Below are 60,948 nucleotides of genomic sequence, written 5' to 3' on the forward strand. Positions count from 1 at the left end.
ATATTTTTATGTATTGTAAAATGACTAGTATTAAATATGCTCATCAATATTTGACTCTTGAATTTGTGCTTATATCTCGTATGCATGTGATGAATATTTTATTGATAAAGTGTGCCGAACAAGTCGCGAGATTGGCTCTCTCACACGAGCAATCGCCTCTTGCGTTAAGAATCGTGAAGAGATGAGACCTTATAGAACCTTGGATAATGAGGGGTTATATTTACTTGTAGAGGTCGTTCTTGATAGCTTACGAATTTCACTATTCGATTATGACTTATTTTGTAAGCTAGATACGAGTTTCTCTAAGAAGATGGTTTGAGGATTATTGAAGTGAGGAACTTGGGTTAGACACTTGAAAGTGTCTAACCAAGATCTGTACGGCGTTGGATGATTAAAATAATAAGACACACGCGCCAATACAAGGCGAGAACACCGTGACATGTGTTTCATACCACGTGTGCTATCGACCAATGGGATAATGGAAGAATGAATCCCAGCTTCTTCACTGTTTGAGATCCCAAAGAAGTTACATTAACTTTTATTGGAATACCCTTTGACCTTTTACTGTTTCTTGAAGTGTCAATCAGTGTTGCTACTTTAGCATGTTACTAATAGCCATGAGTGATTCGGCAATGCAGTACATGTCTAGGAAAACAATTGATTTGGAATGGAAAGATTCGAGTAGAAAGGGAAGACAAATAAATAAATTTTTTTGCAATTTAACTTGTATTCATAGGTCGACCATTACACTTACCATGAGGGTATCAAATGTAATTATGAATAAAAAGTTAAACATGAACTCGAGTTCACCTCTTTCGAGGATGAGGGATTAAACAACTAGCTACTGGAGTAGAAGGTGATGTCTGTGGTATTGCGAGTAACAGGATCCTCATGTTAGTAGTAAATTCCTTCCGCATGTGATCGGATTTCTACATAGAGCTGTTAAACAACCTTAAAGGGATTAAGAATATTATGGCTCTTAATGCTCGAAGGTTGCACGAATGGTATGAATTATGTGTGTTGCTTTCACAGTAGTTACTAGTTTGGATCTAGTCCACCTGTGCGAAGTGGGAGATGTTGGATATAAGGTTTGAGTCGTGGGTCACCCATGTGGACTGACCCGATCCGTTTTAAAAAGAGATAAAACCGAAGGAGGTTAAACGTAGGTTTTGACTATGTAAAAGAATTTTCGCACTATCAGACTTTTCAAAAAAGTAATTAAAGATAATTGTTCATATTAAATTGGATCAATCGTGGTTATTATCATCGCCTAACGTAAAATGGGAAGATTCGAATTTGTCATCCATTACAAATGTGATTTAATTAGTAATATATGACATTTCTTCACAAGAAATCAGTGATTAATAACACAAAAGGTATATAAAAATTAATTATTTGAAAAATCATATAGTATCTATAATTATTCAACGCGAAGAAGTTAAATAATTCAAATATTTTCGAATAATGCAGAATATAAAGCAGCACAACGTATAGGATCAATTCTACTTATTATTCTGGAAATAATTCAAAGCATATTTGACCAATTTGTTTGATACAAGTTGCCAAGTCTTGTGACAACTGATAATTTAATACATTTAAATTTTGGTCAAAGGAGGAAACTGTGCCAACATTTTGCTAAAGTCAGATGAAAGGTACAGTGCAAAGAAATTAAGTAACAATAATTGATACTAGTATGTAAGTTATACACATTTGTCATCCAGGGGCGGATTTAGTAGCGGAAAGGTGTTCACCCAAACCCCATTCGCCGAAAATTACACTGTATATGTAAGGCAAAATTTATATTTTTATCTTTATATATTATATTTTGAAGGGGGGTTTAAAAACTTTATAAGGTTAAGGGGGTTTAAAAACTTTATAAGGTTAAGGGGGTTTAAAAACTTTATAAGGTTATTGGTTCAATTCCCACTAGTTACAGCTTTTTAAACTTTTTCCTTTTTTTTGATCCTGTTGGCGGTAATCCTGCCTCCGTCACTGTTGCCATCTAGAGATAATTTGCCCACAGTTAGGATACAGAGTTGGAAGAGCATGTCAGTATATCCGTTTATCTTTATTAAAGGTCATACTTAGATTATTATTGTATATTAGCTTGAGTATGTTATGGGATCCAATTTAAGCATATTGTTTAAAATATATCCGCAGTTTACAATATATGTAAAGATTAACCAATTCGCTCAAACTTCAGAACATGTCATCATGAAGTTTTAACCTCAAAGTTCAGACTTCAGGACATCGTGTCCTAAAGTTTGAAAACTGTGTCCAGGAATTCGAATCTTACGTCCTAAATTTCAAATTAGCAGTTCGGAAAACTTTAAGGCACTATGTCTTGAATTTCAAATTAACAGCTCAGAAAATCAGAATACTTAATCCTGAAGTTTAGCTAAAACGTATAAATTTGAGAAAGTTTATATGAAAAGTCAAATACTCTCATGCAAATTAATTAATTTTGAGAAAGCTTATACGTGCAATCAAGTTTTTTAGTTTGGCCTTTAGTCAAGAGTCTCGTTTTGAATAGTATGCATTTGTACCTCCTAGAATTTCTTCGCTTGTCGGGGTAAATGTTGCATTAATTGGTTCTATTCACTCGCTTGATTAATTCGAACTATGTCTTTTTTCGCTGTTGTTTCGTAAATTCTTAATTTTGACAACTTTTAACTTCAGACCTATAAAGTAGAGAATAATTTAATTCTGCCTTTTTAAATTAATTCTACAAGTATAATTTTCTCTAAAGATGAAAAAGTGGACTTCAAAACTATCACATTACTTTAATTTTTTAAATTTTTGCTTAATAAACAAAAGGCACCATTTTGGATTTTTTAATAGAGAATGGTTTATTCATATTGGACCTACTTGACGTGATTTCGAATTAATTTAATTAGTGTGCTTCCAATACTTAGATGGTTAAACGAAAATATTGCCTTGACCACTTATTCTCTATCATGAATCTTCTAAACTATACTTTACTTAGTTTTATTTAATTAAATATGAGAAAAGTTTTGGAAAATAATAATGAAAGAAAAAGAAAATGCTTATAAGTGAGCTTAGTGACATAAGAAGAATCTCTTTTGTAGCTTTTAGGTCACAAAATCTACCACCAAAGTATATGGTACAGTGGATGAGATTGCTCTTCCGTTAATCAGAGGACTCGAGTTCGAATCATGAGTATGGAAAAATCCTTGGTAAGAAGTGCTTCCCTCAGAATAGGACCCTACGCGGCGTGAATCCAGATATAGTCGGACTCCAATGCGAGTACCGAATAATCGGGTGGGAAACAAAAAAAAATCACAAAATCTTTTATTTTATTAATTACATGGGTTTAGCCCTTTTCCATTAAACATCTTAGTATGTTTTATGAAAAGAAAATCATTTAAAGTTTGGATTTATTTTTTATTAATGTACTTCTATATGACATTTTTACATTTGAAGAATCAAAGAGGTTATTTTCAATTATGAATTAATTATTGTAACTTATATATTATTTTTTATATACTTTCTAAATAGATAAATATTATCTTAAAAAATTAAAAATTCTATATCAAAAAATGAAAGTTAAATAATTTGTCTCTCATATAAATCTTGGAGGAAGTATACATTTAAAAATAAGGTTTTAATTAAGCCTACCTATGGAACGTGCCACTACAAAAACAAAGCCATTGCACGAATTTTTATTTTCCTAGCTGTGCCCTAACACCATAACAAAACTGATTAAAAAAATATATTACTAAGGTACATATAATTGAGGTTAACCTCTAAAGATGCCAATAATTATGATCATTTATTTATATAACATATAAACAAACGCTAAGGAAAGGAGGGAATCAAGGGCACACAATTCGTTGAGATTGTGGCCTAGTACTTTATTAATAAAGTTTATGAAAATTATAAGAGATTAAAATCTAAATTAATGGAGGTGAAAATCTCATTTCTTAATCTGTTTAAATCTTTGTGAGCATAACAATTTTTTACAAGTTGAATTGTTGATATTCATATTGAAAGGAAGTGGCAAATACCTGGTTAAATAGTTAAAGCACACATAAAACAATAACAATAAATTCAGTATAATCTAACAAATGAAATCAGATTAAAACACACATATATACTAAATTGGAATATTATAATATTTACATAATTAAATTATATTATGATAAATATAATTAATAATTTAATAGAAATGACAACTAAATTTGTCATCAAAGGTTGATAGCATAAGTGTATATTCATACTGTCAGTTAATATATATATATAACTGAAATTATAAAAAAAATGTCACAATTAAACGGATATTCATCCTTACGCCCTTAAATAAAGATTTTACGTTTGAGCTTTGTTTTATTTTTTAATAAGTCTTTTGCGATGTAAATTTAAATTTATTGAAGTTCTATATCAATATAAAAAGAAAAGACAGTTCAGTATACAAAATATATTTACGTATATACAAAATTTGGTGAATGCATATCTTATAGTTTATACTAATACGAATATTAATGACTGATTTTATGGGTCGAGCTAAATAAAAAAAGGCGTAATGACTTCCTGACCACTTAAACTTGTAGGGCTTTTGAAAGCCGATATATGAACTTTGAATTTTTCCATTTGAACACTCAAACTTGAAAAAATGAGTACTAATAAACCATTTTTTCAAGTTTGAGTGTTTAAATGGGAAAATTCAAAGTTCACGGGCTTTCAAAAGCCCTACAAGTTTAAGTGATCAGAAAACCATTACGCTATTAAAAAAAGATATTTATCATACAACCTCACATGTGCACCGCCTCTAACTGATGATCCCAATGGCCATGATCTTCAACATTTTTCAAATACTCATCGAATTTCTAATATTTTCGAATTCTTTTATAAATCGAATCTACTTTAAATAAATATAAACAAATAGGAAACAGTTATACGTGGAAACTATATGGAGTGAGTCACCAAACATGAACTAGGACGTGGCAGTCTTCTATAACAACAGTGTGGTCGTTACTCAAATGCCAAATTTTCTTGTCCTTTTCAACTTTATCCTCCAGCAGCCCATTGTTTAATATTGGTCCTTACTACTTTATAAAGAAATTGAAAAGTTTTTATTGCAATTATATCCCTGAGATTTTGGCCAACTTACACTTTGTTACCCTAATAACCTTTATAATCTCTTTTCTCCTCTTTGAAAGTACGAATTTTGACATATTTTCGAAAAGTAAAACAACAACACATACCCCGTGAAAATTCACAGGTGGAATATGTGAAAAGTAATATGTACGCAGATCTTATCCTTACTTTATAAAGATATAAGGTTTTTCTGATTAAGCATCAGCTCAAGAAAAAATATAATTTCAGCAGTCATAAAAAATAAATATAATAGAAGAAAAGCCATGAAAAAAGAAACAGTAACAACAACAATAACAAAAATAAGATAACCAAAGCAAAAGATACCAGGTATAATAATAAAAACTAAGAATAAGAAAATACTGGAGTAATACTAAGCTAAGCAAGGATCTTGTCCTCTACCTTCATACCTTCTATCAAGAATTATATCCTCAGTAAGCTAAAAAAAATATGTCATGTTCTGCCTAATTACATTACCACAATATTTTCAGAAAGTACGAAGAGAATGAATAATAATAATAATAATACATACTTATACAAAATATTTATAAAATTGAAACTTTGTAAATGATATGAAACAAATTTGGGAAACAATTAGAATCAATATCCTCGTTGTCCAATTAGTCTTATGCAAATACCATCACTCCTTACAGCTTGTTTGGATGGTTGTTACGTATCGTTTCATCATTTTATACTGTATTGTATCATATTGTATTGTACTGTATCGTTTAATAAATATAATATTTGAATAAATTATATTGTTTGTCATCATTTCATGATATCACGCACCAGCAATATGAAGAATAAACTTATAATAGTATAAAGAAATATTATGATACAAGGTAAAAATATTATATAAAAAGGTAGGGTAAATGATAAAATAAAATTATTTAATAATAATGAAGGATGAGATTGAGAAAAAGACAAGGTAATGACGCGACCACACTAAATCGGTCGTTACATAAAGTGACACATTTCGTCGTTATGTAACGACGAATTTAACAATACGAAATAATAAAATTTAAATAATAATCAAAACAAACATCGTATTTAAAGTAACAATATACGATACAATGCAATGGGTAACAACCATCCAAACAAGCTGTTAGTGTGGTTTTTAAGTATTTGGAACTACTTTGGTGATATTACAAAGTTTTACAAAATTTGATCTATATATACGAATGACATTATAGTGAAGATCCAATAATTACAAACTTATATGGGTACATCGAAGAATGTTGACAATAACATTTAACATTTCTTAATTTAGCCATTAGAGAGAAATTTAGCGGCTAATCTCTTTCACACTATCGTGAAAAAATCCTACTAAACTCTATAATAATCCTACTAAACTCTATGATTAAAATCTCTTAATCATCAGTATATGCGTCAACACAAAACTAACGCGCATCTAGGGCCCAAAGTAGAATTCTAAACAATCTAGAGGGTCAGCCATGTAATTAAAGCTAATTAAGATACCCCCACCAAAATATTAAAAACAAAAATTAAATAGTTCCAAGGAAAATAAAAAAGAAATAATAGTTCCGTGATTGCTATAAATATGTACCTCAAGTGAAACTACGGTTTGCCAAATCAAACAGCCAAACACGTCTTAAAAGATACTCCTCTCTAGATTCCTCTTTCTTCTACTCTATAACTGTAAAAGCAGCAAAAAATGGCGGTTTCTGCTCGGCGATCAACCGGACCAGTGCTACGTTCACTTTCACCTGCCGGAAGATTTTATTCGTTGAACTCTACGACGAGGTCGTTTGCTTCATCAAAACGGTTCTCTCTGGACCGGGAGATCAGTACTTCCCCGAGCCGGTCTATTTCTGTTATGAACCGGGAGAGTACTACGAACCGGCAGTACAAATCTATGTCTTCTCAGAAGAAGATGACGTGTATGTGCTCGCCAACTACACATCCAGGTTCGTTCCGTTGTAGTATGCATAAGAAAATGGACGTCCGTCGGAGTATTCAAACGGCGTCGTCTTCGTACAGTTTGAATACGAGGCGATCAGCGATGACAAATTCACTTGTACGAATCGGTACTGTCGAAGGCGAATTGGTGAAGCGAGCTTTGGCGGCTTTGATTCGTCCGTCGTCTCATCAACAGCGCCGCCGTTACGGTTTTCAGCGCCGACCGAGCCGGCTATCGAATATGTCTAGAACCGATGATTCTGTTGAATGTTGACCTCAGCAACGATGAAGTGACGTCAGCTGGTACAAGGCGGCGGCGAAGCATAGCGGCGGATCGAGTGACTGGGTGGAGGTCGGAACGGAACGGTTTTTTTGTGTAATCCGGTCGGCCAAAAACTTAAGATCCGACTGTGTATATATTAGTCTTACTACATGAAGAAACTTATATTAATCATCCAGTTTAATTTTCCCATTGATTGCTTATACGAGCTTCTAGTTTTATATATTACCTTAAAATGACATACAAATTAAACTTAATTAAGGAACAAATTGAAAGCGATTTAGTTAGAGATTTAATGTACTTTAAATCGATATTTTTCTTGATTTGGATTAGTTTTAATTTTAGATTTTTTTTCTTGATTTGGATTAGTTTTAGTTTTAAATTTTAAAAATCCATAATATTTGGTTTGGTTTTGATTCTATTTTAAAAAATCAAAAAATAAATCGACCAAACCGACTAATTATATATAAAATTTAATAATTATTTATATACAATATAATATTTTTTTGTAAATAATTTTAAATATTTTATGTATTTTAGTTATTATTTTAAATTTTGGTTTATCCTTTTATATCTTAAAACTAAGCCCAAAATAATAGGACTCGATCAATTTTTTTTTCATTAAGAGACTCTAATTCTCTAACCCTCCGCACATACTTTTGCCTAACAGAATAGTTAAAAAAAAAATTACCACAAGAGTAAAGAAAGCAAATTCAAATTGCAAGACAACAATGACTAAGAAATCAAACTTTTAGTTTGTTTTTTGTTCATTCTTTTCATATAAACAGGTAAATAACCTTTCAGTTCTGAAAGAAATATATAAAAAAGCATAAATTTAGCAAATTATTTTTAGATTGTTGTCTAGCGTTGTTTTACTATTATCGGCTTATCATTAGCTTACTAAGAACCGAAAAGTCGAACCAAACCAACAACAATCAAACCGATGGTTTGTATTTAATTTGGTTTGGTTTTGATTTTATAATTTTAAAAACCGATTAAATTGGTTTGGTTTTGGTTTTAACCAAAAATCGATCAAACCGAACCGTAAACACCCCTAATGACGAACGTTCTGTGTTTAATTTACAGGTGTTAATCATTCGGACTGATTTTGGATGGTCAAGTTTTGCCGTATAGAATATTCAGTAGTGTTATTTCACAAGTCGGGTTTAAAAAGTATAGGTATATACCGACTTTATTTTTATCTTATGTGAGGTAAATAGATTGTTTTTCATTAGACTTTTGTTCAAGAAAAGCGTTTTAAAAATAATGAAAATATTGGAGAAAAATATTAACAGCAATTATAATAAAGATAATTTAAACAGTAATAATAAATTTGAAGAATAAGATAATAATAATAATAATAATAATAATAATAATAATAATAATAATAATAATAATAATAATAATAATAATAATAATAATAATAATAGGGAGTAGAAGAAGAAGAAAAGAGTTCGGTTAGTTATTAATCTTATATCCTAATTTTTGACATTTATGTTCTCCTCTGTAGGGTTATTGTCCTCAATAAGTTAAATATATATTATTTTATCTCTGATTATCTCTTTCCAATTCTTCTTCGATGAGCTGCATTGTGTGTATTTTTGCCCGTTAGTATTACAAATGTGTGAATTCAGTAGTATTTTACTCGTGATGAGCTTACTTAATAGCTAGTTGTTACGAAAGTTACATATATACAGAGGCGGATGTAATGTATACGTATCGGATTCAGCTGAATCCAGTACTTTCGATGGCGAGTAAAAATTTATATGTAAAAATTCATTAAAATTATAACAAATAATAGAAATGAACCAGTAATTTTAAATACGCTATGGGTTCAATGCTAAGAACCTTCAAAGTTGAACCCATAAAATTCAAATCCTGGACCCGACTCTATATATACTAGTACAATCCAATAAAGTAGCCAAATTAGATAATAGGATCCATGACCATGACATCGTCATCTTTCCTAGCGTTGTCGCTCAACTAAAGAAAATGAAAACTTTCCATTAATATTAGGTATAGGGTCTGTGAATAAAGTCTCTTATTGGCGGTTCAAAAGATTAGAAGCATACATATAAGATATATGAATCAGATCTCTTAATGGTGCGAGATTTTTCAGAAAAATCAAACAGGCTTAGTCAAAGCGAACAGTATCATACCATATTAAGAGTATTCGTAGATTGGTTAAACCCAACAATAGGTATTTGACGCTATGTTCGGTAGGACGAGTACGACGATAGCAAAATGAAGGTGCAGGTCTTGGTTTATTTACCCTTACGAGCTTGAATCTCATTAATTGACCTGCACATCGAGTAAATCTCGAAAAGTGACCCCCAAATTGTGATAATGAGCCACATACAACTTAGTTTAAAGGCAAAGACTTGTGGGTCACGGTGATGGACCACGTACGTGATAAAATTCTACATTGATAGCTGAAAAGATTGAAAACCTACATATAACGTATATAAATTTATTAATGATATGAAATCTTTTAAAGGAAAACGTGTATGAGCTTGACAAAAACGGACAATATTAAACCATTTTAAGAATATTATCTTTGGACTATTTTAGCTCAACGATCATTTTTGCCAAAATATCTTAGATGCCAAATAAGGTTATGAAAGTGGTGGCGTCAAGTTTGAGGAGGAATATTTGCTACATACATTATTATTATTATTATTATTATTAACCCGAAAATGATGGACTAAAGAATAGACGTAGCATAAGTTTGATAATTTCATCTTCATTAGGGAAATAATGATATTACTCTAGAATATTTTTATAAACAAAATTATTTTTTATATAATGTATAAACCTAGTCGAATAATAGTGGTTAGGCATAGTAATAACTGCGCTTTATTCTCTTAATTGATATAATACAACTTTGGCATTTGCTCTTATCCTTTTGTTTTGGATAAGTGCAAACTGATATTAATAGAAGCTGCAAAAAGCAGAAAAGAGTAATAAAGAGGATTCATTGTAAATGAAATGACTACATATTTGACCCTACGTGGGAGCAACTTTTGGAGACAATGAAAACTGTATTTCTTTACAAATATCAAGCTCAAAATGATAATATCTGTGCTAAAAATATATGAATTTAAATTTAAGAGTACAGTTGCATTATATTTTAAATAGATAACGACAGTCTGGTGCATTAAACTCACGTTATATATAGACGTTAGAATTCGGTAAAGAACGAATTCCGTCAAGGTGTTCAAATTTTAAGCAAGTTAATATTTTTTTCCGATGAATGGTGTACCAAATGTTTTAGATCAAACTAAGCAATATTTAGCTAAACAATAAAAAAAATTTAATAGGACTACAATTTTATAAATCAAAATTAAATTAACAAAAAGATAACATTAAAAATTTTACTAGTAAAAGTAAGCAGTTAAGCCAAAGGAAAGAGAGAGTCGAGAGGATTTATTGTTTGTAGAGAGATATTGTTGAAGAAATTTTTATAGAGCTTGATTTTTAAATAATAAAAATTATTTAAGAAATAACTTTTGGTTAAATTACTTTTAAAATTAGTTGTTTATTTTTACAAAAATTTTAAGTTTTAAGAGTTATTTTATTAAGAAAAAAAATTTAGATTGAAAGAATCAAATAGACCTACATAGTGGTCTCCATTTAGTTTCGACAAATAAAGTGAGCAGAACTTTGAACTCGTGAATAACACGCCACTTTGAATACCTTAAATCATCGGACTGCCTCACTCAAATGTGTTAAGAGTAGGGGTGTGCATGAGACGATTTGGTTTGGTTTTTTATTAAACCAAAATCAAACCAACTATGTCGGTTTACTAAATTCATAATCAAATCAAATCAATATAAACTCGGTTTTTTCGGTTTCGGTTTTAGTCGGTTTTTTCGGTTTCCTCGATTTTTCGGTTTATTTTCGATTTTTCTTTTTAGTTATATATTGTGCTTGAAAAAAATATCAAATGGTCACCATTATCCGCATCATTACTATTTTTCTAAATAATCTATGAGGAATACCAATTGTTCCTGTGAATCATAATTGCAAGATCTTCTATAATAGAAAATGACAACAAATATATGACAAAGCAAAGCATTGTGAAGTGTAAACTTGATAAACCTCAACACTAAAATAATCACCAATTATGTGAGCAAGATGACAACCAACTGTTGAATATGCAATCTAGTGCATAAGCACAGAGAACTTGGGTTTTGTTGTCTTTTTTCTTATTGGGTTTAGTTTGGGCTTCATATTTGGATTACATAGATAGAATCTACTTGGTGAATAATGAATTTACAAGCCCACAAATAAATAATATCTCAAGATATTGAAAACTATAAAATAATTTAGAAAATACTTACAAATTAGATTTTAATGATTATTTTTTAAGTATAAATTTTTTAAAATCTATTGATATATAATATCGGTTTGGTTTAGATTCAGTTTGACTTATTTTTTGTTAATACCAAACCAAACCAAGAGTGATCGGTTTTTTATTTTCCAATACCAAACCAGCCAAACCAAATCATGAGTCGGGTTTTTTCTTCGGTTTGACTTGATGGTTTGGGCTTGTACACTCCTAGTTAAGAGTGTTCAATATATATATATATATATATTTTCGAGAAAGGATGTGCGCCCGACCATCGTTGACATAAAATGGCTACGCCACTGAGACTCATGATCAGACGATGCAACTTTATCGTTCTCGCGCCAAGCTCCCCTTTTACTATTAGTATATACAGCATCTTCAAAAATTATTTAATTATATAATATAAATTTAAATCAACGATAAGATTACGATCATATCTACTGCTATATATGCTACGGCATTTTCCCATGCTTCAGAATCCAAACCATGCATGATTGAGGGCTTGTTCTTTTGTGCAAGGGGATAAGCATGTACATTAATATTATTTTTTGAAGCTTTATTATTATGTTCATATGTATATTTATATATGTTCATAGACCGGCCCGGGTTAGCCCAACCCAATGTATGTAGGTTTTAGTAATTGACGGGTTGGGTTGGGCTAGCCCGCCATTTTGATGGTTCTTATAATAATTAGCCTGCCCAACTTTATGTGGGTCGTGGGCCCCCACGGGCCAACCCCATTATTTTTTTAAAATATAGTTTTATATTTTTCTTTAAGTACTAACCTAAAAAAAGATAAATATTTAAAAGTTAAAAAATATCTTATTGGAAAAATTTCGCAAAGCTTAATAATTTTTTATACTGTCTCAATATATTATGATGCATACTAAAAAGTAGAAGACAAGACTATATTTCATTCGCTAAAAATCAAAAACTCAAAACAAACTATTCAAGAGAACGTCCATGATGCTTATGAGATATCCAACTATGATGACCCAAAAGGTCATCCCGTATTTTAGAACCCAATCCGGGGTTCCGAGGTCTTCAAGACCTCATTTTCTTTCTCCTCAATTTGCGTTCGCAGTCCGAATGCGCTTCCGAAAAGCTCTTATGTGAAAATTTGAGAAAATGTCAATTTTGCCTTTAAATTTGAATTTAAGTTTACTTCGGTCAATATTTTGGGTAAACGGATCCGGAACCGTAATTTAACGATCCCAGAGGGTCTGTAGAAAAATATGGGACTTGGGCGTATGCCCGGAATTGAATTCCGAGGTCCCTACCTCGTGAAATGAATTTTTGAAGAAAATTGTTTAGCTGAAAAATATAAGAAGTTTGGAAATTGAACATTATTTGAATTTGATGGTATCGGGACCGTATTTTAGTTCCGGAGGCCGGTAAAGGTTTAATATGGTATTTAAGTTATGTCTGTAAAATTTGGTAAGAATGGGAATTCATATGACGTGATTCGGACCCTCGGTTGTGAAAATAGTAACTTAAAGAGTTCTTGAGATTTTCATTGATTTTGATGCTAAATTCGTTGTTTAAGATGTTATTTGGGCGATTTGATCGCACGAGCAAGTCCGTATGATGTTTTTAGGTTTATGTGCATGTTTGGTTTGGAGCCTCGAGGGCTCGGGTGAGTTTCAGATAGGTTACGGGGTGATTTACACTTAGAAAATTTGGTATAAGTTGTTGTATCTGGTGTCTGTTGACTGTGCTTCGCGATCGTGTAGTTACTCTCGCGATCGCGAAGGGGAAACTGGGCTGAGGAGGATCTTACTCTATGCGAACGTGAGACCAAGGTCGCGAACGCGGAGCATTGGGGGACTGCTCTACGCGAACGCGACCGGTCAACCGCAAATGATTAGATTTAGGAGGGTTGGTCAGGGAATCTAGGGAAAACCTATGCGATCGCGGACCCCTTATCGGGAACGAGAAGGCAGGGCAGGGATAGACCTTCGCGAATGCATAGCCTTTCCTGCGATCGCGTAAGCCCTTAGAAGGATGCTTTCGCGAACTCGACAGTGCTCATGCGAACGCGATGAACACCGTCGCCCAGCACTTCAAACAGAATCAGAACGGGAATAAGTCCATAATTTCATACTTTCAAAAACTAGAAGGCATAGAGGCGATTTTCAAGAGACAAGTTCTTCCCCAAAGTGTTGGTTGTAGACATGTGATTTTTGACCCTCCCCAAGATTTTTTATATTTTAGCAGGTAAATATTTAATTTAGGCCTAATATCGCTATTTCAACTAATTTTGACTATTTATTTTATTACCAGAAAATGAAAATTATAAAAAAATAGTTTCATTTTTGTTTTGTAGTCATTTTTAATCTTGAAAAATGCCAAAAATAGTTTTGTTTTAACGGTCACTCTTATTTTAATAGTTATTTTATTTAAGTAAGATTAATTAGTAAATAAGGTAGTACTTCAGTCTTTTCGGAGAAAGAATAAAACTTGGGCTCAAACGGCCCATTTCTAGGCCTAATTTTCGGAGCTAGACCATAATTCTCAAGCCCATAATTTCTAGGCCCATACCTCTTAACCTAAAAAACCCTAAAAACCTAGTCTTTAAAAAGGGGATCCGTCGTTTTCTATAGAGGAGGATCAACCAAAAATTACACAAAAAACAATAGCGTAGACTAGAGAAAAAAGGAGCTGACAACCGCAACAAACAAATGACCCCCCCTAGAACTTCATGTTCCTCGTCGCACCCCACCCCACCTCTCAGAAAAATCCCTAACCATCCACAAAATACAAACGACCCCCCAGGTCCTCATCATTTTCTCTCTAACACCCCATCTAAAGAACACCCCTGAACCTCATAGCAGCAACCAAGCGACAACCAGCCCCAAACCTTTCGTTTCTTCACCCTAAAACCCCAGCGACTCTCCTCTCTAAGACCGGAACCAGTCGACCACCAAACTTGCCGGAAGAACTCCAGCAGCCATCGCTCCCTCACCACCATAACTGGTCGGAATTCGGCGCCGTACACACACATACAGCAGCGAAAAACAGAGGCAGGGAACGGACAAACACGAGACGGAAATGGGAAAGTCACAAGAACAAACAAAAAAAAAATCTGGGCGAAAAAGGATAAAAGAAAAACGGGGGTTTTGTCTCTTTGATTCTGACTTTTCATTTTCTGATTTTCAGATGAGTCTAGGTTCGTTTTTGCTTTCAAACGCGAAATACATTATGAAATTTAGGCTGTTATTTTAGTTTTGTTTTCCGAAATGGAGTTTGGGTTGAAACGAGTGTTTGATTGTTGGAATTGCCATCCGAGGTGCGGTCCGCTAGTTTTGTTCAAATTGGATTTGCTGTTTTGAACTCCATTCGTAGTTGCGGTATTCTGTCCGTGAACCGCCAAGTTAGATTGATTGCAAGATCATTTTTCAGGTCCATCTCCTTTCATCCCTCTTGTTAATCAATGAATATACTTCTTTATTTCAATAAATTTGAATCTGCTTATGATTTGTTTAACCTTGATTAGCTTCATTGTTATTTTGTTTAATTTGTTTTCTTTAAAGTTTGTTTTATAAGATATGTTAAATAAGAATGAAGACATCAAGTTGAATGGAAATGGCAAACTGTGAATTGTTTAGAATTGTGGGGTTGACCAAAAATGGGCTTGGGTCAATTCATTAAATTGATGTTGGGTATGCGGGTCTAGGCTCGAGGCAATCTTATTGTTTTACCTTTAATTCATTTGGGTTCTCTAGGAGCATGTTTAGGCCGACCATACCCGGGTAGGCGAACCTTTAAGCGCGTTTTGAATTTATTATTGTGATTATGTACACGTTCGCGTGACATGATTATAGTTTCTAAAATGAACATCGTAGCTGGCTTTAGGTGAGTTTTATATACAATTGTGATTGTGTACACTTTCGCGTGACATGATTACGATTCGAAAAACCAATTCGGAGTATGTGTTCGCGCAACTTCGATCAAACTTTCTTAATAATAAAATTGTTGTTAATAGGCCGCTAAATTAAATGCAGTTCTCTATCCGACGTGTGCCATTCATAATTGAATCCTTATGGCCCTCGTATTAATTTAGGTATAAAAATAACAAATGTTCGTAGCTTGCTTTAGGCACGTTTAATATATTATCGTGGTTGTGGACACGTTCGCGTAACATAATTACGATTTCTAAAAACAAAACCGGAGTATGCGTTTGCGCAATTCGGCGAAATATTTTTAATGATAATAAAGCGTTATTAATTGTGGACTTCGCGTGACATGATTTTTGACGCGCCAAACAAATGGGTACACGTACGCGTGACCCGTTTCAAGATAATTTCTTAATTAAAAAAGGCAAATGCATATAGGTTCTAAAATCAGCTATTAAACAATTTAATAAGCCAAGTATGATCAAAGCGACAGTGCTAGAACCACGAAACCCGGGAATGCCTAACACTTTCTCTCGAGTTAACAAAATTCCTTACTCGGATTTATGTGTTCGCAAACTGTAATTAGAGTCAACTTCCTCGATTCGGAATTTTAACCGGTGACTTGGAATACCATAACTTATCCCAAGTGGCGACTCTGATTTTAAATAAATAATCTCATTTCGATTGTCACTTAAATTAGAAAAACTCTCTTATGCCCCTATCGGGGTAGTAAAAAGGAGGTGTGACATTGGTATATGATTCTAAACCACTTTCTTTCAATTACCCATTGCATTTCATCAATTTTCATCCAAAAATCTAAGGTTTTCATGGTAGAAATTGGGAATTTGGATAGAATTAAGGTTTTTTGTATAAATGGAATTTAGACCTCGATTTGGGATCGGATTTCAACTAATTGCATATTCGGGCTCGTGGGTGAATAGGTATTCGGGTTTTGGTCCGAACCTCGAGTTTTGACCAAACGGGCTAAGGGTCGATTTTTGACTTTTTGGGGAAAATGATAGAAAACCTATAATTAAGCATTGGAGTTGAATTCTTTAGCACTTATTGATATTGTAAAGTTACGAGGTGAAATCTAGAGGGAAAGATGTATTTGAGGCTTGAGTTTGGTCATGGAATCCGAGGTAAGTGTTTGGTCTAACCTTAGCTTGAGGGAATAGGTGTTGTGTCTTAATTGCTACGTGTTAGTGTTGTGTATGACGTATAGGTGTGGTGACGAGTATCTATACGTTAGTGTCGAGCATGCCCGTTTCTCTAGGAGCATGTTTAGGCCGACCACACCCGGGTAGGTGAACTTTTATGCGCGTTTTGAATTTATTATTGTGATTATGTACACGTTCATGTGACATGATTACGGTTTCTAAAATGAACATCGTAGCTGGCTTTAGGTGCGTTTTAAATACAATTGTGATTGTGTACACGTTCGCGTGACATGATTACGATTCGAAAAAACCAATTCGGAGTATGCGTTCGCGCAACTTCGATCAAACTTTCTTAATAATAAAATGGTTGTTAATATGCTGCTAAATTAAATGCAGTTCTCTAAGCCGAGGTGTGCCATTCATAATTGAATCCCTATGGACCTCGTATTAATTTAGGTATAAAAATAACAAATGTTTGTAGATTGCTTTAGGCACGTTTAATATATTATCGTGGTTGTGGACACGTTCGCGTGACATGATTACTATTTCTAAAAACAAAACCGGAGTATGCGTTTGCGCAACTTCGACCAAATTTTTTTAATGATAATAAAGCGTTATTAATTGTGGACACGTTCGCGTGACATAATTTTTGACACGCCAAACAAATGGGTACACGTACGCGTGACCCGTTTCAAGATAATTTCTTAATTAAAAAGACAAATGCACATAGGTTCTAAAATCAACAATTAAACAATTGAATAAGCCAAGTATGATCAAAGCGACCATGCTAGAACCACGGAACCCGGGAATGCCTAACACCTTCTCTCGGGTTAACAGAATTCCTTACCTGGATTTATGTGTTCGCAAATCGTTATTAGAGTCAACTTCCTCGATTCGGAATTTTAACCGGTGACTTGGGACACCATAAATTATCCCAAGTGGCGACTCTGATTTTAAATAAATAATCTCATTTCGATTGTCACTTAAATTGGAAAAACTCTCTTATGCCCCTATCGGGGTAGTAAAAAGGAGGTGTGACATTGGTATATGATTCTAAACCACTTTCTTTCAATTACCCATTGCATTTCATCAATTTTCATCAAAAAAATCTAGGGTTTTCATGGTAGAAATTGGGAATTTGGATAGAATTAGGGCTTTTTGTATAACTAAAATTTAGACCTCGATTTGGGATCGGATTTCAAAACTAATTGCATATACGAGCTCGTGGGTGAATGGGTATTCGGGTTTTGGTTCAAACCTCGAGTTTTGACCAAGCGGGCTTAGGGTCGATTTTTGACTTTTTGGAAAAAATAATAGAAAACTTATAATTAAGCATTGGAGTTGAATTCTTTAGCACTTATTGATATTGTAAAGTTAATTATGGCTAGATACAAGTGAATTGGAGGTGAAATCTAGAGGAAAAGTGGTATTTAAGGCTTGAGTTTGGTCGTGGAATCCGAGGTAAGTGTTTGGTCTAACCTTAGCTTGAGGGAATAGGTGTTGTGTCTTAATTTCTTTGTGTTAGTGTTGTGTACGACGTATAGGTGTGGTGACGAGTATCTATACGTTGGTGTCGAGCATGCAAGTGAGTCTTATACTGTGATCGTTGTGATTCATATTATGTACTATTCATGCCTAAACTGATGATTATCCATGTTGAACAAGATTTGTGGTATTTTCCTAGTAATTGACCTTTGTTAAGTATTGGCTCAAGTTTAGATTCATTTTGTGAAATTAACTGTTGGAACTAGATTGGTTATAGCTGATTCCCTTGCCAGGATGTATTTAATTCAATCGTTGATTCCCTTGTCAGGATGTATTTAATTCAATTGTTGATTCCCTTGCCGGGATGTTATTGTTTTCTACTATTTGGGTGAGGAAAGAGTGATAAAGCACGAAGCGTGATGCCGTGCACATTCTTACTTATGCATATGGTGAGGAAGAGTGATAAAGCACGAAGGGTGATGCCGTGCACATTTAGGTATAAAAATAACAAATGTTCGTAGCTTGCTTTAGGCACGTTTAATATATTATCGTGGTTGTGGACACGTTTGCGTGACATGATTACGATTTCTAAAAACAAAACTAGAGTATGCGTTCACGCAACTTCGGCCAGATTTTCTTAATGATAATAAAGCATTATTAATTGTGGACACGTTCGCGTGACATGATTTTTTACGCGCCAAACAAATGGGTACACATACGCGTGACCCGTTTCAAGATAATTTCTTAATTAAAAAAGGCAAATGCACATAGGTTCTAAAATCAATAATTAAACAATTTAATAAGCCAATTATGATCAAAGCGACCGTGCTAGAATCACGGAACCCGGGAATGCCTAACACCTTCTCCCGGGTTAACAAAATTCCTTATCCGGATTTATGTGTTCATAGACCGTAATTAGAGTCAAATTCCTCGATTCAGGATTTTAATCGGTGACTTGGGACACCATAATTTATCCCAAGTGGCGACTCTGATTTTAAATAAATAATCTCGTTTCAATTGTCACTTAAATTGGAAAAACTCCCTTATGCCCCTATCGGGGGCAGTAAAAAGGAGGTGTGATAGCTCTGGCGACTCTGCTAGGGAATAGAACCCAGAATCTCTGGTTTAGGGTTCAAGAATTCGAGCTTGTTAATATGATTTATACTTGGCTTCATTTATTGTTAATATTACTGTTTTCTGTGAACCTTTTGTGCTAAATGCTATATGTTTACCGCTTTAATATTGTTTGAATTGAATATAACTGTCTTCTTACGCCACCCTCTAAGTCTACTGAAAATGGTGCACACGTTCGCGTGGCCCGCTTTTTCTGTAGAAGTTATACCACATAAGAACGGGGCTGGACCAGCAACAAGGCCGGGTAGACTTTAGTTCTCCCGATACGTTGCCTCCTCTTCGGCTCGAGTTGTCCGCTCGGGTAAGCCAGATCTAGAACATAATCCCAGGATTTAAACCTAGAAAAATATAGCCTCATATCGGATCCCTAGTAGGAGCGTTTGTTTGCATCATGTGCATTTGACCTTGGGAACTCAACACAGGAGTTGGGTCCGTCTAGGACAGGTGTATCAAAAATAACAGACCTTCTTAATGCATCATATGTGCTACATGTTGCATTTCTTTGAGGATAAAAGGGTCATTTAGCGGTCCAATGATAGTTGAGGGCAAATAAAAAAGAAAAAAAAATGAGAGGGTGACCAGTTATGTTTTCTGTCACATTTTTGTTAAGAAAAAGAAAAAAAACATGAAAAAATTCAAATTTGTTTTTTTGCACTTTTCATCATTTTCCCAAAATCAAAAAAATCAAAAAAAAAAAAAATGGGAAAAGAAAATCCAAAAAGATTTTACATGTTTCATCATTTTTCAGAAAGGACAAAAAATATTTTTTCTCTAAATTAGTTGTTTTTTCAATTCTCGCCTGTATCCAATCTGCCCGAACTACGCATACCTAATTCTCGTCTTTCGAGGCATCATACGTAGGCAACTCACATAGGGTCCAGTCTTCCTAGTAAATCTTAGGTTCTTGGCTTTGCCGGGTCTTAGCCAAATTTTGCTCTTCTAGCCACCTTTAAATAAGCCATTTTGCAAAAATAGCCTAAACTATGTCTTGCATGTGTCTAGCAGGGAATGTTATTGTCTTACATAGTATTGGTTTCAATTTTCTCATACAGGTGTGGATCTATTTACCGGAGTTTGAGCATGACAGATATCCAAGGACCACTAGATTCAGGAGCTGCCTGAGGAGCTTTTTTATGTTTTGGAGTCTATTGTTCATGTTTTACTTTCTAGTCCCGTATAGTAGTATTCAGTCATTTAGTTAATTTTTGAGTCTGTCATAGTCTAGTAAGTTCGTCGAGTTTTATTTATTGTATTTCCTATTTTGCATTTGAAAATGTATTGTAACTCAAAAATCCAAAAAAAAAAAAAAAGATTTTGCGTTTTATATTTTTGTTAGAAGTTTTTTTTAGAATACTAATTCTAGAAATGAAAAATTTTGAGGTGATTTTCCTTAGGAAGTTATTATCTAGATCTTAAAATAAAAAATTGCTTTTGTACTTCCTTTTAGTACATTAAGACTAAAATTCAAAAAAAAAGTTTTCTTTAAGGTATTAATTCCAAAAATCCAAAAAAAGATTTTCTTTTGAGGTTCTTCTTTGGAAAATTAATGAAAAATAAAAAAAAAAATTCTTTTTATTTTCATTAGAACTTTAGGATATTGTACATAGAAGGAAAAAAACATACCTTATCTTTTGTTTATCTTTAGAATTTCTCCTTTAGGTAATTAAAAATTGAAATCCAAAAACAGTTTTTTATCTTTTTCATTTCACGTTTCGAAATCTTTCTTCAGGGATATCAAATGAAAATTCAAAATATTTTTCTTTGGTTTATTCTTTGGACTTCCTTCCTAAAAAAATGAGAATCAAAAAAGATTTTTCTCTTCTAGAGTTTTTTCCTTAATAATTTTCCATAGAGTATTTGTTTCAAAAAGAAAAAAAGGAGAAAAAATATAGGCTCGTTAAGCTTGAGTTTAGAATAGGTTATAGAGCATTAAGTCTAGAAAATTCCAAAAAAAAATTGCTTCTTTTATTTCCCTTTTCTCGTTAGAGTAGTCATTAAGGTAAAAAAAAGAAAAAAAGAAATGAGAACGTTAGTTTGTTTACTTTATTCCCCATCTTCCTGAACTACGCAAAGATCTGATTCATGCGGCGTCATAATACGTAGGCAACCTACATAGGGTTCGATCGAATCATTTTTTTATTAAAAAAATGAAAAAAAAAAGGAAAAAAAGGGTGAAATTATGGGATGCGAGAAATGGGAGGAAAGAAATGAGTGATAACTAGAAGAAAAAAAAGAAAGAAAGGAAAATGAGCAAGCCAAGAAATTCCAGAAAAGCAAAGAAAAGAGAAGATTGAACGGAACAAATTGGGATAATACCAAGTGACTTTGTGACCCTCGAACTCATTCTCGAATCGTTAATTGTTGCTAGGTACATTGCACGTAATGTGATATTTTTAGCTGTTAAATGCCCTAACGCTAACATGTTGACTTCACTTTGCTCCTCTTTGTTATCCTAATTATAGTAGAAGGGTGGTTGGTTTGTGGTTCTTAAGGTAACTCATCAATACAACACAAGGTCAAAGAGCAAGGTAGCCATGACTAGCAAAGACCTGGACACAAGAGTTGTTGACTCGTCGAGGGAGTTTGTGGAGTCAGAGTTTGAATTGAAAGAGGAGGTCCAATGGTTGAAATGGCAGATGGCAGAAATGTATCAGTCTTGGATCATGGGGCATCCTCCACCTTCATTCCCCGCTAACTACACTAAAAACCCTGCAACTATCCCACCACTGTCACAAATCCAGCTCCCTACTGCTGCTGATATCTACCTGCAATATTTTCACACTCCACCCGCCAAAACCACCTCATATCCCGCTCATGTGGCCACTCATGCTTTTGTAACTCCTCCACCAGCTACTTTTCCTCGATCCTCTAACGAGACTGTGTTCAAAGTCCCCGATGCCCAACACTATGCTCCAGAACCAACTCTCACGCTCCTCATTTGGAGCCTCCCGGTGAGATTGCAAAGTCTACTAAGACAGTGGAGCAAGATGAGGTATCCAGAAAGCTGAAAGGGTTTAAGATGCCAAAGTTTAATTTGTATGATGGGCGTGGAGATCCGAAAGCCCATTTGAGGGGTTACTGCAGTGAACTGAGAATTGTTAGCGGGAAAGATGAGTTGCTAATGATGTATTTCAGTGAGAGTCTAACTGGGGAAGCTTTGGAATGGTATAATCGTCAAGATGTCAGTAAGTGGCATACATGGGATGACATGGCTCAAGATTTTGTGCGACACTTTCAGTACAATATAGATATTGTCCCAGACCGCTCCTTCCTATCTCAAATAGAAAAGAAACCCAAGGAAAGTTTTAGGGAATTTTGGTTCAGATGGAACGAACAAGTTGCTCGGGTCAGTTCTCCGATTGATAGAAATGATGTTGCTGAGTCCCGCCAACGATAGTCCAGTGGGCGTTCCTGCTAAATGCTTTCAGCTTCAATACCGACCCCATGAACATCTCCAAATTCCACATAATCCACCCCAGTATTATCATTCGAACAACGTCCAGCCATCTGTCCAACCACTGGTTCACTCCAAAAGGCGAGCACGAGCACCGCAAAAGCTTCACTAGCCTCTACAAAAGTTTCAAGTGCCATATAACCCACATTCAAGCCAAGGGTGTAGAAAGGAACAAAGGCTGAAAGATAATTTTACACCAATAGGAGGGTCCTATGCAATCTTGTTTGATAGATTAAGACATTATGACATGATTGCACCTATTCCTCTAAATTATATAGACCCACGTGCGAGAAGCTTTCACCTTGCTAAAAGGTGTGAATACCATTCCAACGCCCAGGAGCTCAATGTTGAAGATTGTTGTGCTTTGAAAGGGAAAATAGAAAGAATGATTCAAGAAGGAATAATTGTGGTCAAAGACATCAATTCCTCAAGTATCACACATAATCCTCTACAGGTACATGGCAACGCACAAATTGTTGGGATGGTTTGCAATGACGAAGGGTTGGTCAAAGGAGTCAATGAGCCCCTTGGTGAAAACAATGTGATTGAAGGTCCTAGTGATATTGATATAGAACTCAGTGGCTAAGATGCCGAGTCTGGTAATTGGAAAGACGATCCTCTCTTGGCTAGCCATGGAGGAGTCTTGGTGGTTCATTTTGTTGTCATTTCTGTTGTCCGGGTTGTTTCAGGGTTGTAGTCCGGATATTGTCTTGTGATTCAAACCCTTCTATCTTTTATTTGCCTAGTTCATTTAGTCGTAGTACCCCTTTCAGTGTTAGTTATGTTTTTACAAGGTCGTAACCCCAATGTTGTTTGTTTTGTTGTTCAAACCATTTCACCGTCTGTCTAATGCAATTATTTGTTTTCTGTTATATCTAGTCATTTTTGTTTAGTTCACTTTTCCTTTTATAGTTCTTTTTCTACTGGCTCTAGTGACATGACATGCACACATAATTCTAAGCCTGGTCTTAAAATTTAGTTTAATCATGAAGCAATGAAACAATTTTGAAGATGATAGGGACATTTGAGGAAAATAAGTAAAGACATTTTGAGATCATTTGAAGCCCAAACCATGTGAAACTAGGGCAGATAATTTGGAAAGTTAATAGGGTGACAAGAATTGGTTACAAGAGAGTGCATCCCGGACAATTTGAAGCAAGCAACTTTGAGTTCAAGTGCATCTCAAGTTACAAGATAAAGTCAAGAAAGTTTTTTCCGAATTGACGGGGGATATCCATTGTGAAAAGGGAATCACCAACGAGGGTTCTGTACTTGAAAAGGCGCTAAAGAAAAGTGGAAGGCATATCAGTAATATCAATGCCGAAACCGCAAAAGAAATATTGTGCATGATCTTCAATTTTTATTTCAAGTTGCATGTGTTGTACTTGGCATTTTCAGGGATTGGGAGGCCCTCTTTCAGCTACCCAAACACTTATACCATTTGATACCCTCTTGAGCCTGTACTAATTTCTTCGACCTCCCCTCTTTTGGAATCAAGTTAGAGTCATACGAAAAAAGAAGAAGTTTATGTCCCCATATGTTTATTTTAAAACGTTCATTCCAAAAGGAAAATTCAAAAAAAAAGAGAAGAAGAGAAAAATAGAGATTAAAAAAAAGAAAAAAAAGAAAGAAAAAAAAGAAAAGGAAAATATTAACAAAAAGTAGTCTTGTGAACTACGTTTGACCTGATTTTTATCACCACAAGATACGTAGGCAGCCTTAGGGTTCGGTCGCACCAAATAAAATATTTCATAATCCCATGAAGTCGAAAGTGGGGCAGTCTTTCTTAGTAACTCCATCAAAAGAGAAAAAAAAAAGAATCAAATTCCCTTGTTTTCGAAATTGGGGCAAAGTTTTTAGAATGGATTACAAATGTTGTAAATAAATTAACCCCGTTGTCTTAGTTATTTTGAGCCTTTATGATATTCTTTCTTTCTAACCCTGTCCAAAGCCATATTATAGTCCAAAAAAGACCTCCCAGATAATCTTTGAGAGTGTTGAGTTTAGGCATGCCAAGAGTATATGATGTTTTTTCCATGGTTAATGCCTTGTCATCTGCAGAATCAGAGGAAATAAGAAGAAAAGAATAAAATGAGAGAGTCTTATGGGTGAAAACCTTCACAGACACCATAAGGCGATGGTGAGTTGAGATAGAGAACAAAATGAGAGAGGCTTGATGGTGAAAACCCTTCGGGCACTACAAGTCGAATAAGGATTGTGAATCAGATTGGATAATCGGATCATTGAAGCCCAGTTTCACGGTTTAGGGGGTATAACAAGAGTTGAAAATTAGATCTGCTTGACAGATTAAGCCACTTAATCCAGAGGTGCATGTCATGGTTATTAGAGTTGGTATCCACATCTGATAAGTTTCTACTTTGTAGTTTTCTGGTTAAGAATCATCTCTTTTCATTGTCCTTTACTTTGTTCCTGTTGTCTTGTTTAATTCCTTTTCCTGAGTCAGTTTGGTCGGAACAAGTGAGAAATGACTTCAAAATTTTCCACCAGCGTTCCAATTGCACAAAACGGGATCTGGCTAGCACATCAAAGTGGCATAAGTCAAGAAAGAACAGCATGCGCACTGAGTTGGTAACAATCAACGTGCTTTGGGATTCATGTGAAATACAAAGGTTTGGTACATGTCAATTCATGAACGATGCAACAGATAGAGGATGTTGGGTGAACGAATCAAAGGTATTTTATATGATAAGGTTGACAGATAAAGTGGTTAACCAATGACAAGCAAGGTCTTCCAAGCGGAAATCAAAGTTATCATGGCAAGTGAATGAGCAATAGACCTCAAGGCCAAGGCCAGTGGTTTAAGTCAGGAAAGAGCAGCATGCACACTGAGTGGGTGGCAATTGACGTGCTTTGGGATTCATGTGAAACATAAAGGTTCAGTATATGTCAATGCATGAGCACAATGCAACAGATGAATGGTATTGGGTTTGAACGGATCAGAGGTATTTTTCATGATAAGGGTGACAGAGAAAATGGTCAGTCAACAAACAGGCAAGGTCTTTCGAGTTGAAATCGAAGTTTTCATGGGAAGTAAAGGAGAAATCGCCCTCAAAGTCAAGGCCGCAAACCAACCACCATATTTAAACTCCCAAGTTTTCTTTGATTGAAACATGGGCAGGAAATTTTGTTTGTTCTAGAAAAACCCTCTATGAGGAAAGCAGGTGCCAGACAGGCTCGACAGTAAGTTTCTAGTACTCTCCTGGATAATGGAATTTGGTAAGTTTTGAGGCCCTCGCAAATGACAAGGTCCGACGAAAGGTCTACTTTTGGGAAGTATAATTTGGCATTTAAGTTTTCACTTTTGAAATGAGGCTTGGTTTGAAATTTTCAGGATAAATGAATTTAATTTAGAATTTATTTTGATAACAAGAATTGGTTAACACTCACAGATGTTCCCAATATCAAACTGGGGCAGAAAATTTCTTTTGTTTTGTCTGTTTTTTAAATCAGGTGCCCACCTGAAGAACCAGGGAGGACAACACGAGTTTCAAGAATAGAAAGCAATTCATGTTCAAGCAATCAGGCACCCACCTGGAGAAACAAGGGAAGAAAAGGAAAGCAGTTTCAAGAAGAGGACAATTCAGGTTCAGCAATCAGGCACCCACCTGGAGAAACAAGGGAAGACAGTTCCAAGGAAAAGCAGTCTCAAGAGAAAGCAGTTCAGGTTCAGCAATCAGGCACCCACCTGGAGAAACAAGGGAAAGCAGTTCAAAAGGAAAGCAGTTTCAAGAAGAGGACAATTCAGGTTCAGCATTCAGGCACCCACCTAGAGAAACAAGGGAAGACAGTTCCAAGGAAAAATAGTCTCAAGAGAAAGTGGTTCAGGTTCAGCAATCAGGCACCCACCTGGAGAAACAAGGGAAGATGACACAAGTTCAAAGGAAAGCGGGTCAAGCTCAGCAATCAAGCGCCCACCTAGAGAACAAGGGAGAACAACTCAAGTTTTAAAGGAAAACAGTGCAAGTTCAGCAATTAGGCGCCCACCTGGAGAGCAAGGTAAAATGGTGCAAATTTCTAGGGAAACAAGTTCCAAGTAGCAAGATAAGATGGTTCGAGTGTCTGCAATCAGGCGTCTGCTTGAAAAACAAGGGGAAAAAAATCAAGTTTCAGAGGAAAGGAATACAATTCAAATGTTGGTAATCAGACATCCACCTGGAGAACAAAGGGAAAGCAGCATTGTTCAAAGGAAGACGGTTCAAGTTTAGCAATCAGGAGCCCACCTGGAGAACAAGGGAAACAAGTCAAGTTTCGAGGGAAAAGCAGGGCAAGTGTTGGAAATCAGGCACCCACCTGGAGAACAAGGAGAAGTAGTTCAAGTCTCAAGGAAAAACAGTGTGGGTATTGGAAATCAGGCACCTATCTAGAGAACAAGGAGAAACAGTTCAAGTCTCAAGGAAAAACATGCGCAAGTGTTAGGAATCAGGCACCCACCTGGAGAACAAGGGCAAACAGTTCAAGTTTCAAGTGAAAACAGTTCAAGTTTAGAGGAAAAGTAGTGCAAGTTTTGAGGAATACAGTTAAAGTTTTGGCAATCAGGCGCCCACCTGGAGAGTAAGGGAATACAGTTCAAGTCTTGGCAATCAGGCTCCCCCTGGAGAGCAAGGGAACACAGTTGAAGTCTTGGAAATCAGGCGCCCACCTGGAGAGCAATGGAACACAGTTGAAGGTTTGGCAATTAGGAGCCCACCTGGAGAGCAAGGGAACACAGTTGAAGTCTTGGCAATCAGGCGCCCACCTGGAGAGCAAGGGAACACAGTTGAAGTTTTGGCAATCAGGCACCCACCTGGAGAGCAAGGGAATACATTTCAAGTTTTGGTAATCAGGCGCCCACGTGGAGAGCAAGAGAATACAATTGAAGTTATGGCAATCAGGCGCCCACGTGGAGAGCAAGGGAACACAGTTAAATTTTTGGCAATCAGGCGCCCACAGGAGAGTAAGGGAATACATAGAAGTTTTGGCAATCAGGCGCCCACCTGGAGAGCAAGGGAATACAGTTAAACTTTTGGTAATCAGGCGGCCACCTAGAGAGCAAGGGAATACAGTTTAAGTTTTGGCAATCAGGCACCCACCTGGAGAACAAGGAAAGCAGTTCAAGTTTCAAAGGAAGACAACAGAGGTCTCAAGGGCAAACAGTTTAAAGTAACAAAGGGAATACAGTTAAATATTTGGCAATTAGGCGCCCACCTAGAGAGCAAGGGAATACAGTTATACTTTTGGCAATCAGGCGCTCACCTGGAGAGCAAGGGAATACAGTTCAAGTTTTGGCAATCAAGCACCCACCTGGAGAACAAGGAAAGTAGTTCAAGTTTCAAAGGAAGACAACACAGGTCTCAAGGGCAAACAGTTTAAAGTAACAAAGGGAATACAATTCAAATTTTGGTAATCAGGCGCCTACCTGTAGAACAAGGAAATAGGTTCAAATGTTAGCAATCATGTGCTACCTGGAGAATAAGGGAATTCACTTCAGAATGCAATTCAAGTCAGCAACAAAAGAAGCTCGCGACAAGAATGCGAGTCAACAGTCCGAGACGATCAACGGAAATTAGTCATAATCCAGAATAAAAAAAAGGCAAGAAGTGAATCCAAATGCAGAAGTTGAATGAAAGATGTAAGCTGCTGAAGACATGACTAAAGTCACAAGCACGGTATGTCCGATTTTGATCCAAAAAGCTCAAGAAGAATGAACTAGCACCTGCAACTAGCAAGTGTCAATGTTCAAATCCAAAGTCTGCATGAAGAACCATTCAAGACTCAAGATCAAGCTTCAGAAGACTTATAGATAGGAATCTTGTAAATCATAGTTGACAGGCTTAGTTAGTCTTTTTGATTTGATTTTTTTTTTGATTTTGATTTAACAACAGGACCACGAATCGGAACCTCGACGAAATGACACCTCGACCGACTCTCCAACTCATCTTTCCACCATCTTCTGAACTACAAGTGACCTGATTCCTTTATAGCCAAGGATATGTAGGTAGCTCGGATACCAGGTCTCGGTCACATTCTCCTTTCTTTTAGCTTTTGGTCTCTTTAAATAAGGTTCGGGTCAAAAAACCTGTCTAGTCATTCTTGGTCTGAAAACTCTTCGCGTTCCCGGTCAAAGAGGGGTAGCTGTAGACATGTGATTTTTGACCCTCCCTACGATTTTTTATATTTTAGTAGGTAAATATTTATTTAGGCCAAATATCGCTATTTCAACTAATTTTGACTCTTTATTTTATTATGGTATAATATGGTATTTAAGTTATGTCTGTAAAATTTGGCAAGAAAGGGAATTCATATGACGTGATTCAGACTCTCGGTTGTGAAAATAGTAACTTTAAGAGTTCTTGAGATTTTCATTGATTTTGATGCTAAATTCATTGTTTAAGATATTATTTGGGCGATATGATCACACAAGCAAGTCCGTATGATGTTTTTAGGTTTATGTGCATGTTTGGTTTGGAGCCTCGAGGGCTTAGGTGAGTTTCGGATAGGTTACAGGGTGATTTACACTTAGAAAATTTGGTATAAGTTGTTCTATCTGGTGTCTGTTGCACTGTGCTTCGCGATCGCGTAGTTACTCTCGCGATCGTGAAGGGGAAACTGGGCTGGGGAGGATCTTACTCTATGCGAACGCGATACCAAGGTCGCGAACGCGGAGCATTGGGGGATTGCTCTACGCGAACGCGACCGGTCAACCGCAAATGCGTAGATTTAGGAGGGTTGGTCAGGGAATCTAGGGAAAACCTATGCGATCACGAACCCCTTATCGCGAACGCGAAGGCAAGGCGGGGATAGACCATTGCGAACGCGTATCCTTTCCTGTGATCGCGTAAGTCCTTAGAAGGATGCTCTTCGCGAACGCGACAGTGCTCACGCGAACGCGATGAACACCGTCGCCCAACAGTTGAAACAGAATCAGAACGGGAATAACGCTATAATTTCATACTTTCAAAAACTAGAAGGCATAGAGGCGATTTTCAAGAGACAAGTTCTTCCCCATAGTGTTGGTTGTAGACATGTGATTTTTGACTCTCCCCTAGATTTTTTATATTTTAGCAGGTAAATATTTAATTTTGGCCTAATATCGCTATTTCAACTAATTTTGACTCTTTATTTTATTACAAAAAATGAAAATTATAAAAAAATAGTTTCATTAATGTTTTGTAGTCATTTTAATCTTGAAAAATTCCAAAATAGTTTTGTTTTAACGGTCAGTTTTATTTTATTTAAGTAGGATTAATTAGTATATAAGGTAGTATTTCAGTATTTTCGGAGAAACAATAAAACTTGGGCTCAAACGGCCCATTTCTAGGCCTAATTTTTGGATCTAGACCATAATTCCTAGGCCCATACCCCTTAACCTAAAAAATCCTAAAAACCTAGTCTTTAAAAAGGGGATCTGCCATTTTCTATAGAAGAGGATCAACCAAAAATTACACAAACAACAATAGCCTAGACCTAGAGAGAAAATGATCTAACAACCGCAACAAACAAACGACCCCCCCTAGAACTTCGTCTTCCTCGTCGCACCCCACCCCACCTCTCAGAAAAATCCCTAACTAGCCGCAGAATACAAATGACCCCCCTAGATACTCATCATTTTCTCTCCAACACCCCATCTAACAAACACCCCTGAACCTCATAGCAGCAACCAAGAGACAACCAGCCCCAAACCCCTTCGTCTTTTCACCCTAAAACCCCAGCGACTCTCCTCTCTAAGATCGGAACTAGTCGACCACCAAACTTGCTGGAAAAACTCCAGCAGCCATCGCTCCCTCACCACCATAACTGGCTGGAATTCGGCGACCATACACACACATACAACAACGAAAAAGAGAGGCAGGGAACGGACAAACACGAGACGAAAACGGGAAAGTCACAAGAACAAAAAAAAAAAAAAATCTGCGCGAAAAAGGATAAAAGAAAAACTGGGGTTTTGGCTCTTTGATTTTGAGTTTTTATTTTCTGATTTTCAGTTAAGTCTAGCTTCGTTTTTGCTTTCAAACGCGAAATACATAATGAAATTTAGGTTGTTCTTTTAGTTTTGTTTTCCAAAATGGAGTTTGGGTTGAAACGAGTGTTTGATTGTTGGAATTGTCGTCCGAGGTGCGGTCCGCTGGTTTTATTCAAATTGGATTTGCTGTTTTGAATTCCATTCGTAGTTGCGGTATTCTGTCCATAAACCACCAAGTTAGATTGATTGCAAGATCATTTTTCAGGTCCATCTCCTTTCATCCCTCTTGTTAATCAATGAATATACTTCTTTATTTCAATAAATTTGAATCTGCTTATGATTTGTTTAACCTTGATTAGCTTCATTGTTATTTTGTTTAATTTGTTTTCTTTAAAGTTTGTTTTATAAGATATGTTCAATAAGAATGAAGACATCAACTTGAATGGAAATGGCAAACAATGAATTATTTTGAATCGTGGGGTTGATCAAAATGGGTTTGGGTTAATTCATTAAATTGATGTTGCGTATGCGAGTCTAGGCTCGAGGCAATCTTATTGTTTTACCTTTAATTCATTTGGGGTTCTCTAGGAGCATGTTTAGGCCAACCACACCCAGATAGGCGAACCTTTAGGCGCATTTTGAATTTATTATTGTGATTATGTACACATTCGCATGACATGATTACAGTTTCTAAAATGAACTTCGTAGCTGGCTTTACGCGCGTTTTAAATACAATTGTGATTGTGTACACGTTCGCGTGACATGATTACGATTCGAAAAACCAATTCGGAGTATGTGTTCGCGCAACTTCGATCAAACTTTCTTAATAATAAAATTGTTGTTAATAGGCCGCTAAATTAAATGCAGTTCTCTAAGCCAAGGTGTGCCATTCATAATTAAATCACTATGGCCCTCGTATTAATTTAGGTATAAAAATAACAAATGTTCGTAGCTTGCTTTAGGCACGTTTAATATATTATCGTGGTTGTGGACACGTTCACGTGACATGATTACGATTTCTAAAAACAAAATCGGAATATGCGTTCGCGCAACTTCGGCCAAATTTTCTTAATGATAATAAAGCGTTATTAATTGTGGACACGTTCGTGTGACATGATTTTTGACGCGCCAAACAAATGGGTACACGTACGCGTGACGCGTTTCAAGATAATTTCTTAATTAAAAAAGGCAAATGCATATAGGTTCTAAAATCAGTAATTAAACAATTTAATAAGCCAAGTATGATCAAAGCGACCATGCTAGAACCATGGAACCCGGGAATGCCTAACACCTTCTCTCGGGTTAACAAAATTCCTTACCCGGATTATGTGTTCGCAAACCGTAATTAGAGTCAACTTCCTCGATTCGGGATTTTAACCGGTGACTTGGGACACCATAAATTATCCCAAGTGGCGACTCTGATTTTAAATAAATAATCTCATTTCGATTGTCACTTAAATTGAAAAAACTCCCTTATGCCCCTATCGGGGTAGTAAAAAGGAGGTGTAACATTGGACATGTAGTCCTGAAGTCCTGAACTTAGAGTTCCAAGTTCAAAAGTTAAGGACATGTAGTCCTGAACTTAGAGTTACAAGTTCAAAAGTTAAGGACATGTAGTCCTAAAGTCAAGTTCAAAAGTTAAGGACATGAGCAGAAAGGTATTTTCGTCCGGGCAGTTAAAGTTTATTAAAGCAGTGGTTAAAGACTAAAGATATTTTAAACAGTAGCTTAAAAATAAATACACGTATTATTAGTGGCTAACCGTGCACTTCCCCCACTAATTTACGAGCTAGGCTGGGTTGGGCTTGGCACTGGCCAAGCCCATATTGACGGCTCTACTTAAAAAGATAACTATAGATTCTCTATCGAACTACAATTGGTGATTTAAAAAATAAGTAAAATTATCTATTACAATAAGTTAAAATATATTGACAACAATACGAAAGTTTTTAAACAGTTGGAGTTTAAAGGTTAAATACCAAAAATAATATGATCAAGTAAAGCCGACCTAAGCTATATCAATTTGTCATTATCCTTTGCACAATGTCAGAATTGTTATAAATATATTATATTTGTTATAAAATAAAGACTGTAAAGTAAAGACAACTATAGAGAGAAACTGATATATTATTCGAATTCAAACTGATGTACATAATGAACTGAAATCTCTTCTATTTATAGAAGAAAGGAAGTTGTTGTGTAAGCTGCTACTATACCAGATATGGATAATCTTCTACTGAGAGCAATGTTTATCCATAACGGAGTACTGAAAGGATAAGCTTATTATACCCGGTATGGATAATCTTCTACCGGGGGTAATGTTTATCCATAACTGGGTACTGAAAGGATAAGCTTATTATACCCGGTATGGATAATCTTCTACCTAGGGTAATGTTTATCCATAACCGGGTACCGAAGTGATAAGCTTCTTCAGGAAGCTTATTTCCAATAGAGTACTAAATAGATAAACATATTTACGGTGGAGTCCCATATGGATAAGCTTCTTCAGGAAGCTTATTTACAACGGAGTACTAAATGAACATCCATAATATAATATATTTATAACACTCCCCCTTGGATGTTCATTAAAAGATAATGTGCCTCATTAAAACCTTACTAGGAAAAACCACGTGGGAAAAAATCCCAGTGAAGGAAAAAGAGTACACATATTTAGTAAGACGCATTGCTAGGTGCCTCATTAAAAACCTTATAAGGAAAACCCCATGGAAAAAACCTTAGTAAGGGAAAAAGAGTGCATCGCGTATTTTACTCCCCTGATGAAAACCTTGTTTCAAATATTTGAGTCTCCGCATTCCAATCTTGTATATCATCTTCTCAAAAGTTGAAGTTGGCAAAGATTTAGTGAATAAATCTGCTGGATTATCACTTGAACGGATTTGTTGCACATCAATGTCACCACTTTTCTGAAGATCGTGTGTGTAGAATAATTTTGGTGAAATGTGCTTCGTTCTATCTCCTTTTATAAATCCTCCCTTCAATTGGGCTATGCATGCAGCATTGTCTTCGTATAAAATTGTGGGTCTTTTCTCACATTCCAAACCACATTTTTCTCGAATAAAATGAATTATTGATCTCAACCATACGCATTCCCTACTTGCTTCATGAATAGCTATTATCTCAGCGTGATTTGAAGAAGTAGCAACAATAGATTGCTTTGTGGAGCGCCATGATATGACAGTACCTCCATATGTAAATACGTAGCCGGTTTGAGATCGAGCTTTAGGGGGATCAGATAAATAACCTGCATCTGCATAACCGACAAGGTCTGCACTATCTTTGTTAGCATAAAACAAACCCATATCAAGAGTTCCCTTTAAATATCGCAATATATGCTTAATCCCGTTCCAATGTCTCCATGTAGGAGAAGAACTATATCTTGCTAGTAAATTAATAGAAAATGCTATGTCAGGCCTTGTAGCATTAGCAAGATACATTAGTGCACCAATTGCACTGAGATAGGGTACTTCGGGACCAAGGAGTTCCTCGTCCTCTTCTGGAGGTCGGAACAAATCCTTATTCACTTCAAGTGATCGAACAACCATTGGTGTACTCAATGGGTGCGCTTTGTCCATGTAAAAGCGTTTTAAGACCCTTTCTGTATAGGCAGATTGATGGATAAAGATCCCGTCTGCTAAATGTTCAATTTGCAGACCAAGACAAAGTTTTGTCTTTCCAAGATCTTTCATCTCAAATTCTTTCTTAAGATATTCAATTGCCTTTTGGAGCTCTTCTGGAGTTCCAACAAGATTTATGTCATCAACATAAACAACAAGTATAACAAATTCTGATGCCATTTTCTTTATAAAAATACATGGACAAATAACATCATTTATGTAACCTTCTTTCAGCAAATATTCACTAAGGCGATTATACCACATGCGCCCAGATTGCTTTAAACCGTACAAAGATCTTTGTAATCTGATTGAATACATTTCCTGAGATTTTGCTTCAGGCATTTTAAATCCTTCAGGGATTTTCATATAAATTTCATTATCAAGTGAACCGTACAGATAAGCTGTAACTACATCCATTAGATGTATTTCAAGCTTTTCATGTAGTGCTAAACTGATGAGATATCGAAATGTTATGGCATCCATAACAGGTGAATATGTTTCATCAAAATCGACTCCAGGTCGTTGTGAGAATCCTTGTGCAACAAGGCGAGCTTTGTATCTTTCAACTTCATTTTTATCATTCCTTTTTCGCACAAAAACCCATTTATGACCAACTGGTTTTATACCAGCAGGTGTTTGGACTACTGGTCCAAAGACCTCTCTTTTAGCAAGTGACTTCAATTCCGATTGAATTGCCTCTTGCCATTTTGGCCAATCAGATCTTTGTCGACATTCTTCGACAGATCGAGGTTCAAGATCCTCACTATCTTGCATAATATTAAGTGCAACATTATATGCAAAAATATTATCCACCACTATTTCAAATCGATTTAAATTAATCCCATCACCGATCGAACTTATTAAAAGTTCCTCACTCACATGAGCTTCGGATTCATTGATTTCTTCAGGAATCTCAGAACTAATCAGATTTTGGGTCTCTTCAGGAGATCCTTTCATAGTATCGTTTTGATCATTTGTCGATTTTCCTTTTCGAGGATTTCGATCCTTAGAATCCAAAGGCCTACCACGCTTCAGGCGTGCTTTAGGTTCACTAGCTCTCATGCTAGTAGATGGTCCCATTGGGACATCAATTCGGATAGGCACATTCTCTGCTGGGATATGTGACTTAGTTATCCTTTTCAAATCAGTAAATGCGTCTGGCATTTGATTTGCTATATTCTGTAAATGGATGATCTTCTGGACCTCCTGATTACATATAGGGGTACGGGGATCAAAGTGAGATAATGATGAAACTTTCCACACAATTTCTCTTTTGATTTCCTTTTTCTCTCCCCCTAATTGTGGGAAATTTGTTTCATCAAACCGACAATCTGCAAATCGAGCAGTAAATAAATCTCCTGTCAATGGTTCAAGATAGCGAATAATAGAGGGTGATTCAAACCCAACATATATTCCTATCCTTCTCTATGGTCCCATATTACTATGTTGTGGTGGTGCTACTGGCACATATACAGCACATCCGTAAATTCGTAGATGGGCAATATTTGGTTCATGACCAAAAACTAATTGTGACGGAGAATATTTATTATAATGTGTTGGTTTGAGACGGATAAGTGATGTTGCATGCAAGCCCCAAACAGTAGTGGACAATTTTGTTTTCATAAGTAGTGGTCTTGCTATCAATTGCAGGCGTTTAATAAATGACTCTGCAAGGCCATTTTGAGTATGAACATAAGCTACAGGATTTTAAACTTTTATCCCAACTGATAGACAATAATCATCAAAAGCTTGAGATGAGAATTCTCCAGCATTATCAAGGCGAATGACCTTTATAGGATAATCTGGGAATTGTGCCCTTAATCGAAATTATTTGGGCTAATAGCTTTGCAAACGCCAGGTTGCGAGATGATAGTAGGCACACATGAGACCATCTTAAAGATGCATCTATTAGGACCATAAAATATCTAAACAACCCACTTGGTGGGTGAATAGGTCCACATATATCCCCATGTATACGCTATAAAAAGGCAGGGGATTCAATACCAACCTTCATTGGTGATGGTCTAGTTATCATTTTTCCTTGATAACAAGCATCACAAGAAAATTCGTCATTTGTAGGAATCTTCAGGTTCTTTAATGGATGCCCACTCGAATTTTCAGTAATTCGTCTCATCATTATATATCCGGGATGGCCCAAACGGTCATGCCAAAGCACAAAAGTATTTGAATCCGTAAACTTCTGGTTTACGATAGAGTGTGCTTCAATTGTACTAATTTTTGAATAGTATAAGCCAGAAGATAAAGTTGGTAACTTTTCTACAATGCATTTCTGGCCAGAAATATTCTTTGTAATACAAAGATATTCCCTGTTCATTTCATCTATTGTCTCTACATGATACCCATTTCGGCGGATATCTATAAAACTCAACAAGTTTCTTCGGGACTTGGAGGAGAACAATGCATTGTCTATAATAAGTTTTGTTCCCTTAGACAGAAATATTATGGCTCTTCCGGAGCCTTCAATCAAACTTATATTACCAGAAATTGTTGAAACATTTGCTTTTTCCTTATGCAAATAAGAAAAGTATTTCTGATCGTTGAATATGGCATGAGTTGTTCCACTATCAATAACACAAATATCTTCATGATTTGTCTTTGATCCAAACATAATTTGAGGATTATCCATATTCTTCAAAATAACATAAATAAAATATATTATAGTAAACATCATTATCAAAGCATAATATTTATTTATGTACAACAATTACATAACCATACTATCTATTACAAACAACAAAAATTAAAATATTTACATTTTTACAGATTCACGACCGATTACATGACTTGTTTCTCCTTCTGGGAGTGCAAAGTAATCAGCTACATCCAAATGCATGACGTCTAAATTATCTTCAGAAATAATATTTGCTTCAGCATTTTTCTCTGTCTTCTTCAAGGAGGCTTGATAAAGCTCAACCAGGTGCTTTGGCGTACGACAGGTACGTGACCAGTGCCCTTTTCCTCCACATCTATAACATGCATTTTCTGCATTTGGCGCTTGCACCGCTTCATGCTTTTGTTCCTTCCTTTTCCACTGCTGGTGGTGAGGATGCTTCTTTGGTGCATTATTATTACCATGATTGGGGTTTCTTCCCCGACCACGGCCATGACCACGACTGGGGCCACGACCTCTTCCACGTTTAGCTTGGTGGAAGTTCGTCTCATTCACTTCAGGGAATGGACAAGAACCAATAGGTCGACTTTCATGATTTTTCATTAATAGCCCATTATGTTGCTCTGCTATAAGAAGATGTGAGATAAGTTCAGAATACTTTTTAAATCCCATCTCTCGATATTGCTGCTGCAGGAGCATATTCGAGGCATGAAAAGTGGTGAAAGTTTTCTCCAACATATCATGATCAGTAATATTATCACCACATAATTTCAATTGGGAAATAATTCTGAACATAGCAGAATTATACTCACTGATAGATTTAAAATCTTGTAAGCCTTAGATGAGTCCAATCATAACGTGCCTGTGGAAGAACGACCATCTTCAGGTGGTCATATCTATCTTTCAAATTATTCCACAGTATGACTGGATCTTTAATAGTGAGATATTCCATTTTCAGGCCCTCATCAAGGTGATGGCGTAGGAATATCATTGCTTTGGCACGGTCTTGGTTTGATGCCTGATTTTTATCCTTGATGGTGTCTGCCAGACCCATCGCATCAAGATGAATTTCAGCATCAAGCACCCAAGACATGTAGCTTTTGCCCGATATATCCAGGGCTACAAATTCAAGTTTAGAAAGATTTGACATTATTTAGGAAAAGAAAGTTCTTACCTCTAATACTTTCAAAGTATTTGCTCGAGATGTCAGAGTCTCGTGCTGATAACGTGTTATAAAATAAAGACTGTAAAGTAAAGACAAGTATAGAGAGAAACTGTTATATTATTCGAATTCAAACTGATGTACATAATGAACTGAAATCTCTTCTATTTATAGAAGAAAGGAAGCTGTTGTGTAAGCTGCTACTATACCAGATATGGATAATCTTCTACTGAGAGCAATGTTTATCCATAACGGAGTACTGAAAGGATAAGCTTATTATACCCGATATGGATAATCTTCTACCGGGGGTAATGTTTATCCATAACTGGGTACTGAAAGGATAAGCTTATTATACCCGGTATGGATAATCTTCTACCGGGGGTAATGTTTATCCATAACTGGGTACTGAAAGGATAAGCTTATTATACCCGGTATGGATAATCTTCTACCGGGGATAATATTTATCCATAACTGGGTACTGAAAGTATCACTTCGATACCCGGTTATGGATAAACATTACCCCCGGTAGAAGATTATCCATACCGGGTATAATAAGCTTATCCTTTCAGTACCCAGTTATGGATAAATATTATCCCCGGTAGAAGATTATCCATACCGGGTATAATAAGCTTATCCTTTCAGTACCCAGTTATGGATAAACATTACCCCCGGTAGAAGATTATCCATACCGGGTATAATAAGCTTATCCTTTCAGTACCCAGTTATGGATAAACATTACCCCCGGTAGAAGATTATCCATATCGGGTATAATAAGCTTATCCTTTCAGTACTCCGTTATGGATAAACATTGCTCTCAGTAGAAGATTATCCATATCTGGTATAGTAGCAGCTTACACAACAGCTTCCTTTCTTCTATAAATAGAAGAGATTTCAGTTCATTATGTACATCAGTTTGAATTCGAATAATATAACAGTTTCTCTCTATACTTGTCTTTACTTTACAGTCTTTATTTTATAACACGTTATCAGCACGAGACTCTGACATCTCGAGCAAATACTTTGAAAGTATTAGAGGTAAGAACTTTCTTTTCCTAAATAATGTCAAATCTTTCTAAACTTGAATTTGTAGCCCTGGATATATCGGGCAAAAGCTACATGTCTTGGGTGCTTGATGCTGAAATTCATCTTGATGCGATGGGTCTGGCAGACACCATCAAGGATAAAAATCAGGCATCAAACCAAGACCGTGCCAAAGCAATGATATTCCTACGCCATCACCTTGATGAGGGCCTGAAAATGGAATATCTCACTATTAAAGATCCAGTCATACTGTGAAATAATTTGAAAGATAGATATGACCACCTGAAGATGGTCGTTCTTCCACAGGCACGTTATGATTGGACTCATCTAAGGCTACAAGATTTTAAATCTATCAGTGAGTATAATTCTGCTATGTTCAGAATTATTTCCCAATTGAAATTATGTGGTGATAATATTACTGATCATGATATGTTGGAGAAAACTTTCACCACTTTTCATGCCTCGAATATGCTCCTGCAGCAGCAATATCGAGAGATGGGATTTAAAAAGTATTCTGAACTTATCTCACATCTTCTTATAGCAGAGCAACATAATGGGCTATTAATGAAAAATCATGAAAGCCGACCTATTGGTTCTTGTCCATTCCCTGAAGTGAATGAGACGAACTTCCACCAAGCTAAACGTGGAAGAGGTCGTGGCCCCAGTCGTGGTCATGGCCGTGGTCGGGGAAGAAACCCCAATCATGGTAATAATAATGCACCAAAGAAGCCTCCTCACCACCAGCAGTGGAAAAGGAAGGAACAAAAGCATGAAGCGGTGCAAGCGCCAAATGCAGAAAATGCATGCTATAGATGTGGAGGAAAAGGCACTGGTCACGTACCTGTCGTACGCCAAAGCACCTGGTTGAGCTTTATCAAGCCTCCCTGAAGAAGACAGAGAAAAATGCTGAAGCAAATTTTATTTCTGAAGATAATTTAGACTTCATGCATTTGGATGTAGCTGATTACTTTGCACTCCCAGAAGGAGAAACAAGTCTTGTAATCGGTAGTGAATCTGTAATATGTAAATATTTTAATTTTTGTTGTTTGTAATAGATAGTATGGTTATGTAATTGTTGTACATAAATAAATGTTATGCTTTGATAATGATGTTTACTATAATATATTTTATTTATGTTATTTTGAAGAATATGGATAATCCTCAAATTATGTTTGGATCAAAGACAAATCATGAAGATATTTGTGTTATTGATAGTGGAACAACTCATGCCATATTCAACGATCAGAAATACTTTTCTTATTTGCATAAGGAAAAAGCAAATGTTTCAACAATTTCTGGTAATATAAGTTTGATTGAAGGCTCCGGAAGAGCCATAATATTTCTGTCTAAGGGAACAAAACTTATTATAGACAATGCATTGTTCTCCTCCAAGTCCCGAAGAAACTTGTTGAGTTTTATAGATATCCGCCGAAATGGGTATCATGTTGAGACAATAGATGAAATGAACAGGGAATATCTTTGTATTACAAAGAATATTTCTGGCCAGAAATGCATTGTAGAAAAGTTACCAACTTTATCTTCTGGCTTATACTATTCAAAAATTAGTACAATTGAAGCACACTCTATCGTAAACCAGAAGTTTACGGATTCAAATACTTTTGTGCTTTGGCATGACCGTTTGGGCCATCCCGGATCAATAATGATGAGACGAATTACTGAAAATTTGAGTGGGCATCCATTAAAGAACCTGAAGATTCCTACAAATGACGAATTTTCTTGTGATGCTTGTTATCAAGGAAAAATGATCACTAGACCATCACCAATGAAGGTTGGTATTGAATCCCCTACCTTTTTAGAGTGTATACATGGGGATATATGTGGACCTATTCACCCACCAAGTGGGTTGTTTAGATATTTTATGGTCCTAATAGATGCATCTTCAAGATGGTCTCATGTGTGACTACTATCATCTCGCAACCTGGCGTTTGCAAAGCTATTAGCCCAAATAATTCGATTAAGGGCACAATTCCCAGATTATCCTATAAAGGTCATTCGCCTTGATAATGCTGGAGAATTCTCATCTCAAGTTTTTGATGATTATTGTCTATCAGTTGGGATAAAAGTTGAACATCCTGTAGCTTATGTTCATACTCAAAATGGCCTTGCAGAGTCATTTATTAAACGTCTGCAATTGATAGCAAGACCACTACTTATGAAAACAAAATTGCCCACTACTCTTTGGGGCTTGCATGCAACATCACTTATCCGTCTCAAACCGACACATTATAATAAATATTCTCCGTCACAATTAGTTTTTGGTCATGAACCAAATATTGCCCATCTACGAATTTTCGGATGTGCTGTATATGTGCCAGTAGCACCACCACAACGTAGTAAGATGGGACCACAGAGAAGGATAGGAATATATGTTGGGTTTGAATCACCCTCTATTATTCGCTATCTTGAACCATTGACAGGAGATTTATTTACTGCTCGATTTGCAGATTGTCGGTTTGATGAAACAAATTTCCCACAATTAGGGGGAGAGAAAAAGGAAATCAAAAGAGAAATTGTGTGGAAAGTTTCATCATTATCTCACTTTGATCCCCGTACCCCTATATGTAATCAGGAGGTCCAGAAGATCATCCATTTACAGAATATAGCAAATCAAATGCCAGACGCATTTACTGATTTGAAAAGGATAACTAAGTCACATATCCCAGCAGAGAATGTGCCTATCCGAATTGATGTCCCAGTAGGACCATCTACTAGCATGAGAGCTAGTGAACCTAAAGCACGCCTGAAGCGTGGTAGGCCTTTGGGTTCTAAGGATCGAAATCCTCGAAAAAGAAAATCGACAAATGATCAAAACGATACTATGAAGGGATCTCCTGAAGAGACCCAAAATCTGATTAGTTCTGAGATTCTTGAAGAAATCAATGAACCCGAAGCTCATGTGAGTGAGGAACTTTTAATAAGTTCGATCGGTGATGTGATTAATTTAAATCGATTTGAAATAGTGGTGGATAATATTTTTGCATATAATGTTGCACTTAATATTATGCAAGATAGTGAGGATCTTGAACCTCGATCTGTCGAAGAATGTCGACAAAGATCTGATTGGCCAAAATGGCAAGAGGCAATTCAATCGGAATTGAAGTCACTTGCTAAAAGAGAGGTCTTTGGACCAGTAGTCCAAACACCTGCTGGTATAAAACCAGTTGGTCATAAATGGGTTTTTGTGCGAAAAAGGAATGATAAAAATGAAGTTGAAAGATACAAAGCTCGCCTTGTTGCACAAGGATTCTCACAACGACCTGGAGTCGATTTTGATGAAACATATTCACCTGTTATGGATGCCATAACATTTCGATATCTCATCAGTTTAGCACTACATGAAAAGCTTGAAATACATCTAATGGATGTAGTTACAGCTTATCTGTACGGTTCACTTGATAATGAAATTTATATGAAAATCCCTGAAGGATTTAAAATGCCTGAAGCAAAATCTCAGGAAATGTATTCAATCAGATTACAAAGATCTTTGTACGGTTTAAAGCAATCTGGGCGCATGTGGTATAATCGCCTTAGTGAATATTTGCTGAAAGAAGGTTACATAAATGATGTTATTTGTCCATGTATTTTTATAAAGAAAATGGCATCAGAATTTGTTATACTTGTTGTTTATGTTGATGACATAAATCTTGTTGGAACTCCAGAAGAGCTCCAAAAGGCAATTGAATATCTTAAGAAAGAATTTGAGATGAAAGATCTTGGAAAGACAAAACTTTGTCTTGGTCTGCAAATTGAACATTTAGCAAATGAGATCTTTATCCATCAATCTGCCTATACAGAAAGGGTCTTAAAACGCTTTAACATGGACAAATGGCACTCATTGAGTACACCAATGATTGTTCGATCACTTGAAGTGAATAAGGATTTGTTCCGACCTCCAGAAGAGGACGAGGAACTCCTTGGTCCCGAAGTACCCTATCTCAGTGCAATTGGTTCACTAATGTATCTTGCTAATGCTACAAGGCCTGACATAACATTTTCTGTTAATTTACTAGCAAGATATAGTTCTTCTCCTACACAGAGACATTGGAACGGGATTAAGCATATATTGCGATATTTAAAGGGAACCCTTGATATGAGTTTGTTTTATGCTAACAAAGATAGTGCAGATCTTGTCGGTTATGCAGATTCATGTTATTTATCTGATCCCCATAAAGCTCGATCTCAAACCGGCTACGTATTTACATATAGAGGTACTGTCATATCATGGCGCTCCACAAAGCAATCTATTGTTGCTACTTCTTCAAATCACGCTGAGATAATAGCTATTCATGAAGCAAGTAGGGAATGCGAGATCAATAATTCATTTTATTCGAGAAAAATGTGGTTTGAAATGTGAGAAAAGACCCACAATTTTATACGAAGACAATGCTGCATGCATAGCTCAATTGAAGGGAGGATTTATAAAAGGAGATAGAACGAAGCACATTTCACCAAAATTATTCTACACACACGATCTTCAGAAAAGTGGTGACATTGATGTGCAACAAATCCGTTCAAGTGATAATCCAGCAGATTTATTCACTAAATCTTTGCCAACTTCAACTTTTGAGAAGATGATATACAAGAATGGAATGCGGAGACTCAATATTTGAAACAAGGTTTTCATCAGGGGAAGTAAAATACGTGATGCACTCTTTTTCCCTTACTAAGGTTTTTTCCATGAGGTTTTCCTTATAAGGTTTTTAATGAGGTACCTAGCAATGCGTCTTACTAAATATGTGTACTCTTTTTCCTTCACTGGGATTTTTTCCCACGTGGTTTTTCCTAGTAAGGTTTTAATGAGGCACATTATCTTTTAATGAACATCCAATGGGGAGTGTTATAAATATATTATATTATGGATGTTCATTTAGTACTCCGTTGTAAATAAGCTTCCTGAAGAAGCTTATCCATATGGGACTTCACCGTAAATATGTTTATCTATTTAGTACTCTATTGGAAATAAGCTTCCTGAAGAAGCTTATCACTTCGATACCCAATTATGGATAAACATTACCCCCGGTAGAAGATTATCCATATCGGGTATAATAAGCTTATCCTTTCAGCACCCAGTTATGGATAAACATTACCCCCGGTAGAAGATTATCCATACCGGGTATAATAAGCTTATCCTTTCAATACTCCGTTATGGATAAACATTGCTCTCAGTAGAAGATTATCCATATCTGGTATAGTAACAGCTTACACAACAGCTTCCTTTCTTCTATAAATAGAAGAGATTTCAGTTTATTATGTACATCAATTTGAATTCGAATAATATATCAGTTTCTCTCTATAGTTGTCTTTATTTTACAGTCTTTATTTTATAATAAGAATATAAATATTTATTTACTTTTGCCTTGTCAATATTCCTAGTTAAATTGTTCTTTAGTAAAGCTGCTGCTTCATGGGAATAATACTGGGTTTCAACACTAGTATTAACGATATCTATTGGGGATAAGTTATACCAATATTGTAATGATTTAACTCTATATCCACTGTTATTAAATGTCTCCGATACAAGAAAAAGGTGTAGAAACAAAATTCTCATATCGAGACGCTCCAAATTTTTGATGATTAAATTTATCGAGAGAGATGATAAGCAAGAAAAGACATAAGAGTAGACCTGGGTAAGGATTTACTCGATGCGAAATATCACATTGTTCGAGGAACCATATAATTTTTTCGATATTTTTTTGGGGTTACTCGCTCGATGATAAAGTATGTACTACTGCTATCATCCATAATTACCAGATTAAAAGGGTGAAAGGTCATGATGTTTACCTAATTGCTCTATCATGATCCGCATGAAACATGGTTTTAAAGTTAGGGTTAAGAAGAGGCGGTTGTCAGAGGCGAATACAAGGTATTGGTACCCAGTGGCGAGTAGGATTTTCGTTTAAGGGGTTCAAAAAAGAAAAAAAGTTAAAAAAGATTATAACTAATGAGAATTTAACCAATGACCTTACAAAAGTTTTGAACTCCCTTGACTATTAAGCTATGTTTTTGGGCTGTGTCAAGGGGATTCAAAACATAATATATAGAAGTAAAAAATAGATCTGACTTATATTTACATTGTAACTTTTCGACCTTCCCCCCCCCCCCCCCAAATCCGGGGAGAAATTAAAAAATAGCCAAATTTACAAGTGGTCATTCAAAAATAGCCACACTTTCAAAAGTAATTGAAATTTAGCCAATTTTCATGTAAAGATAAATCTGAACGAAAACACTGTTTAAAATCCGAAAAATACTCCAGTATATTATAATGAAGCTCCAGCATAATATAATGGAGATCCAGCATAAGTATAATAGAACTCCAGCATAATATACTGGAGTTCCAGCAACGTATACTGATCCAGTATAATATGCTGAAAGTTTATACACAGGTGCTCGAATCTCCAGTATATTATGCTGGAACTTTTCGCGTGTTGGAGTTCCAGCATAATATGTTGGAAGTTCATACACAGATGCACCAAACTCCAGTATATTATGCTGAACCGGTCTCTGTTGCAGCAAAATAGTAGCTATTTTTCAATGACTTGGTAAACGCTGACTATTTTTGAATGACCAGTCCGAAAACTGGCTAGCCCGTGCTATTTTTACCTAAATCCGCCCCTGTCGGTACGGGTTCATCTGAACCCAGTACTTTTGGCGCAGAACATAAATTTATGTGTAAAAATTTATTAATATTGAAATATGAACTCATAGCTTTAAAAATACAATGAGTTCAATGCCAAAAATTTTACACGTTGAACCGATAAAACTTAAATCCTAGATCGGCCTCTGGTGGTCGTAGTACTTTTATGTTGCTCCCTCTTTACCAATGTTAATTTTCGGCAGAACATCTTCACTCGGTTTCTTGTTGGAAATCCCAGATTACTGCACAGGTCTATTACTCTGTACTATTTCCTTTCAAGAGAGGGAGAGTTATTATCTGAAACTTAAACTTTTCAAGAAATATGTTTTACTTTCGATAATCAAAAACCGGAAAAGTTTATGTACAGATTTAACCCCCTTGCTGTTATTTGCCAATTTAGACAAACAAATGATTGTCTATCTACTGTACATACCTTATTAACCTAGCTAATGTCCTTGCGCGAGGATGCAATTCGCCAAGCTCGGGCAAACGAACCCCTCCGACCCTACAGGATTAGGAATGCCAAGATCTCTCCTTCGAAAGCAGGGCCGGGAAAGAAAGAGCTATGCTACGGTTGATTAGGCCGATATCTCACAAGATTTGGAAGAACATTTGCTTGAAGTTTCTTAATCTCAAATGCTGTCACATTGCAATATTCCAAGTCCAACGAGCGCAAATTCTTCAGAGGCTTCAGATATTGCAATCCATCATTGGTGATACAAGAGTTTGAGACATTTAGACATACCAACAACGTCAGTCCTGCATTTTCAGAAGAGAATTTCATATTTTACAACCTATGAATGATATGCCGGAATTTCATGCGTGGTCATTGAACTTTACCAACTATATCTGCAAAGTCACAAAAACTGACTTGTCGAGACTATGAGACTATTCAACAACTAAAGTGCAAAGGCAGTTGCAACCCATGTTTAATAGGTTCAACCGATGAATCCAATATTTTTGACACATCAACAACATACTCCAGTGTGATCTCAGACGCGGGGTCCAGGGAGGGTGAGATATATGCAGACCTTACCCCTACCTTGTGTGAGATGGAAATGTTGTTTTTCGATAGATCCTCGGCTCAAGAAACACATGACAGACATAAATATATTTACATGTGGAAAACCCCTAAAATTACAAAATATATTAAATTTTGAACCTAGATTTCAAAAGCACAATGAATTCAGTACTAAGAACCTTTAAAGTTGAACCCATAAGTATCCCGGGTCCGCCAGTATACAACTATACATGTAGGGATCGTTTGGTTTGAATACGGCTTATGCCGGGATAAGTTATGCTTGAGATTAGTTATGCTGAGATTGTTTTTTATTCACTGTTTGATATGTTTTATTAAAATTGACAATTGCATAATTTCTAAGAAGAAAGTATAAGTTATCTCGGTGCTAATTACCCCTCTATAAGGTATAAGTTATTCCGGTGTTAATTTTAATCCCGAAATAACTTATACCTGGTTTGCTAACCAAACAAAGTATTAAAGGGGTATTAAATTTTTATACCAGCACTATACCTTCTTATACCTTATACCAAACGACTCCGTAGTGTATCGAATAGACAAAAATACCTGAAAGAAGTTCCAAGGTTTTATCTGTCAGATTCCGGTTCTGTGACAAGTTCAAAAACATCAAGGAAGAAAGATCCTTTATGTTCTCCACTCCAGCATCAGTTAACACACCGCCACAAAGGTCAAGTGATTGCAGATTTCTGAAATCTGTTAAGAAATTGATACACTTGTTAGAATTTGAATATGAGACGCCGAGTACCACTGCATATTTTTACCCAGACACTTGCTTAATAGAGTATATATCCAATTCAGTTATGTAGTTTACCAACAATGTATGCAGAACTACTATACTCTTTTACTATTACTCATTGCTGAAATCCAAGGCAAGAATAAGGCACTATACAGCTACGCCTCAATCACAACGAGTTGGGACCTTAGTCAATTTATGATGAATTCTCAAATACATAATACTAAACAATAATCTTCACGTAAGCACAAAAGAAGAAGAGGGATGGTGGGGGGTTTGGGAGGGGGGGGGATTATAGGAATAGAGGAGTAAAGAAAGTGAAACTAAGATATAGTAAGAGAAGCGTACATGCGAGATATTTTGTCCCATAATCTGTTATGTGAGCTCCGAAGAGATCCAGGAGAGTCAAACCAGTAAAACCTATACTCCACCGAGCCAAAAGAATACACGCTTAAATTTCTAGCTGCATAAACCAGAAAAGAACTCATATGATATGGCTACACATGCTACTAAGGAATTGATGCGGCGAGTTACATTTCAAAACAAAAGTACATTTGGATCCAGCATCTACATACATATTGTTTTACTGAGCATTAGCACTTCGTCCCATGCTGCGCACATACATATTGTTTTACTAGATATCTACGATCTAATTAAGGGCTTACCCATAACTAAAAGAAGATTATGAGATTAGGTCTCCGTAAACTGTATTTGAACTCGGAAGTTTAGTCACTGACAAGAGACAATTTTCTAAGGCTTACCTGTGAGAACTGCAAGACTGGAATCTGTAATTTGGCGCACATCCAGATTAAGTGACTTCAGACGTGTCAATCCAGTTAAATTTTGCAAACCATCATCAGTTACTAAGGTGAATTTGAGATTGAGTTCCTCCAACTTGGCCAAACCTAAAATAAATGAAGCACTCAAATCTATCGTAACACATGCAAAACAAGAAGTCGGTCACATCAAACTAGTAAATGTTGGTTGCTGATATTTCAACGGAAAATAATAGGGTACTGAAATGCATTTAAAGACCATCAAGAGCGTTAACATAAAGAAGAGAGAGCCAAAAAACTTGGTATACGGAAGATATATAGTGCCAACGGCCCCATCGTATAACAGAAGTTCTTGATTAGCATAGGAAATTAAGCACCAACCAGATAGATGATGAATTCTAACGCTTCCAACTTCAAGTCCAAAATGTTCCATTTTAATAACAAAGATGGCTGTAAATTCATTTTAAACCTTTAAAAATGCAAGTAGACGAGCACCAATATATATCCACTAAACAAATTACTCAACAAGCCTGTAATATATGTACACATCATGTTTATCCAAGACTCCAAATAATATAGAGCTTATAGACGAGGAATATTGCTCCAACACACCCTAAATATGCATAAACTAAATGGAGTATGTAAGCCTATAACTGAATACAGAACAAGGAAAAACTTTATCAAGAGGACGGAAGGGAGAATCTTTTTGGAGCGCAAGAGATATCTTTACCAGCTAAATGAGACAGTCCATCATCCGTAATCCTACAAGAGTCCATGTTCAGGCCTTCCAATTTTGTCAGACCTGCAATATTAATCCAAGGAAATAAATAACCAAAAACCATGCAAGACAATTACGTACTCCACGTGAGAGATCAATACAGTAAATTTAAAGCTTTGAGATATATTTTTATGTACTTCTAAAGTATAGAGAGAAGGGGTTTGAAAATATAACGAAATTTAAAAATGAAATATAATCCGCGATGAACATAATCAAAGACGTAAGACAGACCTTCCAGATAGCCCAAACATGCATCCGTGATGTGGTTATATCCCAAATTCAACACCTTCAAATTGTTGAGTGCTGCACGGTATAAAACAGTTGGCTAAAGATGTAACGCTATCTTGCTCTAATCAGTACGCTATGGGAAATAACAAATCTGCCGGTTACCTGAAAACTTTTCACATCCATCATCTCTCAGGCAACATCTACTGAGATTTAAAGATTGCAGCGAAGCGAGATCTGTAGAATTTAAAAAAAAAAAAAAACGGTTTCGATAAGAGACACTAGTATTAATATCCTCGTTCAGTCCCCACTAGTGTTTAAGGTCTGTGTTCACACTACCCTCCCCAGACCCCACTAGTGGGATTTTACTGGGTTGTTGTTGTTGTTCAGTAACTGTAGAAATCATTGCTGATTTCTTCTATGACTGCAACAACATGTTAACGTGATAAGATAAAACCAAATAGATAGGACATCCACATTTTCTGCATTACTGCATGTAATCCACACCAATTAGAATCTCCTCTAGAAGCAACACGGTAGAGAAAATACATTGCAACCTAATTGCAAGTGTAAATATCAGAGTGTAACCACATGAGAAGCGTTTTAAAGGCGACAAGAGAATGCAAACCTGAGATAGTATTCAAACATGAAGTAGTAACATGGGATCCTTCCATATTTAGTACAACAAGTTTGTTCAAACCTAAAAAATCAAAAAGAGGAGAAGATCTCAATACAAAAGAAAAAGAGTCTATAAAGACAACAAAATAGATACTTAGCATAAACTGCTCGGACTCTCCGAAAATATCGTCTAGTGCGTGTCGGATTCTCAAAAACCAGTGTATTTTTGGAGAATCCGACACGAGTGCAGCAGTATTTTGGAGTGTCTGCGCAACATAGACATAAACGCAAAATGGATATACAAGCTCTAACAAGCAGCAGGCAAAGGTATTAGGTAGACTTCTGGGCCAGAAAGAGAGAGAAGCTAAACTTATAGGACACTCTTATTTTCGATGTTTTTTCTATCAAACTGGCGTTTCCACTTTTTTTTTTTCACTGTTTTTTGACTACCACTAAAGTTATACAAGTCAAAGTACCATCATAAAATCCGTGTAAAGTCAAACACCATCTTATAAAATTAGACAGAGGGAGTATTTAAAAGTGGATTACTGAAAAGGCACAACTAACGGCTAAGTTGCTCGGACACGGATGCGGGTGTCCGATACGGGTGCGGATCTAGAGGTAGGATCTTTCAAGATGTAAATTTTAAGATTCGGGATATGGATCCTAGTACGGATACGGGTGCGGGGATCCGGCTAAAAATAATTTTAAAAAAACTTAAAAATCTCTCTAATTTATGAGAAATTTTGTGAAATACTTACGTATAGCTTGTAAAGTGTGGATTTCCTTTTTATTCTCAAGTTGTAGATAAGTAAAAGATAGATTTCTTGGATTAAATATGCTATTTTCTTCAAATTTACCCTAGTTTTAGCTCTAATTTCGGTAATCAAATTGTATCTCGTCCGAATTTTTCTATCCGTCATGGTCAAAGTACCCAAAATTATTTGACCATATCCGATACGGATCCCATACCCACACCCATACTAGTGTCGTGTCGACACGGGCGCGGCACCTAAACTGCCATGTTGGAGCAACTTAGACTAAAGGGATATCAGAAAGGTAATTTAAGGGGTACAGTAAGAAAAAGATGGTAAACTCTCAAGATCAAGTTGGCACTGAGTGTCTGAGATTGTGACATGTCGCCCGGTAAAAGGGGGAAAAAATATTTTCCCCTTCCTCTCAAATCAGAAACTGCAATGGCTCATACAACTTTTTTGCAACCAGCTAAGTGTAATTAAAGTCAGGCTTTACATCTAAAAAATTTCTAGTTTATCATACAAGATATCGAAATGCAAAGAAAGAACCAGCATCAGGAGAGCGAAATCAAGTTTTTATGTTCTTGCACAAATCAACTCGACAGTCTAATAAACTGGGAAAAAGTGAATAAAGCTATAGAAGCTGTGACCACCTTCGGCTTCAAGTTAGAAAATACTCGGTATGTGATTTAGAAGAGAAAGCAAGAATCACCATCATAAGACAATGCAAAAGCTATTACAACAGAAATACCAATTAGTACCTCTAAGACAAGACACTCCATAATCTGTTACGTAGATACACAGAATCTGAAGTTCCTTCAAACTCGCAAGCCCTGAAGTCCGTCATACGAAAATGAGCAAATTTTCACATAATAACAAGCACAATAAGATGACATGTCTGAAGATTTTAAAGCACATTCACCGCTGATACCTGCCAAAGGCTTCATGTCCGAATCCGTAATGCACTGACAATATCTTATACTGAGAGATTCAAGTTTTGACAAACCTGAGAAGAAAAAGGTACTTTATATTTTAAGTTGAACTTCACCAAAATGGTGGAATAAAATTCAAATATTAGTAATAAATCATTTTTCATGGTGTGATATATTGTCTCTTTTCGTCTTCTTGAGCAGAGGGTCTATCGGAAACAGCCTCTCTACTCCCTCGGGTAGGGGTAAGGTCTGCGTACACACTACCCTCCCCAGACCCCACTGGTAGTATTTTACTGGATCGTTGTGTTGTTGTTGTTGATTTTTCATGGTGTGGAAATCAAATAGTGTCAAGATATACGGAAGGTTCACAAGAGAGCATAACCAACCTTGAAGATGAACAAGTCCTCCATGAATCTGTGGACACCTCTCGAAATCCAACTTAACCAATTTATCTAAGCTGGATAAAGCTTGCATTGCTTCAACAGTAACCGAAACGCATTTTCTAAAACTCAAATATGTCAAATTTGAGAAACCTGAAAGGCACAAATTTAACCATTGTCAGCACCAAACAACTCCTAAATGCGGTACAGGCGTGCAGTTTACTAGGAAACACAACAGATTGAATAACACAGAGATTAGTCAACCACATGATCAATGCTATAAATTATAATGTATATTTCTTGCGCTCTTTAAAGATATGTGCTAAATAAAGCAAGAAAATGATAACAAATATGGTGCAAACAGCTAGATAAAACTAAGGCAAACAACACGATATCAATCGGACAGAGAGAACAACATTTTTCTTGCTTCATATAACACTCTCTTTGTATGGGAAAAACAGGCTTGCAAGAAACCAATACGGATTGGCAAGTGAAATAAGAAACTATTGCGATATGCGAGAGAGAATAGTAATAACTACCACTGACTTGCTTTATCCCCTGTTCAGAAATACGGTCACAGCAATCGAAAGATAACGCTTGGAGGTTTGAGCAATTTTGTAGGAGACTGAATCCAAAATCCGTGACCTCAGAACCAACAATATATACAGACAGTAAGGATGATCCTTGTGATGAGACGACATCCATCCAATTATCTTTAACTCCTTTATATTCTCCCATCCACATATCCTGTCAACAAAGAAAACCTTCAAAACAAAGTGCCCCATAAGATTTTATACAAAAAATTTACTTGGTTCTAAGGTTTCAACAAGATATAAATGTGAGCTGGGATTTTACATGCAGTGCACAATCTCTAAAAGCTTCGATACAATCATCCGAAAGGCAGTTTGAATAAACCAGATAGTTGAATATCAACTGGCTTATATCCCTTGGCAGCATTGAGAATGATTGATATTTGTCAAGGTCCTGTTAATAGAAGAGAGCATAAGATCTCCTTAACCAAAAGAACTTAACAACCTTAACGGCAGAGGCGGATGCAGCCTATACTAAATGAGTTCAGCTGAACTCAGTATTTTCGACACATAACATGATTATATATGTGAAAAGCCACTAAATGTTTAACCGATATTAATTTTTACCCCCTCAATTTTAAAAGTACAATATGTTCAGTACTAAGAAAATTAAAGACTGAATCCATTAAGTTTAAATCCGTGATCCGTCTCTGCTTAATGGAACATATCAGAGGAAATCAATCACCTTACGTATTCTATGAATGCATAATTCCATGAGGGACGGACAACTGCTTCCTCCCGAATGACAGACATCTATGACACGCTGAAAAAGGAAATGTTGTAGACAGTTTGAGCTCCCAAATTTGAAGTGTCTACTTGAGAAACCTCTTCTACTAATGTTATCATCATCATGCTGGTCTCTCTTTAATGAACAAGCACCCCCCATTCTGGAATTACGGCAAGAAGACTTGCGTTATAATATCGCGAGCACTAATAGAGAGTGGCATAATCCATTCGAGAAAAGAGCACTCCCATTCATGTTGTTGTTTCTGATTAGGCACCTAAAGGCCTGAAAGAGAACAACGATACATCAAATTTCTTATGAGTTTAAGTTCTGTGCACTGATAGTCTATAAATTGACATACAACAACAGATAATTCTTCATCAGCAAGCTCGATATAGTAACCTATTAATGGAATAATAAACTGTTACAGTCGGTTAAATTGCACTAACAAAAAAAGGGCAGCTCGGTGCACAAAACATCCCGTATTTACACAGGGTCTAAGGAAGTCAGAGGCGGAGCCAGAAAATTCAATAAAGGTATTCAAATCGTGAACACTTTTTGCAAGTGGGCTGTGCAAGGGTGTTCAAAGTCTATTTTTTTCATCAATAACGAGTAATATTTTATCCTACACAGTATAATTTTTCGGTGAAGGGCGTTCGGTTGACCACCCTTGGTCACACATAGCTTCGCCTCCGGGGAAAGTAACGAATAATTAAGTGTCTGCTACTTTTCTTGTTTCTGGATTCTCCTAATTGTATAACATCAAACATCGTAGTCTTCACTTTATACACAAACAAGCATTTACCATTTCTCAGAGTTTATTTTATATTATAGACATTTCTGCTAAAAATTCATAATCAGAAACAAAAAAATTCCACACAAAATGCAAGAAAAGAGGTTGCATCATAAAAACAAATGGTTCAATACCAAATCCAAAAACTCATTAGATAACAAAAGAAAACAATCACAAATCAAAACCAAATGTTTTCTAATCAAAATATAACCAGAAAGCATGTGTGCATGCAAAAGAAAAAAAGAGAAAAAATATATATTTTGTGTTACATTTGAAGAAGAAAAAAAAAAAGATTAACCATAAAAGAGCAATTACATACCTTAAAAAAGAGGGAGTGCTCCAGAAGCTCCAGAAGCAATTTCTATAGAATATAGAATTAAAAATGAAGCTCAAATATATGACACTAAAAATTGGAGATGACAACATGATAATCAGAGAATGAGAGGCACAAACCAAGAAGCTTGTGGGTACATGCCACGTGTCCAAATCTTTGTTAGAAGAGTGGAATTTGCGGGGTTCGTTCATAGTTTTTTTTTTTTTTTTTTTTTTTGAATAACTAGATAAGAAAAAAAACATAGTATATATCTTTTATGTCTTGGTTTCAATTCCTAGTACTGTGTTCTTTTGTTTTCTTCCTTTTTCTATGGTGTCACATGTTTTGTCAGCCTATCATTGAGCAGTGCAAAATATACTACTACAGGATAAGGATATATTATACACAAGATACACTATAAACTTTGGGATTCTCGGGAGTGGGGGGTGGGGGGAGGGAATTTATCCCGTCAAAAATTTTATTTTATATATATATATATTATTTATTTTTTAATTCTAGCAAAAATTTTGCAGTCGAGCAATTGGATGCATAAAATATTAATAACCGAATAACTTTATATATTTATAATATTTATAGCATATTTGGTCAAGCTTCTAAAATCATCATATTTTGAGACGTATTTTTTTTCGAAAGTATTTTTTTCAAAAATATTTTTGTTAAGAAACAGTTTGTGTTTGATTAATTAATTTGAAAAGTACTTCTAAGCAGCGCTTTGTGTTTGGCCAAACTTTTAAAAAGTACTTTTAAGTGTATTTTTCTCAAAAATACTTTTCAAAAAAGTGATTCTCGGGAGAAGCTATTTTTTTTGATTCTGCTTCTACTCAAGAGAATTTTTTTTTGTTCTAAGCCTGACCAAACTTTGAAAAAAAAGCAATTTTTTTTTCTGAAAAAAAAAATGCTTTTGAACTTGGAGAAATTTAGCAGTCACTTCGTCAGAAAACAAAGATACCATGTTACAAAAACAGAAAACACGAGATAAACTAGAGACTCAAACATCTAATTCATGATTCAAATATAAGAAAATATGTCACTATTAATACCAAAAAAAAACCCACAAGAAAACAAAATATTCTACCATAAATAAGAGTACTAAATTTATGAATATTCTATATAGATTGTACAAGAATTTTCCTAAATAAATGTTACCATATCTTAAAAGTAATAAATATTCTGCATTGATGTACTAGAATATTCCTAGATACTCCTATATGTTAACATATTTTAACAAAATGTGGAACCTAATATAAAAAAGGCAGTTCGGTACATTAAATTCTTTCTATGCGCGAGGTTCGGGAAAGGTTGGCCGTATTGCAAGAGTCTATTGTAAGCAACCTTACTATATATTTTTGCAAGATACTGATTTTACGACTCGAACTCGTGACCTTGCTCATATGACATCAACTTTACCAGTTACATCAAATATAATACTATAAAATAAAAAGTCTTGTACTTTAGTTCACACATTTTCTTTGTTTTATACTTTACCACCCAACCAAACGACAAAATCTCAAATTCACATCCCCAAAACCCTAAAAACCTATATTCTTCAAAGTACAAAAACCCTAATCCCCCTTTCCTTTTTCAAATCTTTCTTCAAATATTCCGCTTTTGGACAGTCAAACTCAACCCTACCCTAGTAAACCCCCCACCCCCTCTACTTTTTCAAGAAAGTTCTGATTTTGGGGTTTTATTTTACTCCTTTTCCCCCCATTTATAGAGTTTATTTGGGCTAATTTTTTGTAGGGAAAGTAAAAAAGAAAATGGAGGTCAGTAATTTGAGCTCTGAATTAGCTGTTTTTGGGAGAATGGTGATGGAGTCTGTTGTTGAAGCCATATTTGCTGAGACCCTTTTGGCTGCTCAAAGATCTGTTGCTTCTTTGCTCATTGTGGTATAAAATTACAGTCTTTTTAACTTAAAACCCTTTATTTTTCGTGTAAAGTTTTGATTTTTATTGATGGGTTTTTGATTTCTTGCTCTGTTTAAGTTACACTCTTTATTTTATTGAAAAAAGTTTTGATTTTTAATAGTGGGGTTCTGGATTTCTTGCTCTGTTTTTTACTTGCTTGTTCATTGTAGTATAATAGAACGAGAAATTATAAACAATGTCTTGCAGAAATGCTGGGTAAAGACTGCGTACAATAGACTCTTGTGGTCCGGTAGCGGGAGCTTAGTGCACCGGCTGCCCTTTTGTTCGTAGTAGTATAGCATAATTTTCCAACTTACACTTCTGTTTTCTTGTAAAGTTGTGATTTTTAATTGTGGGTTTTGAATTTCTTGCTCTGTTTAACTTACACTCTTTATTTTATTGAAAAAAGTTTTGATTTTTAATAGTGGGGTTTTGGATTTCTTGCTCTGTTTTTTGCTGGCCTGTTCATAATTGTATATCCCAATTTTCCAACTTGCACTTTTGTTTTCTTTGCTATTGTTTGTTTGTTGCTTCATTTTCGTTGTTCTTGAGCCGAGGGTCTATCGGAAACTGTTTCTCTACCTTTATAAGATAGGGGTAAGATCTGTGAACACATTACCCTCCCCAGATCCCACTTATGAGATTTCACTTGATTTGTTGTTGTTGTTGTTGTACACTTTTGTTTTCTTGTAAAGTTATGATTTTTAATGATAGATTTTTGATTTCTTGCTCTGTTTTTTGCATTTATACTTGTTTGAGAAGCTTTTTTGTTGATACCCTCCCAACACACACGCGCGCGCTCTCTCTCTTACCCCAAGAAGTTTTTGTGTCATTGCTTGATTTTTCATGGTGGGATAATGCAATTTTCCAACTTACACTTTTGTTTTCTTGTGAAGCTGTGATTTTTAATCGTGGGTTTTGGATTTCTTGTTCTGTTTTCTGCTTCTGTAGTTGTTTGAACAGCTATTGGGTCAAATTTCATGGCTTCTTGTTTATGGCGTGGTTGATGTTTGGAACTCTTTCTGTGCTTCATTAGGTTTGTTGCTCAAATGTTTGTTATTATTGTCCAAGCTGCTAACTTTAGCTATTGTATATTAATATGTTATGTTCTTTGAAGTAATTTTGGACTGAAGAGCTCTGTTTATTCCTTTTTCTTGGCTGTTTGTAATCCTAAAAGCCAATTAGGTTACTAAGGTTAATGTCATATGGCTCTTTTTCATTCGTCTGGTGTGAAGTTGGAGTCGGCCAATTAGGGTCCCTCCTGTGTGAGCTTGGATGTAGAATAAATATCCATTTTAAAATCTAAAGGCTCAGCTTTGATTAACCTAACAATCTTTGTGACTATAGTTAAGGTGTAACCCCCCCCACCCCCCCACCCCCACCCCCACCCCCACCCCCCCCCCCCAAAAAAAAAAAGAAAAAAGGAAAAAAATTGAGGTTCTCCGGGTTAAATCTGCAGGGGTGATGCCAATACATAGGCCCCTTCCCTTCTCTTTTCGATGGATGGGGTGGTTTAGAAGGCGCTTTCCGATCTACGGTCCCTCGGAGCGAAGGGTTAGGCAGGTAGTATGGGCCCTCTCGGTAAAACGAAATCTTCTGAAATATATGGGTGGTTTATGCATATGGGTGTAACTATTTGCATTTGGATAGATTATATATGTGGGTGTAACTACATAAGCTGAAGAAAGGGAGGTGAAGGGTATAGTAGGAGTAATATAAAGGAATATGTAGTGTCTAAATTTGTCTAAGAAGAGTTGGAAAGTTGAAAGGTTTTGGTTTTTTCCTATAGTTATTAGTTAGATAGATTGTGAAGTTATTAAATCTGAGCCTTTAGATATCAAGGTTTTGGCTTCTCCACCAACTTTTGCAAGAATGCAGTAAATAAACGGAACTCACAACCTGTTTTTCCCTGCCTTCGTTGTATATGGAGTGCTTGGGGCATCTTGCTTTTGTTTTAATTTAAGCTTTTGATCTTCTAAATCTTGTGTGGTAATAGTCGCACAATCTTCATCCAAAACTTTTGGAACTATGCTATGTTTTGAATTATAGCTGGCTCTGGCCCCTTTTGTTCTTCTTGTTTCTTTCTCTTTATTGGTCTCCGCAAGCATAAGAAACATTTGAATTCTAGCGCACTAGCCTTAGCTGGACTCCTGCTTCAAGTGCTGACTTTAATTAAAGCTGGATGGGCAATATCTGCTTAATTTTACACAGCCTCACCGGATGAAATAATTTCCCTTGCCTAAATCCGATTGCATTTAACACCTCTTTTCTCTCAAATGGACAAGTTATTCGTGACCAATAGTTTTTGTGTGCCATTTATATTGATATTAGATCACCTTTTTGTTACACATTTTTTAGCGGTCAATTATGGACTTAATGATTTAAAGCTTAGAAGTTGAGGAAATAATAGTGAAGCTATTGATACATCAACAGTATCATGAAATTTAGGAAAGATGTAGGGAATAGTGCAGAATGAATGCTGTAACTATTACCAAACTATTCAAGAGACTTAATTTTGTGTATGTATATGCATGCAAAAAATTGAAATTTGAAGATGTAACCCTTTTGTATCGCCCAATGAACCAGGGAATAAATTCCTGCTTCTGCCCTATTAAGCATAAGTGAAATTGTCTTCTGCAATTTGCATCAAGTGCTGTTTAATCTATCTTTTCTCTCTTTTTATCAGAAAAAGTCTACGTTTTCTTGCTCGTTGCTACTCAGCAATGAGCTTATTCGGTTTAGTTGCCCTGCTGTCCTTTGTGTTTGATTGAACTCTACAATAACGGCCTAAAAACTTCTTGTTCCGCAATTTCGCTCATATTTGCATAGTTCCCTTATCAATGTTGGTTATGCTTCAGGCAGGAACTATGCTCAAGGATGCTAATGCATTGCCAGAGTTGATAGGCGCTGAGAAAAGGTACTCCTAATTGCTAGCTTTCCTGTATTCATAGCATGCGGAACTCTAAGTTTCATGTGGAAAACACCAAACTCTGATGTCATTTTCAGGTTTCCATTCGAAGAGCTCCATAAAATGGAAAAGGCTGGAGTTGAGAACAAAGATGGCAGTGACACAGAGGATGATGAGGATGCTGATGATCAGGACGACGATGATGCTGACGATGAAGACTTTTCAGGCGAAGAAGGGGGAGATGATGATGAAGAAGGGGGAGATGATGATGAAGAAGGGGATCCCGAAGAGAATCCAGCGGCTAATGGCAATGAAGGCAGCGATGATGAAGACGATGAAGATGACGAAGACGATGAGGACGGGGATGATGATGAGGACGAGGAAGATGAAGAAGACGACGAGGACGAGGAGGATCAACCACCTGCCAAGAAGAAAAAATGAACCATTTGCTAGTATATGTTTGTTCTGCTTTTCCACCATGTTTGAATTATGTAGTAGTAGGAAGAGGGAGTTTTAGCTTTTCTCTAGGAATTAACCATCCTTTTGCAGAACAAACGAACTACTTTTGTCATGCTATGAGACTGTTTAGTTGTGATATATATTCCATTTAATCCAATGAATATTCTGGTTTCTTTGTTAAGGTAATCCAAATTGATTCGAAAATTAGATGATTTAACTTTCGTATTTAAATTTCATTAGGGTAGGTTGTCTATATCACGCCCCTTGGGATGCGGCCCTTTTCCGGACCCTGTGTGAACGCGAGATGCTCTGTGCACCGGATTTTTTTTTTTACTCTTAATTTCATTGACATTTCACACTGTGATGCCTGCTATAACAAGTGGCCGAAAAGGGGAAGCTTTAAACACAATTTGCAACAACAAAAACATACCCAGTATAATGCCACACAGTGGAATCTTGGAGGGTAGTGTGTACGCAGACCTTACCCCTACCTTGTGAAGATAGAGAGGTTGTTTCCAATAGACTCTCGACTCAGCATAAGCACCACATTATTCATCATCATATATCATATATCATATATTATACTAAAAGTTGGAAGCTCCTTCCTGCAAAGTTGGATTACTATTTTGCCCATATTGTAAATTATTTAAGTAAAATATAATAAAATATTAAACATTTAATATAATAAATATGAAATAGTAATATTATAATTAAATGACCATTATGAATTAATTGCAAGAACATACGTGAATCGACTCACTTTCAGCATTTTAAAAGTGTCTCATAATTACATGACCATTATGAATTAATTGCAAGAACATATGTGAATCGATTCACTTTCGGCATTTTAAAAGTGTTTCAAAATGGCAAGTCATACAAAAAATAAAAAAAATAAAAAAAGAGTCTGAGTAAATGATAGGAGTATTAATTAGTAGTAATTATTCACACTCAATTACATAAATACTTTGAATGCTTTATGAAAGAATATTTTTATTCTCCTTCAGTTACTCCCATTAACGTGAGTTTCTCCTAAGGCATTGATGGCTTCTTCTTTCAGTTTCTTTTCCTAATAAAATGTTAAATCTAATCTATGGTGAACGTAGTAAACAACAACAAC

The 60,948-nt window shown here is 35.9% G+C and overlaps 3 protein-coding genes across 7 annotated transcripts; 2 read left to right on the forward strand and 1 right to left on the reverse strand.

Annotated features, from left to right (window-relative positions):
* The first annotated feature begins 6,715 nt into the window (after positions 1–6,715).
* Positions 6,716–7,518, forward strand: LOC104245184 (uncharacterized). The gene has a single exon (XM_009800749.2). The coding sequence runs from the start codon at positions 6,791–6,793 to the stop codon at positions 7,307–7,309; it is 519 nt and encodes a 172-aa protein (XP_009799051.1). The 5' UTR covers positions 6,716–6,790; the 3' UTR covers positions 7,310–7,518.
* A 38,390-nt stretch (positions 7,519–45,908) lies between these two features.
* LOC104242817 (uncharacterized) lies at positions 45,909–54,734 on the reverse strand. 5 transcript variants are annotated; one of them, XM_009797911.2, is made up of 16 exons: positions 54,677–54,734; positions 54,543–54,584; positions 53,392–53,715; positions 52,972–53,100; positions 52,656–52,863; positions 52,123–52,269; positions 51,736–51,810; positions 51,566–51,637; positions 50,060–50,131; positions 49,597–49,668; positions 49,438–49,509; positions 49,159–49,230; positions 48,414–48,557; positions 48,001–48,072; positions 47,466–47,612; positions 45,909–46,639 (listed from the first exon to the last, which is right to left on the reverse strand). In XM_009797911.2, exons 3-16 carry the CDS (start codon positions 53,590–53,592, stop codon positions 46,449–46,451), a joined length of 1,674 nt encoding a protein of 557 aa, XP_009796213.1. In that variant the 5' UTR covers positions 53,593–53,715; positions 54,543–54,584; positions 54,677–54,734; the 3' UTR covers positions 45,909–46,448. The 5 variants fall into 5 exon arrangements, 4 of the variants coding, with proteins under 4 accessions (XP_009796213.1, XP_070006351.1, XP_009796214.1 ...); XR_011400602.1 differs by lacking the exon at positions 54,677–54,734 and having other exon boundaries at positions 46,504–46,639; positions 48,001–48,115; positions 54,543–54,642; XM_070150250.1 differs by lacking the exons at positions 52,972–53,100; positions 54,677–54,734 and having other exon boundaries at positions 54,543–54,641.
* A 1,347-nt stretch (positions 54,735–56,081) lies between these two features.
* On the forward strand, positions 56,082–60,035 carry LOC104242816 (histone H2A.Z-specific chaperone CHZ1-like). Its single transcript, XM_009797910.2, has 4 exons — positions 56,082–56,193; positions 56,301–56,446; positions 59,323–59,381; positions 59,471–60,035. The coding sequence occupies exons 2-4, from the start codon at positions 56,318–56,320 to the stop codon at positions 59,811–59,813; spliced, it is 531 nt and encodes a 176-aa protein (XP_009796212.1). The 5' UTR covers positions 56,082–56,193; positions 56,301–56,317; the 3' UTR covers positions 59,814–60,035.
* Positions 60,036–60,948: the final 913 nt, after the last annotated feature.

This window comes from Nicotiana sylvestris, chromosome 6 (genome assembly GCF_000393655.2).
Source record: "Nicotiana sylvestris chromosome 6, ASM39365v2, whole genome shotgun sequence".
Classification (NCBI taxonomy): Eukaryota; Viridiplantae; Streptophyta; class Magnoliopsida; order Solanales; family Solanaceae; genus Nicotiana; species Nicotiana sylvestris.

Bases quoted from the DNA above. Each gene is read 5' to 3' on its own strand.
- LOC104242817 (XM_009797911.2), bottom strand. From the start codon at position 53,592: ATGGGGGGTGCTTGTTCATTAAAGAGAGACCAGCATGATGATGATAAC. The intron at 51,638-51,735 runs GTATCAGCGGTG...GACGGACTTCAG, and splicing joins GGACATGAAGCCTTTGGCAG to GGCTTGCGAGTTTGAAGGAA. The intron at 47,613-48,000 runs GTACGCTTCTCT...ATTTCTTAACAG, and splicing joins TGGGACAAAATATCTCGCAT to ATTTCAGAAATCTGCAATCA.
- LOC104245184 (XM_009800749.2), top strand. From the start codon at position 6,791: ATGGCGGTTTCTGCTCGGCGATCAACCGGACCAGTGCTACGTTCACTT.
- LOC104242816 (XM_009797910.2), top strand. From the start codon at position 56,318: ATGGAGGTCAGTAATTTGAGCTCTGAATTAGCTGTTTTTGGGAGAATG. The intron at 56,447-59,322 runs GTATAAAATTAC...GTTATGCTTCAG, and splicing joins TTGCTTCTTTGCTCATTGTG to GCAGGAACTATGCTCAAGGA. The intron at 59,382-59,470 runs GTACTCCTAATT...TGTCATTTTCAG, and splicing joins TTGATAGGCGCTGAGAAAAG to GTTTCCATTCGAAGAGCTCC.